General features: G+C 35.1%; 4 protein-coding genes across 4 annotated transcripts; all 4 read left to right on the forward strand.

Annotated features, from left to right (window-relative positions):
• Window positions 1-1,636: 1,636 nt before the first annotated feature.
• On the forward strand, window positions 1,637-4,198 carry LOC134848610 (dnaJ homolog subfamily A member 2-like). Its single transcript, XM_063866129.1, has 4 exons — window positions 1,637-2,073; window positions 3,242-3,454; window positions 3,629-3,709; window positions 3,994-4,198. The coding sequence occupies exons 1-4, from the start codon at window positions 1,865-1,867 to the stop codon at window positions 4,196-4,198; spliced, it is 708 nt and encodes a 235-aa protein (XP_063722199.1). The 5' UTR covers window positions 1,637-1,864.
• Window positions 4,199-4,273: 75 nt separating this feature from the next.
• LOC134847886 (uncharacterized) lies at window positions 4,274-6,492 on the forward strand. The gene is made up of 2 exons (XM_063865145.1): window positions 4,274-5,253; window positions 5,826-6,492. The coding sequence occupies exons 1-2, from the start codon at window positions 4,355-4,357 to the stop codon at window positions 6,226-6,228; spliced, it is 1,302 nt and encodes a 433-aa protein (XP_063721215.1). The 5' UTR covers window positions 4,274-4,354; the 3' UTR covers window positions 6,229-6,492.
• Window positions 6,493-9,924: 3,432 nt separating this feature from the next.
• LOC134848354 (dnaJ homolog subfamily A member 2-like) lies at window positions 9,925-21,687 on the forward strand. The gene is made up of 8 exons (XM_063865758.1): window positions 9,925-10,241; window positions 11,410-11,622; window positions 11,795-11,875; window positions 12,159-12,292; window positions 12,876-13,018; window positions 15,818-16,003; window positions 17,305-17,454; window positions 21,045-21,687. The coding sequence occupies exons 1-8, from the start codon at window positions 10,033-10,035 to the stop codon at window positions 21,264-21,266; spliced, it is 1,338 nt and encodes a 445-aa protein (XP_063721828.1). The 5' UTR covers window positions 9,925-10,032; the 3' UTR covers window positions 21,267-21,687.
• Window positions 21,688-29,042: 7,355 nt separating this feature from the next.
• On the forward strand, window positions 29,043-36,230 carry LOC134847876 (ras-related protein Rab-3-like). The gene is made up of 5 exons (XM_063865131.1): window positions 29,043-29,594; window positions 31,591-31,836; window positions 33,281-33,439; window positions 33,961-34,074; window positions 34,306-36,230. Exons 1-5 carry the CDS (start codon window positions 29,586-29,588, stop codon window positions 34,465-34,467), a joined length of 690 nt encoding a protein of 229 aa, XP_063721201.1. The 5' UTR covers window positions 29,043-29,585; the 3' UTR covers window positions 34,468-36,230.
• The last annotated feature ends 35,204 nt before the right edge of the window (window positions 36,231-71,434 follow it).

Consider the following 71,434-nt stretch of genomic DNA (forward strand, 5'->3'; position numbering starts at 1 on the left):
AGCTAGCCTCAATTCAATTTGGAACGATTTTGTTGTGCGGGATAATTCGCTATGCATAAATAATTCGCGTTGCGCTCTCAGCAGTTCTTCAAAGCGAGCATAATTTAGCGCATAACATGGCCAATTTGGCAATTTTCAAACCCCCAGGACTTCACAAAAAATAATCTAAGGTGAAATATGTTTTTAATTTTGAACTCAGGAAGTCAATATCTTCAATGAGGTATAAATTTTTTTTTGAAAACTACGATTTTGATCGGCGAAAATTGACTGAATAAAAAAACCACACCGAGCATAAATATTCCGTTTTCTTCGAAAGTCAGAACAACAAATCCTCGTATTTTTTTGAATTTTCAGAGCTTTTTTACTGCTGTTTTGTCGTGATTGAAGTGCAGCTTCGCTTGTGTGTTCAAGTCTAAAAGAAAGAAGTGATTTTCGCTCCTATAGGTCTTTTTTTGTTTTTTTTTCCCAGAAAAAAGTCTCTTACGACAGAAGTGCTTTCATGCATTTTAATGCATTTATTTTGACTTTTGGAATTCAATTCAATATCTTTCCCTAAAAGTTGAGCGAATTGCGCTCTCCAATTATGAAAGCTGAAATGAAGCGAAAAAAAAAATGTTTTCAATTTTTTGTTTCGAAAGTGGTTTTTAGTTTTTAATATAAAAAAAAATTAAGCGAAATAAAAAAGTTACCCATTGATACACTTTATTTTAAACATTGGGTTAATTCATCAAAAAAATTGTCAATCAGAAACAGTTCATGAGATCATATATTTGAATTTTTTTCGCTAAAGCTCGAAAGTTTAAAATGTTCAAAAATTTTTATTAACGTTTTTTTTCTGTTTTGCTCTTCTAAACTTTGCTAACCTTCTGTTGGCTATGTTTTATTTTTGTTCGGCTAGAATGAGTAGCTTGCATCTGATGATTGATATTTGTGTCAAGAATTCTCTGGTTTTTGGTTAGAACTGATGTTTCTATCAAAGGCAGTTTTAGAGATCCGACGAAAATAGTTTTGTTAATTTCCATTGCCTGTAAAAGATGTCGCTTCTGATTGTCTCTCTCTCTCTCTCTCTCTCTCTTTTCTCTTTCGTTCTCTGAACTTTCTGTATTCTTTCTATCCTCCCACTTGTACATATTGAAGGAATGTTTTCCGTTTTGTTGCCTTCTGCTAAAACGCTTTATTTGAAGATTTCATCAGCCCATAAAGTCTTTTTATTTAAATTTTTCCAGCCCTTACAATTTTTGACAGGAAAATTTTTTGTTGGCTAGTTTTTTTAAAACTTGTGGTTGTATTTACACCTGTCGGTTTTTGGTAAAAGCGGTTTGCAAAAGGTTGCAAATATTCCCCTCTGTATTTAAATAGAGCTTTCGCATCAGTTTGTAATTTTCAAAAGTTCAATCTGCACATGAGTTTTTAAAGTTGCGCGGGAGTTTTTCAACAATGATTTTGGGATCATTCAACAATGATACTGATAAGTGGCTCTCTGGGTAATCATGAAACACTTGAAATCGTTCTGGTGTTAATGATCATGAGTGATATCATCGGGAGTATTATTGTTATAATCTGACAAATATCGGTCCTGGTTAGATACAGTTTTTCTAATGCCACATAGAAGAATCTTTCAAGCTTTAATTTTTTTTCATACTGTGGTAGAATGTGTCGATATATCAAATAATTTAAATAAGCTTGAACTGAAAATTGTTATATGCTCAGCTCGTTCAGAGTTTTTGAGAGCAGTCTTGTTATAACAAAACCACCAGAGAACTAACAAATTAAATTATCTCTTGTTTTTTCAGAGCGTTTGCCTCGAGCGCCCTGTCATAGCAGTTATTTCTGAAATTCAAAAAAGAATTATAACAGCAGCATAATGGTGGCAGACACAGCTTTGTATCAAGTACTGGAAGTGAGCCCCAATGCGACAGATGCACAGATTAAGAAGCAGTACCATAGGTTGGCTAAAAAGTATCATCCGGACAAGAATCACCAGGGAGCAGCTGAGGCGGAGGAGAAATTGAAGGAGGTGAATTTGGCGTACGAGGTGCTGAGTGACTCATCTAAGAGGGCCATGTATGACAGGTATGAAATGAAAGTCCCATTTGAAAAATCCCCTCCTTAGATTAATTAACTGAACTCCCAATCCAGTTTTTGGAGCTTTATTTAGCGTTTCCTTGGCAATAGAAAGTTTATAATATTCAAAAGCAACCTTCAAAAGTTAGTAAAATTTTTTAATTATTTTTTGATTTTTTTGTTCCAAGCGGTGAAAATGAGGAAAAGCTTTGTATTCGGGTGTGTTCTAGTTTTTTACTTTTTGTCTTCCACGCAAAGTCATGTATCAAAAAGAATCATCAGACTGGGTTGAGTGATATACCATATTGAATCCCTTTCAGTCGTGATTTGAGCGTCAAAAATTTTCCCATTGTCGAGAAAAAATTTTGGTTTTTCCGTCTAATTTTGAGGGAGCGAGTAATCTTTGTTATAGGAAAAATTACTTTTGTGAAGACTTACAAAACTTGATTTTAATAGTTCATGTAGCGCTTGCTTGGCAATAAAGGTTTTCTTTAAAAAAATAAAATACAGTTTTTGTTCGGTATTCATTTTTCAAAAAAAATATTGTCCATCTTGCCTATTTCACTAACTTTCTACGCGTTTGTATGGTTCTCAAAACTGTATACTAAAAACGACGCTACTTTGAAAAAAGAAAGGAAAAAACCCTTATATATATTTTTTAATGAATATGGTCTGAACATTCTGTGCTACTTGCACAGTAAACGGCTACCCTTCTTTTTTTTCCTCGTTAGTTTTCCCCGGAAAAGCTTTGTTTTTCCTCGTCACTCCATACACCATGCTCAAAAACCGGCGCAGATTCTTAAAAAACTCTTGATTTTCTAAAAAATAACTCTTGTTTAAGTGCTACTTGCAAAACAACCGGCTACTCTCGTTTGAGGGGTATTTGAAACTATACTTACAATAAATTGAATCTTCTTATCCATTCCACTCTATAGTTTCTACTAAAAAATCTGCACTCCCTAAAAACAAATTATTGTCGTCCAAACCAGGCAGTTTTTAAAAACGCAGTCTTTCTATTTGTTAAATGTAGACTGTAAATTCAATTTCGCTTTAGTTTTTTGTAATGAAGTCGAATTTTTTGGCTGAATTTTCTGCTGAAAGATCTCCTTCCCTTTTAAAGAGAGCAGGTTGTTAATTTATATTAATTTATACTCAACGTGATCTTAATTTTTTTAAGGTACGGAATGGATGCAGTCAAAGACTCGTCGGGAGGTGCTTCGGGACACATGGACGATGTATTCGGACACTTCTTCGGATCCTCGGGGGGCATGGGAGGTGGCGGCGGACACCCCTTTGAAGACATGTTTTCTCCATTTGGTGGGTTTGGCGGCGGAGGAAGAGGTAGACGCCAGCAGCCAACCAAGGGCAAAGATGTGATACACCCCCTTAAGTGAGTTTTTTTTTCTTATTTTTCAGTATTAACTTTTGAACATTTGCATTTGAAACTAAATTGAGCTTCTCTCTCGGCATTAGCAGCTGAAGTGATTTGAACTGCGATTGTATGGTTGAGTTGCGGCCGATGTGAGTTTGAACCGGTTGAAATAATTGTTGTGTTTGTTTTCAGAGTTAGCCTGGAAGATCTCTACAAAGGCAAGACGAGCAAAATACAGCTGAACAAAACAGTTCTTTGCAAAAAATGCAATGGGTAAGTTCCTGGCTTTTATTGTTGTGAAATTACAAATATTTATCTACTGGCAAAACATAAATTGAAACAGCAAAGCAAAGGCCAAAATTTTAGTTAATTAACTCCTTACATATCTGACGTTGCCCCAGAAATGCTATCACCTAAATGGAGAAGTCAGTTTATTGCAATGAAATTAGAGAATTCATGACAAATTGTTAGATTAAATTAATCATGAGTTATGCCTGAAAATTTGGGAGAATACTTATTCTGAGAAATAAATACCTGTGTTAAATGTGTTTGTATAGACAAGGAGGGAAGCCTGGCTCTGTGAGTGTGTGTCGCGAGTGTGAGGGTCAAGGACGGGTTATCAAAGTTCGGCAGCTGGGACCTGGATTCGTGCAACAGTTCCAGACAGAATGCTCCGCCTGTAACGGACAAGGTCAGTCTTTTTTATTGGCTGCTATACTTATTACAGAAGAGCCGAATAGCAGAAATGTTTTAACCAATTGAAAGCCGCTAAACTCAGAATGCTAAACGTTGGATTTTTTCAAACCTTATTGTAGCTCTACTACCTAATTATATTTCAGACTCGACGGATCAACGTCCACTGATACTCGAAAACAACTGTGCAAGATATTCAATGAGAAAAATAATAATTTCAAACTGATGATAATTTCCACGAGGGCGGGATCCCTCGGAATCAATCTCCATTCGGCCAACCGCGTGATAGTCTTCGACGCTTCCTGGAACCCAACTCAGGATATTCAATCTATGTTCAGAGTTTACAGAATGGGACAGCAGAAACAAGTGTATATTTACAGGTTCATAGGACAGGGCACGATTGAACATAAAGTTTATTATCGTCAAGTTGTCAAGGTTTCACTTGCAGAACGCGTCGTGGACAAAAATTCGAAAGAAAGACGCTTCACGGATCATGAGTTAGGTGAATTGTACAGGTTTAATCCGACTATGGAGGAAAGTCCAATACAAATGGTGCCTGATGACAAGGTGTTGGCGGATATAGTTTACAACCACAAAGACAAGTGGATCGGCAATTTCTACGAACACGATACCTTGTTGCAAGATGATAACGATGAAGATTTGTCCGAATCGGAAAAATTGGCGGCTTGGGATGAATATGAAAAGGAACGTGAGCGAATGAGGTCGCCGCCCCCGGGAGGTGTGTTGCCGGGCGCCATTAATTACCCTGGCCTGGTAGGGTTTCCCACGGGATACGGGTTGTTACCGTCTGGACTACCTATAAGCATGAGTGACGTTTTCGCAGGACAAGAATCCTTGAACGGACCAAGTAACCCAGCTGAAAGAGCATCCTGGATTGAAAGCCTGAGGAGCGTATTACCTGCCGACCTGATAGCGAAATTAATAAATAATGTGTCAATTACAGACGAGTCACGACCGGTGGACATGACATTGCCGAGTATGTTTGACGAAGCACCGTTGACAAGTTTGACTCAAGCTGGAGCCACTTTGCTTCAGTCAACCCACAACGCTACAGTGTCCATCGCAGGAAACATTCTTCCGGGACTGGAAAGTACAAGAATTAGGTTGGTCCAAAAGCTTAAGAAAGCGTCATCATCATCAGGTTCTCTGCAAAATAACTTTATCATAAAAAAATTGGAATGTTATCGTACATGGTATGTAAATTAGCACCGAAGTGGGAAACTGTGACTTGGCGTGTTCAACCTCTGTACAGCGATGGAAGATTTGTATTTTGTATATTGTAAAAAATACACCGCAAACTTAGTCGGATAAAATCCGGTTCGGGTTTTGACTCGCTGCATTAATTGTTTCGCGTGTTTATATTTAGCCACATTCAAACTGACCTACTCGGAAGTTTTCTTTTAAAAGGTGCATTTTTCAAAAACATGTATGAAGCGAGAGAGGATGGGTAAATTTGAAAGCGGATAGGGCACATCTAAAAGTTACGATTTTTTGGGGAAAGTCAAAGACTTTCAGAGAAATTAGGTACTGCTTGCTCAAAACATGCTTACAAAAGATCGGAACATTCTTGCTCAAAACAAGTTTTAAAGGGGTTTCGATGAAAGTGTCCTGAACTGTAAGGCGTTCAAGAATGATTTTCTTCATAAATTTGTTCTGGGTTTTAATGTGTTTTTAGTGATGCGGGTGCCTTGACCTTACCCGCGCCAAGTGATAGTGCCGTGACTCCGGGAGTCTTACCTTTTCACCCTAATACTAGAAGTACCATAGCGCCTATAAGTTCGGTGAGTCGTACAAGTAGCGTCAGCCAAATACCTTCAGAAGTGACGCAGAACTCAAGTGTGGATACAAATCACCAGACGCCGAGAGCTGTTGCAAGCGAAGCTGACATCACACGAGCCTCAACAGTGCTGAAGAACCAAGTCATGATGACCTTGAAACAGGACATGTCAGTGGCGGATATCAATAAGTATCTTCTCATTTATGAGAAAGAAAGGAGGGCGCATATTAAGTTCAAAGAAGATTTGAAAGCGTATAAGAGTGACGCACTGGAATATGTTAAAAAATTCATTAAGAAGTAACATATCAGCAATTCTTCATTTTGAGCTGCTATAATTGATTGCTTCCTTTTATTATTGTAGAATTTGCAAATTTTGTGTTATTATTAAGCTGCTCTTTGATTCATGGTTAAACTGCAATGGTGCCTATTATTAGCTTAGATTTAGAATCATTTTGGTTTTATTGGCTTTCTGCTTGCTTGTTTTTGAGCATTACTTTGAAATTGTCTTTGAAAAGGAAAAAAGTATTTAACTTTTAATCTTGTCTTTATTATACGGAAAATGGTAATTGAATAAGTTACTGAATGTTGTTTTCTTGAGTCATGAGCTGCTGTGCGATTGATATTAAAGGATTTTATATTGCGTCGACCTCTGCCCAGATATTTTCGACCTTGTTAATGTTTGGTAAGTTTCATTCGATACTAATTTTTTGTTCAATTCTCTTGCCATATTTTTTTGAAATTAATTTTCATTTTAATAGATCTAGTTTTTTTCGACTTTTTCGAGGTTTTTTATCGCTAGTAGTGCGAAATTTTGCTTCGCCTCTATGTTTTTTTTTCTTGAAAGAATGGGTCGTGCATTTAGTGTTTCTTGCACAGCAACCAGTTATCCTTCTTGTTATTTAGGAATTTCGTTTACATAAAAATCTAAGAGCTAGCATCTCAACGTGAGGTTCAAGCACAAAATAACTAATTATCAATTTGTCCTTAATTATGAATTTTACAAAAAAAGGACATTGAAACCCCATCGGATGTTTACAAGCACCCAGGTGCTCGCGTTTTGTTTTAAGGGGTTTAGAGTTCACTCGTGTGTGAAAGATTACTATTGCAGGAAGTGAAGTTTTGTATTTTATTACGGTTTTGTCATTTACTTTTTGATTTAATTTTTTGGTCAAAATTTGATGCTATTTTGCTTTGTGCAAGCCGAGGATATACGATAGGTTTCGAATTTTGGAATCAACCAGACAATCTCCTCCCCCGCCCATTGACCTACCGTAGAATTCCCTGCTCAAGCATGTAGTAATTATGAAAAAAAATAATATGCATTTCATACAAACGCGCAATTTAAATTGGTTTTTAAATTTTTATGCGGTATTGCATTTCTATGCTGTTAATTACACAAATTAATGTTTTAATTCAATTTTCTTTAGTAATATGGTCAATTTTAAACGAATCTAGGCTATACTCTAAATTAGCTTATGAAAAATCCATATTTTCTCCCCCCTAATACGATTTGGTCCGGGAAAATTGTACGGTTGATCCGAAGTTTGTAGTTGCTTTGCAAGTACAAATTGCCACTAAAAATTTCATCGACTTAACATCAACAACTGCACTTGAGGATATGTAGATATGCCAATTTAATGCCTATAAATGTTCAATTTTTATACACAAAATATATTTCATAGTAGCGATAGAAAAGGTACTTAAATTTCTCTGAGGGTTTTGTGATATTGATTTTTTTGCTTTTTATTTTTAAACTGAAATTCAATTTGCTTTGTTTCGTTGTTAGTAGTTTTAATACGACGTTTGTGGCGAATTGAAATTCTAACAATGTTGCTGGTAGTATCTATTTTTTGATGAAATAAGTGTCTGGTAAGGCTTTTCCTTGTTTTAGATAAGTATTTGTGCACAAGATCATCGTCTTTTTTTTTACAGTTCATTGCAATGAGTTTTATCCTCTTTTACATGGCATGAAATACTGACTGTTAGTTAGTAAAGCTTGGTGCGAAACTACTAGTTATAATCTATCAGTGGTCAAGTGGCGGAAGCTTTAACGGGATTATCACTGGCATGAAACTGAACAAGACAGCTCGTATATCAGGACAACGCCCTGAATGTTCCGACTGTCCCTTAATTCATATCGAATAGTTTTTGGGAAAAGAAAATATTGAAAACCTATAAATTGCGGACAATATTAAAGTGTGAAAGGTTGAGCCGTACGAAATTAATAAGACCAATCCGATCAGCTAGCCTCAATTCAATTTGGAACGATTTTGTTGTGCGGGATAATTCGCTATGCATAAATAATTCGCGTTGCGCTCTCAGCAGTTCTTCAAAGCGAGCATAATTTAGCGCATAACATGGCCAATTTGGCAATTTTCAAACCCCCAGGACTTCACAAAAAATAATCTAAGGTGAAATATGTTTTTAATTTTGAACTCAGGAAGTCAATATCTTCAATGGGGTATAAATTTTTTTTTGAAAACTACGATTTTGATCGGCGAAAATTGACTGAATAAAAAAACCACACCGAGCATAAATATTCCGTTTTCTTCGAAAGTCAGAACAACAAATCCTCGTATTTTTTTGAATTTTCAGAGCTTTTTTTACTGCTGTTTTGTCGTGATTGAAGTGCAGCTTCGCTTGTGTGTTCAAGTCTAAAAGAAAGAAGTGATTTTCGCTCCTATAGGTCTTTTTTTGTTTTTTTTTCCCAGAAAAAAGTCTCTTACGACAGAAGTGCTTTCATGCATTTTAATGCATTTATTTTGACTTTTGGAATTCAATTCAATATCTTTCCCTAAAAGTTGAGCGAATTGCGCTCTCCAATTATGAAAGCTGAAATGAAGCGAAAAAAAAATGTTTTCAATTTTTTGTTTCGAAAGTGGTTTTTAGTTTTTAATATAAAAAAAAATTAAGCGAAATAAAAAAGTTACCCATTGATACACTTTATTTTAAACATTGGGTTAATTCATCAAAAAAATTGTCAATCAGAAACAGTTCATGAGATCATATATTTGAATTTTTTTCGCTAAAGCTCGAAAGTTTAAAATGTTCAAAAATTTTTATTAACGTTTTTTTTCTGTTTTGCTCTTCTAAACTTTGCTAACCTTCTGTTGGCTATGTTTTATTTTTGTTCGGCTAGAATGAGTAGCTTGCATCTGATGATTGATATTTGTGTCAAGAATTCTCTGGTTTTTGGTTAGAACTGATGTTTCTATCAAAGGCAGTTTTAGAGATCCGACGAAAATAGTTTTGTTAATTTCCATTGCCTGTAAAAGATGTCGCTTCTGATTGTCTCTCTCTCTCTCTCTCTCTCTCTTTTCTCTTTCGTTCTCTGAACTTTCTGTATTCTTTCTATCCTCCCACTTGTACATATTGAAGGAATGTTTTCCGTTTTGTTGCCTTCTGCTAAAACGCTTTATTTGAAGATTTCATCAGCCCATAAAGTCTTTTTATTTAAATTTTTCCAGCCCTTACAATTTTTGACAGGAAAATTTTTTGTTGGCTAGTTTTTTTAAAACTTGTGGCTGTATTTACACCTGTCGGTTTTTGGTAAAAGCGGTTTGCAAAAGGTTGCAAATATTCCCCTCTGTATTTAAATAGAGCTTTCGCATCAGTTTGTAATTTTCAAAAGTTCAATCTGCACATGAGTTTTTAAAGTTGCGCGGGAGTTTTTCAACAATGATTTTGGGATCATTCAACAATGATACTGATAAGTGGCTCTCTGGGTAATCATGAAACACTTGAAATCGTTCTGGTGTTAATGATCATGAGTGATATCATCGGGAGTATTATTGTTATAATCTGACAAATATCGGTCCTGGTTAGATACAGTTTTTCTAATGCCACATAGAAGAATCTTTCAAGCTTTAATTTTTTTTCATACTGTGGTAGAATGTGTCGATATATCAAATAATTTAAATAAGCTTGAACTGAAAATTGTTATATGCTCAGCTCGTTCAGAGTTTTTGAGAGCAGTCTTGTTATAACAAAACCACCAGAGAACTAACAAATTAAATTATCTCTTGTTTTTTCAGAGCGTTTGCCTCGAGCGCCCTGTCATAGCAGTTATTTCTGAAATTCAAAAAAGAATTATAACAGCAGCATAATGGTGGCAGACACAGCTTTGTATCAAGTACTGGAAGTGAGCCCCAATGCGACAGATGCACAGATTAAGAAGCAGTACCATAGGTTGGCTAAAAAGTATCATCCGGACAAGAATCACCAGGGAGCAGCTGAGGCGGAGGAGAAATTGAAGGAGGTGAATTTGGCGTACGAGGTGCTGAGTGACTCATCTAAGAGGGCCATGTATGACAGGTATGAAATGAAAGTCCCATTTGAAAAATCCCCTCCTTAGATTAATTAACTGAACTCCCAATCCAGTTTTTGGAGCTTTATTTAGCGTTTCCTTGGCAATAGAAAGTTTATAATATTCAAAAGCAACCTTCAAAAGTTAGTAAAATTTTTTAATTATTTTTTGATTTTTTTGTTCCAAGCGGTGAAAATGAGGAAAAGCTTTGTATTCGGGTGTGTTCTAGTTTTTTACTTTTTGTCTTCCACACAAAGTCATGTATCAAAAAGAATCATCAGACTGGGTTGAGTGATATACCATATTGAATCCCTTTCAGTCGTGATTTGAGCGTCAAAAATTTTCCCATTGTCGAGAAAAAATTTTGGTTTTTCCGTCTAATTTTGAGGGAGCGAGTAATCTTTGTTATAGGAAAAATTACTTTTGTGAAGACTTACAAAACTTGATTTTAATAGTTCATGTAGCGCTTGCTTGGCAATAAAGGTTTTCTTTAAAAAAATAAAATACAGTTTTTGTTCGGTATTCATTTTTCAAAAAAAATATTGTCCATCTTGCCTATTTCACTAACTTTCTACGCGTTTGTATGGTTCTCTAAACTGTATACTAAAAACGACGCTACTTTGAAAAAAGAAAGGAAAAAACCCTTATATATATTTTTTAATGAATATGGTCTGAACATTCTGTGCTACTTGCACAGTAAACGGCTACCCTTCTTTTTTTTCCTCGTTAGTTTTCCCCGGAAAAGCTTTGTTTTTCCTCGTCACTCCATACACCATGCTCAAAAACCGGCGCAGATTCTTAAAAAACTCTTGATTTTCTAAAAAATAACTCTTGTTTAAGTGCTACTTGCAAAACAACCGGCTACTCTCGTTTGAGGGGTATTTGAAACTATACTTACAATAAATTGAATCTTCTTATCCATTCCACTCTATAGTTTCTACTAAAAAATCTGCACTCCCTAAAAACAAATTATTGTCGTCCAAACCAGGCAGTTTTTAAAAACGCAGTCTTTCTATTTGTTAAATGTAGACTGTAAATTCAATTTCGCTTTAGTTTTTTGTAATGAAGTCGAATTTTTTGGCTGAATTTTCTGCTGAAAGATCTCCTTCCCTTTTAAAGAGCGCTGGTTGTTAGTTTATATTAATTTATACTCAACGTGTTCTTAATTTTTTTAAGGTACGGAATGGATGCAGTCAAAGACTCGTCGGGAGGTGCTTCGGGACACATGGACGATGTATTCGGACACTTCTTCGGATCCTCGGGGGGCATGGGAGGTGGCGGCGGACACCCCTTTGAAGACATGTTCTCTCCCTTCGGTGGGTTTGGCGGCGGAGGAAGAGGTAGACGCCAGCAGCCAACCAAGGGCAAAGATGTGATACACCCCCTTAAGTCAGTTTTTTTTCTTATTTTTCAGTATTAACTTTTGAACATTTGCATTTGAAACGAAATTGAGCTTCTCTCTCGGCATCAGCAGCTGAAGTGATTTGAACTGCGGTTGCATGGTTGAGTTGCGGCCGATGTGAGTTTGAACCGGTTAAATATTTGTTATGTTTGTTTTCAGAGTTAGCCTGGAAGATCTCTACAAAGGCAAGACGAGCAAAATACAGCTGAACAAGACAGTTCTTTGCAAAAAATGCAATGGGTAAGTTCCTGGCTTTTATTGTTGTGAAATTACAAATATTTATCTACTGGCAAAACATAAATTGAAACAGCAAAGCAAAGGCCAAAATTTTAATTAATTAACTCCTTACATATCTGACGTTGCCGCAGAAATGCTATCACCTAAATGAAGAAGTCAGTTTATTGCAATGAAATTAGAGAATTTATGACAAATGTTAGATTAAATTAATCATGAGTTATGCCTGAAAATTTGGGAGAATACTTATTCTGAGAAACAAATACCTGTGTTAAATGTGTTTGTATAGACAAGGAGGGAAGCCTGGATCTGTGAGTGTGTGTCGCGAGTGTGAGGGTCAAGGACGGGTTATCAAAGTTCGGCAGCTGGGACCTGGATTCGTGCAACAGTTCCAGACAGAATGCTCCGCCTGTAACGGACAAGGTCAGTCTTTTTTATTGGCTGCTATACTTATGACAGAAGAGCCGAATAGCAGAAATGTTTTATTCAATTGAAAGCCGCTAAACTCAGAATGCAATTGACTGAATGGTCGGTCACTCTTTCCTGTTGGAGTTTTAGTACTGGATTCTGATTGGCTGATATAATTTTCTGCTATTTGGGTCTTTAGCCATGAGGGTTTCTCCTTAGTCGTTTTTGCTGCAGTTGCTGCTATCCCTTGAGAAATCAAATGGCCTTAAATTTATGGAATGGTCTTGATTTATGGAAACAAAAATCAGCCTCCAAGACTGGCGTTTCCTTTTTTACCACTTGTGGACGAAAAGTTTTTAATATGCTTCTGGGTTTTCTAATTATCCAAATCTGTTTTACAGCCAAATTCCAATCAAAGAGCAGTTCGAGTACTTTTTTCCACATACCTTTAAAAAAGTGTTTTTTTTTTCTGATTCATATGAGCTTTTTGGGGTCCTATGTTTACCTTGATGATGCTGATAGCAATAATGCATGAATGTATTTTTGATTGCAGTGTGTATTTTTGTGCTGATTGTATGTTGACGATGAGACTTTTTAGGAAACAAGATACCGGAGAAGGACAAGTGTAAGACGTGTAATGGGTTGAAGGTGGTCAAAGAGGTGAAGATTCTGGAGGTTCCCATCAAGAGGGGATCCAGACACGATCAGCGAATCACTCTCAGGGAAGAGGGAGACCAACAGGTACAGTCCATGTGCTGTTAAAGCAGGGCGGCAGTTATGTTTGTGTTGTACGAGCCCATCAATGAGTACAACTCTTGAACTAAAATAAAGAACCAATTAAGTAATCTAAAAAAAACGGAGAGCTGAAAAGCTAACAAGCAATTTAGTATGAATTTATAACTTGCTGTTTTATTTTTAAAAATGTAGTAGTTTCGGCGTTCAATAGATATTACGTTTCTATTGCAACTACGATGTTGATTTCTTGTCCTCGCGATGAGCAAATGTATTGTAATAGGGGGGTCGTGGGTTGTGAAGAGTCGATGAACGTAGTTCGGACCTTTTTTTTTTAGGTCGCGATGATGTTTTTTGAGCAGAAAAAGTGGAAAGGTAGTGCATATTTGAGCAGCAAAATGCACTATCGGGAGCAAAAGTATATATGTCACAAAAAAGTGATGAACTTCTAGTTTGAAAAATGGAATTTAATAATCGAATTTCCCTACAAAATGCAATAGTTTTACCTATTGATCCAGTTTTCTCAAATTGGTTTTATCTTTTTTCAAAAAGTTGCAATCATAAATTGTTCTAGAAATATATGGCCATCTTTTTTTCATCGACATATGCATATTGAGATTTAAAAAAAACAAGGCAGTTTTCTGTTTCCTTGCGTTCATTGACTCTTCTCGAACTGCCTGTTGGCTTTGTTTGAATTTTTTAGACTCCTCAGTACGTTCTAGACTCCTCAGAACAAATATTTAGACTCCTCAGTACGTTCTGGCGAATCATTTGGACTGTTGCGAATGGTTTTAGTGTCCAAGATTGTGAAGACAAAGGCTCTCGGACTGATTCCGACGAGAAGTCCATTTTTTCTACAACTTGAAAATTTAGTTCTTAGAAATATTTATTTGTCGGAATATCGTCCGTCAGCTTTTTGTAGGCTTATTTTCCAAATCTCTAATTTTCTTCTGACTTAGACAAATCTCATTACTACTGAAGGTCATTTGGTTTAGTCTGTAATTTGTAAAATATATCACCTCTGATTTTGTATAATTCCGTTTTTATTTTTTTTGTCAGTTTTTTTCATTTAAAGAGTAATGCGGCCTAAAGGTTTTTCTGCTAATGTTATATTGGCTTAGTCACTTTATTTTTCGTTGTTTGAAGGGCTATAATATACTTTTTTAAATTCTGTATAATACAGGAGTGAGGGAGGGCGTAAAATTTTCGAATTTAAGAAAAATCTTTTATCAAACTTCAGTTTTCGGTTCAAAGGCTGTCTTATTCTTTCTGCTCGAAAGTTGTTGCTTATGCCGACGTTTTTGTTTTTCAGTTTGTTTTTGTTAAATTTAACAGAATTAGAGATAAAGAGGAAAATTTTGATGGATGTAGTTTTATTGAGGCTCTTTTATTATTTTGACGATTTATTGGCTTCGCCTTATTTTCTGTCCACTACCTTGTAAACATATGTTTTAGTTGTACCGCAATTGGTGCGAAAGTTTGCTTTGTTTCCGAGCTTGAGAGCGTAGTGTGTTAGTACGAACCTTTTTTGTCCAACCTAACTCGCAAGTAAAAGTGTTCATTCAAAGTGTTCACTTATTTAGTGGCGCTTTTGCTATAATTTCGATATTTAGTATTGGAAATTTCATAGCATCTGTTCTCTGCTTTATTTGTGGCGAATGTTTGGTATTTGTTAAGCATCGTTGGCTCTGTTAGTGAGTGAGACTTATAATCTCGATGTCTTAGATCGAATCCTAGACTAAGCCGAATTTTCATTAATTCAAGGCTTTTTTCTATTTTTTCTTATTGCACTTTATAGAGCTGCTTTTTTCGTGGTCTTGATAGTGTTCGCGAATCACAGCTTCGCTCCTGTGTACCATATAAGACTATGGTGCTAAATAAAATCGTATGTTTTAGCGTTCGTGTAAAAACCATAAATTTAAGCATTGGAAATTTTATAGCATCTGTTCTCTGCTTTATTTGTGGCGAACGTTTGGTATTTGTTAAACATCCGTGGCTCTGTTAGTGAGTGAGACTTATAATCTCTTGGTTGCAGATCGAATCCGAGACTCAGCCGAATTTTTACTAATTCAAGGCTTCCTACTTTTTCTTATTGCCCTTTATAGAGCTGCTTTTTTCGTTTTCTTGCTGGTGATTTTGGACGAATAGCAAAAACAAATATTTCAATTTAATACATGTTTAAAACGTTTTTGATGTTTTTTATTAAATTAAAACACTTTGGAGACCACCCTGGTGTAATTTATTTCGAGACAAGTTATGATATGCGGACGCCCCCCTCCCCTCAGGGTTTCGACCCCCAGCCGACCTTTTTGGTTCTTTTTATGAAATCATTTTTTGGCTGATCGACCCTTAAATTTTTCTAAAGGAGCCTTGGGCACCAATGTACACTAATTTTGAGGGGTAGCGCGCGCCAAAAAAACGCGGTTTTTCGTCGAAACTTTCCAAAAAGTGCACAAAAACGGCGTTTTTGACCTTTTTTTATAAAAAATTCGCTTGCGTCGCTAAAGTTTTTGTCAAAATAGGGTCTCTATAGTGTTTTGAGACCGCTCGGGAACTCAATTTGGTCGGCCTAAAAAATGTCGACTAATATTTCAAACAATTTTTGAAAATCCGCCGCACCTCGAAAAAATCCTAGATCCACCCCTGTGTGTAGGGGGATGCAACTTTGAATCTGTGTAAAAGATGCTCTATCATGCAGAATATGTTGATCTTTGATGTGTTTCGCTTTAGATTATATTTCTTAAATTATCTTAATGGTGAATTGAGACTGACATTTTCAAATGTGTTATATTGTCAAATATGTTGTAGCCTGGTATGGAGCCCGGAGACGTGGTCATTATCTTGGCAGAACAAACGCACAAAACCTTCACGCGGAAGGGAGATCACTTGATCTACAACATGCAGCTCACACTCTCAGAGGCTCTCTGTGGATTCGACCACGTGATCAAACACCTCGACGGACGCACAGTTGTCTTGTCCAGACCAGCCGGCCAGGTAATGCCCAGTGTGGGTTGGGGGGGGGGGGGACACTTTACAGGACCGACCAGAAACTTTTTACGAGACCTAAAACTGGCGGATTTTATTGCTCATTTGCATCCAATTTATATATCATTAATTCTGATTGGCTGAAAAGTTTTCGGCTCTTTTCCAGTTCCCCCCTTTCAAATTCAATTTTGAAAAGCTTATTTAACATTGTCATATGGCCACGAAATTTGGCGTGGTGAACAAATCGACAATTGTGAACAAATTTGTTCTTCATACTTTAAAGCGTAACATCACGCATTTAGCCGTAATAACACGTAAAACAAACATAAAACTCGGTATTTTGAAAGGGGGGAACTGGAAAAGAGCCAAGTTTTCGCACAAGAGGGTTTCCCCTTCCAATCACAAATAGTTTTCATTAATTTTGTTGATGGACTTATTGCATTGTGGTCTACCCTCGCCCTGGTTAATAATCACTAAACTTATAAAACATTTTAACCAGGTAACAGACCTACCCTCGCCCTGGTTAATAATCACTTAACTTATAAAAACACTTTAACCATACTAGAACCGTTTGGTTTAACGTCTCAAACGCTTTTAATGTCAAAATTTTATTTTCTAAAAAAATTTGGAATTAGCATTAATCAACAAGTATTTGCTTTTTGAGGTCAGCTTTCCGCTCTTTTCTATTATAACCCCAGATTAGTAAATGAGTGTCCATGAAGCAGAAGGTTTAGGGTTCGATCCCTGTTTTTTTTTTCAATGCTCATCTTTAATGGCATTTTTCTCAATTTCCCCAATTTTTATTCCCTATTTTTGCCTGTTTTTTTTCGAATTTCATAGTGAGAGGGCGAGTGCTTTATCTAATAAGGTTATTTAGTCTGAATTCGGATGCCAAAAGTTATTTTAGAAAAGTTATCTCAGTGTCGAGGAAAACTGGTCTGCAGTAGTGGCTTGTTTTTCCGAGCTCCCAAAATACTAAGACCCTTTTCAGCTAAAAATTTCTGAGGCGCAGGCAATTGTTTTGAAATAACAGCGCTATGAATGACGTTTTAGGGCACTTGAAATGTTTCTACAAAGAGATTCAAGTTTTTGGCGCGAGTTGCCCTCTTAAGATTTTTGGAGCCGAAGTGGATTTTTGAAAAATAATAACAAAGAGCGACGTTTTCAGTGGTCAGTGTGTCCAATCCCTAGAAGGTACCCCTAAATCCCGCTCCCTCCAAATCTGCTGCTGTGAAGAATTATAATTGTTTTCTCGTTTTTTTTTCAACAGGATTACACGACAGTTGCTTATTTGAAATGACAATTTGCAGGTAATGGACAACAACGGACTCTGCATAGTACCGGGCGAGGGCATGCCCAAATATGGAAAGGCTGCTGACCCCGACACGGGCTTGGTACCGAGGGGTGACCTGTACGTAACATGTGACGTCAAATTCCCAGACAGGATTGAAGACTCAGATGTGAGATAATCTTGTAGAAAAATTTCAATCCAAAAATAATATTCAACAAAGTTTTGAAACCAAAGTAATTAGCTAGTTGCTGCGTGCGTAAACCAAAAAGGGGCCTAAGTAAACGGTCTCACCCTCGTCCTCCTAAATAGATCAAGTGAACAACAATATCCCTCCAGAATTAAATGACAAATTCAAGTAGCCTGCATGTACTTAGTTTGTAATTCTACTAACCTCGGCCTCTTATATTTTGTTTTTTTTTTTGAATATTTTTTTTGATTAATGTTTTTTGGCCTAAATAATTTCGGCCTATTTTTTATTGGCTGAATAGTTTAATTTTGGGTCGTTCGAGTGAACAATAGTTAATATGCTTTCCTCCGGATCGCACAAAACGTTAAAAATCTCAGACTAGATTTTATAGTTCAAAGTTTTCATGACAACAATTTTGTTTTTGCTTGATAGTTTTTTTGAATTTTCATTAAGAGCCATTCAATGTGTTTTTGGACGTGTTTTCAGTAAATAAAACATTATTCTAGACAACATTTCATTTTGTTTGGACTTAGTTGCTTCTTTTCCTTTCCTATCTGCTAGCTTGCAATGCTATTTTTGTGGAATCGCATGTGATGCGAAGCTCTGCTTCGCCTCTGTGTTAAAAAAATTTTTTTGATTCCTTGAATCTGTTTTTATTCCACTGAAATGCTGAAAGCATCTGATGTTCGCATCATTTTGTTTCAAGTATTTGGTTTTAATTTTTAACAAGAGATGAGTTTTGTCTTATTTGGGCCTTGCGTCTTCAAAATCAAAGTCGCCATTACTCTTTCAATAACCAGTTTTTTCGAGTTATTGAGTTTTCAGGCTAAAAATTTGGTCAAATGTTGGAGGGTTTAACGAGAGGACAAAGACTTGCTCAGTTTTCCGAAATTTTGTTTGTTACTATGTGTATATCTTTACTTCGGTCTAGCCTCGTAGTATTCGTGTTTGTATGGTACGTTAAATGTTATTTGTTTACGAAGTTCTTGAGTTATTGAACCGTAACAACTTCCGGGCCTCGTGTTTTCAGTATGTATGAAGATGACTTTTTCCTTTAAAAATTACATTGTTGCACTTTTCTTTGTCTGATCAAATTTTTTTCGGCGAGTTGCCAATTCACGGATTTTTCTTGAACTGCGAGCAATTTTCATTACAGATGCAAAGGCTTTTCCTTGTAGTTTCAGGGAAAATCATTTTTTTTTTTGGCTGAACTGATTGTCGGTTTTGTTTCCGCTTTGTAATTTCTGGTCCGTTGCTATTTTATTTTACTTACGTTTTTATGTGTTGTTTAGCAAGTGATGCCAAGCTCTGCTTCGCCTCTGTGTATGACTTATACCATTACAAAAATTTGAAATTCAGAAAGCTTCAAAGTCATTTTTGTTTCAGTGTAATTTGGAAGCTGACATTTTCAAAAAGTATTTTTTCGTTTTTCTTGAGCTACTTAACTTTTTTCCAGCTCTATGGGTATAACATCAAAATGAAGAATTCCATTTTTTTTCTTTCTTCTTTTTTATCCTTGTGATAAGCTAGGGTATTGCAATCGGGTACTAGACTTTTTCCGCGAAGAACTTAGTTCACAGAACGGACTCCTTAGTCAATAGTTTTTTTAAGACTGTTTTTTTTTCTGTGCTGGATGTCGGCTTTAATTTTGTCGGCTTATTTTCCGAATGGTTTATTCGATCTACTTTCTTTGGTATTATGTGGGAGTGATTGATTTCTTATACAGAAATTTTTCGTTCTTTTTGCTTTTTTAATTTAAGTAACAGAATTGGTTCTAACTTTTTTTGTTTTCGGTTGTTTGATCGAATGTTTTTATTGCATTTTTTGGTACAGCTAAAATAGCTTGTTATTTTTTGCACATTTATTGTGATGTTTTTCGACTTTTTATCTTGTAAATTTTCTTCTCTAGCCCATTTTGTAAAGACATTTCAAAAATATAGACCAAGCAAGCCTCAAACCCTATCAAGGAGAATCAAATCAACTAAAATTTTTGGTAATTTTTTTCAAATTTGCTAGACGCATTTGTTGTTTTACTCTGTCAACTTGAATTGCTGTCTGCTACTTTTACTGATTAACTTGTTGCGTTCCTTTAGTTTAAAGTAGTTTCAATGTGTTAAAAGTGTTCGTTCGTTTTTATAAATGGTTCAATGATACGACTTTTTTTTCTTTTTTAATCAATATTAGCTTAATTGCATTTTTTTTAAAAGTTTTTTAACCTTACCTTTCTTTGAACCTTGTTTCTGTCTGACCGGGGTTTCTTGTTCTTAGGAATTAAAATTGGCGTTTGTTTTTAGCGCAGAACTTTTTAAAATCATTTGTTTCTCCTCAGTAGCGTCTCCTCCTTGTTTTTACATTTTTGTTTGATTCGAGTTTTTTTGAGCAATTTTTTCAGGTAATGTGTGGCGTTTGTTTAATCTTACTTGTTTTGGTTCTTGCAAATGATATAAAATTATTCGGTTATTGTATTTTGTATTATCTGAAAAAAAAAAGAATTCGTTTATTTCATCAGTGTGCTGTTTACAAATAATTTCATCGCGTGTATTCTATATCGCTGGGAGGTTTAAAACTTCAGTTGGAGTCAAATTGGTTTTGTTGCTTGTTTAATTTTCAAATTTTTTTCCAACCTCATTTTTGAAAATTTTTCCTGGACATATTTTTTTCCATCGCAAGTGGTGCGAAGCGCTGCTTCGCCGTTGTGTTTTGAATTGGTTTGTTCAATTTCCTGTGGTTGATTTTTTAGAGGAACTATTTAATTGTTTTATTCTCTTAGGTTTATTGCGATGCTTCAATTCTCCTAATTTTTGGGATGCTTTTTTCTTAAAGCTGGTCGGTTTCTAAAAGCGAGCGTGGTGTTATATTACGAATCATTTTTGTCTAACGGAACTCGCAAATAAAAGTGCTCATTTGGTGGCTTTTTGGGATTTTCCCAATTTCTGACATTTTTAGAGAATCTATAGCTGCTTTATTGATGGCTAGTGATAGTATAATTTCAATAGACCGTGGCGCAAATGTTATTACATGAGACCCATAATATGGAGGTCGGAGGTGCAATTCCGGCACAAAGAACTTGTTTTACTTTTCTCTGGTGGCAGTTTTGCTGCAAAGCATTGGCAATTTAATAGCAACTGTAGCTTCTCTATTGGTAGCTAGGTTAGTATAATTTCAATCGATCGTGGCGCAGATACGAGGACGTGAGGGTCCTAATCTCTAGGTTTGAGGTTAGATTCCGGTTCACTAAAAGTTTTATTTGTTAAGACTTAGTTGTTTTTTTTCTAGTTATTTGCTTTTTCGGAGGTTCTTGTTGCGGCTTCCTTCCTCGTGTTTGCAGCTTCGGCTTAGTAGAAAATTTTGGAGTTTTTTTAGGATTTTAAATGGAAGAGTTCCAATGATACCAGCTATTCAATTCTTCTCGGAGAACCGCTCCTTTGACCCTGTTTTCTCGGCTAAACATATCTCACCCTCTAGCAATGACCACGGATCACGGAGGACTTCAAACCAACATTTTTTTGGTTGAGAGGCAGAGATCTAGGCTTTTTTCATCACTGTTCCCCATTTATTTGGCGTCTGTTTAGAAACTAGAGAAATTTCTACCTGCTCGGCCAGTTTACGACATGACACCTCATGGACCAGAAGGAGTGCTAGAAGACGTGGACATGATGGAATATGACGTGGAGGCCAATGGAGCTCACGCCCACCACCACGCCCACAGTAGTCCCTTCGGGGGCCCAGGAGGCGACTCAGACAGTGACGATGACGCGGGGGGTCCTAGAGTACAGCAATGTGCGACTGCTTAACCGTTTAGAAAAGACTTGTTCTACAAGGAGATCATAACAAGAAGAAATATCCCGGATTTGATCATCATAATCTGACGCAATGTACCAATGGTACTAATTTGAAGATCCAAGAGGGATGTTGTTGTCCTTCGACAATGCTGCGCCTCAATAACACAGCTGACGTATCCCTAAAAAGTGTTTTTGTTGTGTAATTTGAATGGAATACAACTATGGATCTATAATCAAACAACAGACAACAGCTGATCCAGTTGCGCAATTCATGTTCTTTGAGAAGTCTTCTCAAAGTCAATTCATATGCTACCATCTCGTTTTTTTTTATTGTTTCAAATTAGTTCTAATGTACTATTATTATAAAGCCACTGACGTTGACACATGAAGGAATTCAATGGTTCATATTATAATTCAAGCTATTTAAAATTAATCTTTTTTTTTCAAATCAAAACCTCTAGAGGAAGTTAAAAAATTAAGTTGAAAAAGTAAGTTGAAAAATCCCCAAAATAGATCTCCACTGCTTTGACAAGCCATCATGCGAGCGTAGTGTAACACGGTCAATCTACTGCACGCAGCTCGCACATTTTAGTGCAAAGTTCTATGGAACTTTTTTGCTTTAGTTAAACTGCTAGACGGTCTAGACGTTAATGAAACAACTAGAGGCTAAGTAAAAAGTTGGTTTCTGTAATTCCGGGCTTTTTTTAAACTTTGAATTTGATTTGATGACTGTTTCCAAAATAGTCGCTTCACCTCCGAGCGAACTAGCATTTTTTCCTTGTTGACAATTTTTGTCACGCACATGAATGATTCACCGAGATCTCGCGTTGGAGAACTGAAATCTCGAGACCAGCGCTAACGGCGAGAGGTTTGGTTTGCCGTTTCGTTTTATTTAACATTCGCTTTCAGGAAATTTAAGTTTCACTAGTGGGTTTTATTTTCAAGTAATTTTTGATTATATAGAATTCAAAGACTGCCCAGCTTTTTTTCAATTTTCTCTACGTGGATTGATATTAAAAGAAAAAGTTTCGATAAAAGAATCATGAATTTTAAAGAATTTTTTGAAAAATTAAAAAAGCGTTTAGAAAAGTTTGATTATCTTAATCTGTGAAATTCAAAGTCAATGAAAATTCTATCAGTTTATAAACGCCGTGGCAAAGGTCTGTAGGCTATATTCACGCAAAGAGTAGTTTTTCTTACATGGCAATTGCATTAATTTCAATATACTTCACTAGTTGCAAGAGCAAGTGACTTAAAATCGGGAACTAGACTTTCCCATTTATTAATAATTCTGTTCATCCCATTTATCAATAATAAATTGGACCTGCTTCATTATGGAACCTCGACATCTTCTAGGCCCAGTAACATTTTGTCTAGTGGTAAAGCGAGTTGTTTTGGATTAAAAGCTTTTGAGTTTCAATTCAGACCGGACCTTGTATTTTTTAATTGTTTCAAATATTTTTTTCTGGAATTTTTTTTTGTCTGCTTAAGTTCCAAAGCATGAATTTTTCTTCTGTATTACTGTAATTGAATGTCGTTCTGTAACTTGTAATCATACCTAGTCTGAATTTGAATAAGTCTTTTTGTTGCGTTTTTGCATTGATGGTTTCGGCTTATTAAGAGTAATGAACGTAGTGAAGACTCATATGTAGGTCTTGGTGATTTTTTGTCTTAAAATTTGTTCACGCTTAATTTTGATTTTTTCGCGGATTGACTTGTGATTTCTTTTTAAGTTCAGTGCATTTCCGTTGTTAAAAGGAAGACAAAATCCCCTATCGAACAGCCACGAAAAGCGTGATCGACTTCTAATTTCGAAAATGGAAATAATTATCAGGTTCCCCAGAGAAGTAAAAGTTTTACCTATTGATCCTGTTTTCTCAAATTGGATTAATTTTAATATAAAAGTGTCCAGCATAAAGTGTTCGATGAATTGAAAGAGTTTTAAGGCTATCTGTTTTTTTTTAAGAGTAATGAACGTAGTGAAGACTCTTTATATAGGTCTTGCTGTTTTTTTTTGCTTTCTTTTTCAGGTTTTTTCTAGTTTCAATAGTGGAATTTAATTTTTAGATTTCCAGCGGATTAAAAAGTTTAACTATTGGTCCAGATAAAGCGCTGATCATAAATTGTTCTAGAATTTCAAAGAGCTTAAATGGCATCTATTTTTTTCTTTGAAATTCGAAAGGTGAGATTTTTTCAAAAAAAAGTCAGTGTTTTTTTGTCTACTAGCGTTTTTTACTCTTTTACAATCTTAGATTTGCTCTATACTTCGAAATTCAAAAGTTAAAAGATTTTGAAAAAACAAAACTATTTTTTTTTCAGTTTTTTTGCGTTCATTACTCTTTCCCAACTGTCAGTTGGCTGTGTTTAGAGTTGATGAACGTAGCGAAGACTCTTGCATAGTTCAGGCTCAAATTTACTTTTTTGGCGTATTGACAGGATTATCTTTTGAATTCAGTTCATTTCCTTTGTTAAAAAGCAAAAAAACTTCTTTATCGAACGACAACACTGTAAAGGTCCCGAAAAAGTTATCGACTTCTAATTTCGAAAGTGGATTTTAATGTTCAGACTTCCCAACGGATTTTATTTGCTTCTGCAATGTGGCGACGGTATCAGTGCAAAGCGTGGTCTGTCAGTGCCATATCAGTGCCAGCAAATGAATATTAGTGACATTTTTTTCATCGCGCGTTTTAACTGAATCGTGCAAATTCAAAAATCTAAGCAGAATTAAACAGTCTAAGTTTTTTTCAGGTATTTTGAGCAGCTCTGAGTAGAAAAACTTTGTTTAATAAAGCTAAGTTTCGACATTAAAATTTCATATTTCCGTTAGTCATCTTTTTTGTCGCCGTTTCAAGAGCAAAACTGTTTCTAGATATATTTTGTATATTTTAACATGCGTATTTTACCAGAGATTTCGTCTGCAATTGTAGGGGGCATCTTTGAATTTTATAAATTGAATTTTTAGTTCAAAATAATTCTGTCAAGATAGGTTTTTGATGGCAACTTTGTTTTCGGCTTTACAAGAACGTTACCAAGTATTGTCGAATAAGTGATCGCTTGGTAAATGATGCTGATTGTTTGTGGTCGTTCTAGCACTTCTTGACTGTTTTCCTGTTATTGAAACTTAAATCATCTGGTTAAATCAAGAAAATTTCGTTATTTTTTGCAACGATTAATTTTTTCTTTTAGTAGTTTTTTCCTAGCGTGCAATGCCATGTTTGTTTTGTGTTGCAACTGTGACGAAGCTTAGCTTCGGCTGTGTTACTTTTGTTCCCCCAAGTTAACTATGAGCGTTTGTGCAGGTATTAACATCAAATTTTTACAGTAGAAACTATATCTTTATTTCAGTTTTTCATTTTGATGTTTTTACAGTTACGTTTTTGTTCTGGCCACTTTCAAAAGACTGGCAAGGATATATGGCGTCGGGTGGTTTTTTTTTCATCCGATTTTCTGTGCCTTCAACTCTAGGATCAGTGATCCTACCACACTTTTGACAAAATAAGAACTGAATGTAGAATGTATTACATTCGGACTTGCATGCAGTATAGTAAGGCTAATGGTAAGATGAGCGTAAAATTGATTAAGTAGTACTGCAAACAAAGGGTCGAGCTCAGAATTCTTCGAGTTAGGCAGAATTCGTCAACCCTATGCCAGAAAATAGAATTTGACAAAATTGGCGAGCCCTCCCCCCCCCCCAAAAAAAAAATCGGAATTAAGGTCGCTAAGGTTATGAAACTCAGAGGAGCGAAACTAGAGATGATTTAACCAGGCATACGAAAAGCGGGCATACGAAAAGCTTTTAAATGCCAGTTCCGTTCGATTTTCTTAATTGGTATAAATTTACCAGCTCCAATTTCAGTATTTTTTGTTTTTATTTATTCGACTAGAAAGATTACGGAGTGTTTTATTAGCTTAGCAGCCTCGTTTTGAGAAGTTTGATGAGCAAAAGAAGATTGATGCCTCAGTTTTTGTGGGGAGACTAAAAAACTTTTTTTTTAAGTTTCTTTCAGAGTTTTTTTTAAAGTCAACAAGCATTCAATTGAAATTATTGGCAAGTTTTCTTGAAACGCCATTATGGAAAACACATTCGAGAAAAAGATCAAAATTCGGTAGATTTTTTCGAATTTTTTTTAAAAAACGGGAATTTTTTATGCGGTTTTTGTTTCATTTTTTGTCAATAAGTTTGCCTTGCTATGATTGTGCTGAATCGTTTTATAATGTTTTGTTCAATTCAATGTTGAAGACCGCGATTATATTTCTTTTTTTAACAGGCTAAATTTTTCTGTAAAGAAAAAAGTTTACAATGTTTCGGCTAGATTTTTTTGGGTTTAATTTTTATTTTGTTTCGGATGAATGGTTTCTCATTTTGTTTTGTTTGAAAGTGAGGTTAATTAGTTTTAAACAACTTAGCGTAATAATAAGCTTGAGAAATTTCTTTTCAAAAGAATCCAAGGTGATTCTCTGCGAATTTTTAAGATATTTTTAAAAGTTATAGAATTCAATCCACAAATTTCTGGAAAAATGTGTTTTTTTTTCGTTTTTAATTAGTGAGTTTTTTTGTTTCATGCCGCGAAAGGCATTTGGAGAGCGCTGCATTTATTCAAGAGTGTTGATGCTTTCAAAGTTTTTATAAGTTTTTGCGAATTCTGATTTACGCTTGCGAGATTAACTTTCTTCTAATCGGAAGTTACACTTGTTGCCCTTAAACAACTTTTTGTTACAGTTCAGACAGTAAGTAACACAGGACAAAATTGTGAAGTTGTTTGATTAGTGAACCTCAGCAACTTGAGACCCCATTACTGTTGGCCTTGAGATAACACGGTCGTTTTACGTTAGCAATACTCATATACGTCGGACAAAACGCTTGCTAGTAATATAGGGTCCTTTCTAGTAAATCTAAAATCCACTGGACTTTTATTTATTTTATTTGTATGAATTTACTACAAGTTGCTTTTAGACTCGATTTTAAGTTTTAAGGGTTGGATTGAAGATATTTAGGTTAAAGTTTTGAAAGAAATTGTTTTTTTTAGGAGAAAAAGTTTAGGGTGTTTTAAGAGAAAATGGATGGATTGAATCTCAGTAGTTTTCATCCTCTTTTTATACTCTTTCGAGAAATCTCTCAATTTGTAGCAAATGAGAGGTTAGTTTGTTCGTTATCTCTCGTGATAGTCATTCGAACATTCGTATTTTACGAGTAAAGTCGTTCGTACATTCGTATTTCACGAGAAAAGTCGTTTTTAATTCCAATTCTTTAAACGTTATACGAGTTATTCCAAATACTTTAAGCACTGTTTTCTATTGATTTTGCAATAAGATATAAACTGATTGAATTTATGATGGCAGTGGCGTCACACTTTTGAGCCCAATAATTTCTATGTCTCAATATGAAATCAGAACAGTTGTCTTTATCTTTAGATCTAGGCTTCGAGTCCTGGCCGGCGCTTGTTTTTGTCAGTAGGTATGAAATTGAGATTTGAAAAAATTTTCGGGATAAATAGAATGGTCGGAGTAGCGTTTGTCTGCTAATCTTTTCTTTCGGCTCGGTTGCCAAATCGGGAAGTTTTTTGTGCTGCCAGCAATTTCATCATAAATGTAAATGTTTTTATTTCACTCCTGTAATTTGTAAAATTATCGGACCTGACGTTGTTTATTTTCCTGGGTTTTCCTTTGTTTTTTTTTGCTTAAAAGCTATATTCGGCTCAAATGGTCTCGGCTTATACTTAATCGGGCTTGTTACTACATTATGTGTTGCATCAAAGGTAAAAAGTGATTGATGAAGCTAGTTTTTTTTCGCAAGGCTTCATAGTCGGTCGAAATTTTTTAAAAACAACTTTTTTTAATAAATTTTTTGGTTTTCGGCTCAAAGGGCATCTACGAGCTTGTTGTCGGCTGAGTGGCTGCTCGGAAAATACTAAAAAGTTATCTAATACTGGTGGTTGTGTTGTTCGACTTTCTCTGAAATATTTCCCTTTGTCGGCTTAGTGGCTGCTTGGATTTCGTTATTTTTGTCTCATTTTTGATTGGCTAGCTTGCAACGAAAGTTTTGAAGTTTCGTTCTTCAATTTTTTTGTTTAATTTTGATCTCATTACAGTGAGCATAGGATAAAGCCTTTTGATATACCCAAATGATCATGATGGACATCCATTTTGTTAGTTCCAAGATTTCGAGCAAATTTTTGTGCTATTTTTTGAAATCAATTATTTCGCCCAATTTCGTTTTTTAATCGTTTCCATCTCTTGGTTATGAGAGAGAAACGAATGGAGTTTGTGTAGCGCGATTTTTCTGTTGTTATAGATAAATGATTACTATAAGAAATAGAAAAAATTCGTTTTCTCTTTTTTAGTATGGTTATTTCACTTTGACATTTAGCTGAAGGTTAATTTCAGGTCAGGACCCAATAGAAACAAAATTGAAAACATTTGAGCAATTATTGTTTCAAATAGTTATTTCTCTTGCGATAAGCAAGTGTGTTGCAATCGGGTGCTTGACTTTTTTCGCGAAAATAATTTTGTTCTTATGATGCATGAAATTTGGCCATCTCCATCTGTGCTTTCCTAAAGGAACAGACAATTTTCGATTTTATTTTTGATTTAAATGCAGGTTCTATTTGATTTTTCCAATGGTCGTTGTAATTTCACCAACTTCAGGTTCAGTATATCTTTTTTTATTTGGTTTTCTTTTTATTCGTCTTAAAAGGTTTGGTTTATAAAATCTTGGCTTAGAAACCTCTTTTTGAGTCACTTGATAAGCAAAACTAGGTTATATCTAAATGTTTTGTGAGGGGCATAAAAACTTGTTTTAGTTTTAAAGTTTTTTTTACAGAAACAGTTTTTTCGGCTCAACGTGTGTCTCTTTTGCTTTGTTTTGATGCTTATTTAGCATTCAATTGTCTTACTTCTTCGCTTTTTGTAAGAGTTTTCCTGGGTTTTTATTTAGAAGAAAATCAAGACAAGGAAAAAGGAAAACTTTTGGTAGATCAATTATTTCGATTTTTTTTAGGGTTTTGTAAGGTTTTTTTTATCTCTGTGTCTGTCGGTTCGTTAGTCACGCTATGTTTTTGCTGTATAGCTACTATTGTCAAGCATTGCTTTGCCTTCGTGCAGGCAATTAAGTTCCAAGATTTTGGATTTTTTTGCATGTAACAAATAGTTTTGAAGTGTTTTTATTTTTTGTGTCAGGTTGTCTGTAAGTAGTGATGGTCATTCATTTTTTTATCGCACGTGTTAACACTTTGATATTGGTAAAACTTCTTTTTTTATTAGAAATACCGAGTGACACCCAGATTAGGCTGCCGCAGTTAAACTGACCCACAGTTAACTACCGCAGATTAGTTGAATTGAGCTTTGAATTGCTTTTGAATATCGAAAGATTTGCTTGTGGAAATCGCCGCCTTAAATTGAATTGAATTTCTGTCGTTTTTATTTTTAAAACCGCACCCCCGTTAGCAATGTGTCCTAAAACCACCACTTGAGTAAAGTGAAATGTGACGATCTTTTTCCGTTTTGTCTATTCTTGCTGTACGCTTCATTTAGTATCATTTCAGTTCAATTCGCATCAGTTGATTTTGTTCCTGATCCATTTGGTATTATGTTGAGCCACAGTATTTCCATATCATATATGGTGAATGGTAGTTTCCCTGTAGTTCTAATACCCCACATGGTGCATTTTCAACAATATGTATTTATAATTATGTAGTTTGATAACTGAATTGGTGATGATGGATATTTTTCGAATCTGGTTCTTTTTTTCGCTTTTACAATGAAGTTGGTATTGCTTCCATTATAAAGGCAACTATAAAAGGAACTGTTGCCTCTCAGTTTTTATATCGCTCTCAATGTATCATTATATGTATATTTTATCCAACAACACACTTCACAAATTTCTTATCATTTTTCTTTCTGGTTTTTTTTTTGTCAATTTCCTTTTTATTTAGTCGGTTCTGATCTCTAGACCGTCTGTTGCATATCTTCTCTCAAGTATTTCAAACTTCCTTCGCTACTTGAACTCGGCCAAATACATGTACGATTTAAAAAACATTTGACTGAAACTGCGTCACATTATTCTTAAACCATATTTGGAGTTGGAGCATTCGAAGTCAGTTATCTCCTTAGTTTTTTCGCCGGATATCCCTTTTATTGTTCCCATTACAAGTCAGCTATTCTATTTTAAATCTTACTTGGCATATCTTAGTATCTGTATCTTTCTCTATCGTGTTGAGTTTCGATTAAATTTAGTTCTAACTTTAAAGTCAAACAAATACCATTTGCATTATTTCAATCATTACCTCTAGAACATATTCGGTATGAATTCGTTGATAGGCTCTTAAGCCTCTGATGGTTTTGGTAAGTTTTTTATAACATAATTAAGAGTAATGAACGTATTGAAGAGTCTTATATTGGTCTGGGTGATTTTTTTTGTTAGTTTTTTTTTCAGGAAAAAGTTCTAAATTTTGCTCACGCTAAAGTTTGATCTTTCGCTGTTTGAATTTTGATTTATTTGTAAGTTCACTTCATTTTTCTTGTTAAAAGGAAGGCAAGAGTGAATTAGGGTAAATTAGTTTGTAAGTCCCAACATTTGTTGGCGCTCGTTTTTTTGTTTTTTGATTATTTGATTTTGAATGACAGATTTTCAATATACCTTAAATTGTTGTGTTGCTGGCATTTTACATTGAAATGTTTTCACAAGTCGATAATTACCCGTTATTAGAAATAGAATGCTGCAGATTTTGTATAGAAGGGTTTGTCTCAAATTACTCCAGCATCAGCGTTTTCAAATGATTATCCGAATATTTTATATCACTGGCCTGTACCTAGGTTATCAAGCTGTCCAAAATTTGGATGAAATCTATTTAAGAGCAAAATGTCTTCTAGTTTCACAAGTGGATTTTAATTTTCTGAAACCCTGCTGATTAAAACGGTTACCTAGTGATCCAGTTTCCCTAAATGGGATAACGTCAAGAAAAGAAGTGCAATTCGAAGAGCTTCAACATGTCATATTGATTCCTTAGATATTCGAAAGTTGAAAAATGTTCGTTTTTTCCGTGTCTGTACAAAACAGTCCAATACAAAACAGTCCGGAAAAGTATGAAAATGAACGAAAAAACAGTCCGGTGCAAAAAAGTCCGAAAAACAATCCCAAGTAGTAATTGTTTTTACAAGCCGGTAAGCCGAGAATTGTCCTTTGTTCAACAAACGTAAACAACAAAATAGTGACCACCGCAGTCGCGTCAACCTGTTGCGAGCTTGCCAACAGAGGGTAGGACTCTACGAAATTTAGAGCCGGTTTGTATGGGACTTTTTTGTATATGCATCGTTTTTTCAATCTACGTTTTCAGTTGTTTACTGTACGCTAGCTTATTTACAGCCTTTTTCTTATATTACCAGTTGACCCATTTTTCTGAACTCAAAAATGCGTCACTCACTAATGTTTGACAAAGGTGAATTCATATATTACAAATACGTTGAAATTAAGCTTGTGTAAACTGTTCTATTACAGAATATCCATGTTAAATAGCTATCAATGATGGTGATTAAAATACAAGCTATCTCGTTTTCATACCATCTGGAGTAGAGTTTTGTTCTCTGCTCAAATTATACCATCTGTGATCATTTTTCGAAAGGAAAAGTTATGGGATTTGAAAGTTGCATTTTTACCAATTTTTTTTTAACTCTAGCGTATGTGGCGAATCATTCGGCTCAGAAATTATTATAAATCAAGTTTTTTTTTGGTTTTAGTTCGTAACAAGAAACAATATATCGTGTGGGTTGTTTGAAAAAAGTCCCCCACACGCTATGTAATTTTTTTTCATTTGTTCTAGTTAGGCTGTTAATGTTTCTATTTAGTTTCGCTTGTATGCGAAGTGCAGCATATATTCCCCTATTGTTGCGTTATACATTATCAGACGTAACTTTCGTACTTGATTTGCTGTTAAGTAAATATAGTTTTTTTTCTAATTTTTTTCGCCAATTCAAATCTTTAGAGGAGAAACATCCTGTATCTCATTTTGATAAATGACATAACTTGGTTCTCCAGTTTTTTTGTGTGTTCAATCTATCAGTTTACCACATAGCGTAATTTTAGAGGGAGGTGGCGGTCTTTTGAAACTTTTTGTCTACCTTTTCTTAAATCAGCAGATGTGTTCGACTTCTGCTGAAGCCCTAGAATGATAAGCCAGAGCTTCAGTGCAAAATTGTTTAATGTTGTCCATTATATTAAATTTGAAGGGTTCTCCAGTTACAAATGGCAGTCGTAAAAATTCAACTACCAGGATTGAGAGGGGCCAACAAAAGACTTTTCATAAAAAGCATGTCTTATCATTCATTACTGTTTTTTTTTCAGATGGGCGATAGTAGAATGGGTGGAGCTGTGACGGCGGGGGGCGGGGGAGGGGTGGCTGGGGGCGACCAGAACTTCGACTACATGTTCAAACTCCTCATCATCGGCAACTCTTCGGTAGGGAAGACGAGTTTCCTGTTCAGATATGCCGACGATTCCTTTACTTCCGCCTTCGTGTCAACCGTCGGCATTGACTTCAAAGTGAAGACGGTGGTGCGCAATAACAAGAGAGTCAAGCTTCAGATATGGGTCAGTTCCAACTTTTCATTCCACCCAGCAAACTCTTTCTAAATTACATTTCCAGGTCTAAAGAGTCGGCTCTTTTTCCTTCACCCCCCCCCCCCCGTAAACGAACATGAATGTTATGGTGCAACGAGTAGTTTAACAAGGTTAATTATGAAGACTAAATATGTCTGTCAAAATCTAAGTAGTCCGTATGTCAATTTTCATAACAATCGGACAATGTAAACAAATTTTTACTTGTAAAATTTTGCAGGTGGGGGATGGGGGGAGCTAAATGAGCCAGAGTCTTTTATATACGATATACTCACAAATTACTTTTATCGGTTTTCTGCATACACTCTTCAACGAACGGGATCTCGTAGAGGTTTCAGATGGTTCTAATTGAATTGAATTTTTCTTTCATTATGCGAGTTCTTCGAAACCTCACACACCCTCCCCTCCCCCTCCTAGTTTAAGTCTGATTCAGGTCTTCATATACGTAAAAAACAATTCTCCGGGTCAGTTTTCTGGCGTAATGATCACTTTTATAATGTTTCATCCTAGAAAAGAGTTATTTAAGCTGTGATGAGTCACAAATCTTGAATTATTTCCTTATTTGGTTGCTCTAAACTTAACCAATTCTGGCATTAATTTACTGCTTTTTCATGATAATAATGTGATTGATAATTCATGTCATGAATAAGACTTTTAAAAATTATACCGAACGTGGTGATCAATTTTGGTTTTCAGAAAAACTGGAAAAAGGTGATTGGGGTTTGATATCTGTTTTTAGTAGCGAATAATACCCTGATAATGAAAAATATCCAACGGTTAAGCCTAAATGTCTATGGAAATTTGACCATGTGCCGAGTTTTGCTCCTTTTGAAAAGGGAGGAGGAGGGAGGTTGTTAACATCCAATGAAGTTGTGGCTCTTTTCCAGTCCCCCTTAAGTTTTTTCGGAAATTTAATATATGAAAACTTATTTAAACTAACTTTTCATGTTATAAAATGCATTAAAACGTGTTAGCAATAACACAGAATAAACTTTGTAAGAACTAAAATAAGTTTTGCACTTCTGAGGAGTGCAATCTTCTGCCTCAGGGGTGCAAAAAAAACTTAAAAAAAAACATACAACATTGACAATTCCATCAGCCCTAAAATCGAGGAGGGTAGTTTTTAATTGACAACTCTCTGGATGCTTTAAAGTCGGCTTGATTTTTTCATTAAATTTTGCCGACGTTGGTATGGCCCTATCCAATCTGTGCACGGACCGTCGCTTGACGGAAGGGCGCATTTTAATTGACCCCTTTCTGTATTAAAACGTGTTAGCGTGAACAGGTGGACAAATTTTCACAACATTTCGTGCATGCAAAATGCCGTGTGAACAATTTTTGAGCAGCTGTATTTTGAAATTTTACGAGGGGGGAAGGAAACTGGAAAAGAGCCAAAGTTGTGTGTGTTTGTGTGTAGGATACGGCTGGCCAAGAGAGATACAGGACTATAACGACTGCCTACTACAGGGGGGCCATGGGCTTCATCCTCATGTACGATATCACCAATGACGACTCCTTCGTCTCAGTTCAGGACTGGTCCACACAAATCAAAACCTACTCCTGGGACAACGCACAGGTCAACCTACCTTTACTATTGTCATATTTGAAGTCGTTTTAGGTGTTCTGGTAAGATTTGAAGGGACAATCTTCATTGTTTTTCGGGATTATATCTTTTTATCCTCTTGAAAACGAATTTATTGCTAGTTTTTTTGTTGCTTCGAAGGTGGTTGTTTATTCGATTACAGAGCTACTTTTTTATATCCAACATTGAATTTGAAATTTTTTTGAATATTTGTAATTCGGACATCGTGGAATGTGGGATGTTTATTCCTGCCACTTGAAATTTTCATTAATTTTTGGAAGATCCCCCCCCCCCCACACCTCACCTCACATAAGCATCAATTTTCTGGCGTAACGAGGAGTTTTGCAAGGTTAGATATGAAGACAAAATATGTTTGTCATAGCCTAATTAGTCCGCATGTCAAAATTTGTAGCAATTGTACAATGAGTACAGAGAAACTACAGTGAAAATTCGCTGGTGAGGGGAATTGGAAAAAGAGCCGGAAGACCTAATCAACTTTTGTGGTTGTGTTGCAGGTCATTCTGGTAGGGAATAAATGTGACATGGATGCTGAGCGAATAGTAAAAGCACAGAGAGGAAGAGATTTGGCTGACCAGCTCAACATCGAGTTCTTCGAGACAAGCGCCAAGGTAACAACATCAATCTACATACATTTTTTTCAGGTAAAGGTACAAAGTATTGTAACGTGAACGGTTTGTTTAATCAATTATATTATCTGTTGATATCTGTTGAAGACATCAAAGATGAATTCAGTGTTTGTTTTTTTTTTGAATTTTTTTCTCAAATCGTTTTTGTTGGAGCATTCATTGCTACTTGCACAGCTACCAGCTATCCTTGTTGAGTATTTGACGTTGTTTAAGGAAAATGTCAATGTGAAAGAAGTGTTTGACCGACTAGTAGACATCATCTGTGAGAGAATGGCAGAGTCATTAGAAGCAGCCGGAGGTCCGGGAGGAGATGCGGGCCAGGGCACCAGACTGAGTCAGAACCACGCGGGGGCACAAGGTGGATGCAGTTGCTGATTGACACAAGATAACGTGCTTTACCCCCCTCTCATTTACCCAGACAGAAACTTAAGACCTTTCCTCCTAGATCAACATACACACCCCCCCCCCCTCACCCAGCCTGCTCTCCCACTTCTACCTGGACGCTAACTCGAACGGGAAACGAATTGATGGATAGTTACAAAAGGACTGAAAACAGTCGAAGCATGTAATTCTTGACACACACGCATCTGCACAAACACACTGTACTTGTCACAGGTACACTTTATTAATAATTATGAAGAAGATGATGCCCGAAAAATGGAGAATTTAACTGATGTGCAATCATTTTGTCACACAGCGGCAAAAGCACACGACGGTCACAAACGTTCACTTTTTCACTTCGACATTTGAGTTAATTGATCCTCATCTGTCTACGATAAATTTTTCTCTGCTGATTTATTTGTTCACTAGAATTGACTACTGAGAAGATTGAGAACCTTCACTGAGCAATATAATGTGTAATCAGCCGATTTTTTGGTGATTTATAAACACACCTTCAAATCATCGACTGTGAACTCAGATTTAAACAGATTTTGCTGAGATATTAATTAATTGTAACTGAAAAAATATTAATTGTAATTTGAAATCTGATGTGTGTTCAAAATGAATTACCCTGTGGCAGGTCAACAAGTCTTTGTGATGCGTTTTGCAAGTATTAAGCGAATAACTTTGTTTTTAGTATCGGAGGTTTCATTTGTAACGAGATTGAAATAACATGAGAAATTGTTTAAAAAATTTTAGATGTTTTTGACTTTTTGTTAAGTATCTTTCTGTTAAGTATTTAATGCAGGAAATTGGAATCTCAATTTTTATTGTTTAATTTTATGGCTCTAAAAGGCTAAACAGTTAAATTGGTGGTTTAAAAATTATTGCATGAAACATATCATCGTAATAGACGCCAGATAATTGTTGGCCTGACCCTGGTTGATTCTCATTCGAATTTTTGCCTAGATGAAATAATTTACCCAGTCAACTGTGCTATGAATGTTAGATGTTCATTTGTAATTTTTATGCTCCCAGTTCGCAAAAAAAAAGAAATTCCCTCTTAATTGAGTCTAAACAAATCGAATACTTAAAATAACCATACCTTTTCCTTTCCTGGCTCAGAAAACTCGGCGTAAATCTTTCTGGAAAATGTTCATCAGAAGTAAATATCCTTTAAAAATTTGTTAAAAGTAAAAAACTTCTAAAAAAAAGCGTGAAATAACCTGAAAATTTTTTGGGCTGATTTTGAACAAACTTTAAAATCTGAGGTCCAGAAGTTTTACGACCGTGTTAAGGTGCTATCACTACCACTCAAAATTTGAATCAGTTTCTGATTGGTATTATGATCTGGGCTATGGGTTAACTAAACTGCTCCTTAGAACTCTCCTCTTTATTACTTTACCACTCATAGTGCAACAAGTATGTTATGCACTTTGAAAGACATTGTCTGATAATTTCTGTAAATTGAGTTTTGTCTGTAAATTTAGAATATGCTTGTCTCAAAAGTATGTTGCAATTAATTGCATGGGTGAATTGAATTATTCTGAATTGAAATTATGAATGTTATCACATCGTGTTGCGATGTTCAACAATAATACATATTCAAATTTATTATCAATACTTCCTTTATAAATTCCTGTAATTTTATTCTTGTTGATTTTTTTTTGCTATTTGCTAATTCTGATCCAATATTTGTTAATGTTAGTCAGTCGTTCTAATGGAAGTTATCTTTGGAATTTAGCTCTTTTAGATTCTTTGTTTTCATAATGGTTACCAAGCCATCACATTGAAGTGTAAGATGAAGGCTTACGTCCTAAATGTTGAAATAATACCACAAACAATCTTCGGACTGGGCTGAGTCATATATCATCTTAAAGCCATTTTAGTCATAATTTGAACGACTTAAAAAATTTTCAAAAACATTCCCAGTGTCGAGAAAAGCCGGCTTGAAATTTTTGATTTTTCGTCTAATTTCGAGCGAGACAAGCGAGCGAGCAGGCTTATTTATGCAGTGGAAATTACTATAGCTTAATCATGAATAATTTAATCCGTTAATATTTAGTTTTACTGGAGTGAAGTAAGCTTTTGGAGCTTTTTTGACGCCATTTTGCGAATCAAAAATTTCAAAATAAAATTAAATTTCTGCAAAAAAAAGGGATTTTTTAATGATTTTTTTTTGCTTTTATTGTCTTTTGGACAACTGTTTGCCAACTTTACTATGACTATCGAAAATGTCTAAGTTCTTCAAGGGTTTATTTTTCAGTTCTTTGATTTCACCTGTTTTAATCTTGTAGTGTTTTGTTTTACAGTGTTAGATTTTTATACCCATGCATTTTGCATGCTTTAACTTTTGACTAGCAGTTTTCTTCGCTTTGTGAGCTTTTCATTTTTGAGCTTTCGCTTTTGTTTTTTCTTAAATGGCGAGTTATTATTTTTTTATTGAGGATTTAAGTTTGTTTTAACCAATCTTACATTGTCTTTTTTGCACCGTTTCCTTGAGAAAAAGTTCAATTGAGAAAAAATTTCTTCGTCTATATCTTATAAACAGTGCGAGTCGGCAAAGTGTACACCATCAGCATCGGGTTAAGCGTACAAAACTTTTTCACACTCCTAAGTTCCTTCCATTTGTTCAATTATTACACAAGCATAGCTTGCATTACTGATTAACTTTCTTTTTTTCCAACCTAAGTCGCAAAAATTAATGCGATGTAATTGTTGCGACAAAATGTGTTCATTTTGAAAGCGTTCATTTTGGTCCAGCTATCAAGTACAGCCAATGCTATGGATATAAACACGGACTATTATATACAAAAAGCACTTTTTTTTGCTTCAAGGTAACATGGTCTGCAGCGTAGAGGTAGGGAAGAAGACCAGCAGCAAACTAAGAGGGTTCGAAGCTGGGCAGGGTCGGCTTTTTTAATTAACTTTTTAGTATGCTAGTTTAAATGCGTCCGCTTTATAAATTGAGATATTATAGTTGTTTTTTTTTCAAATTGACTGGTACTGCTATTGCGTCACAATTGGTTTGCGTCACTTAGCAATTATGTAGACATATAATGGGCGTGCGTCACTTAAGAATTTTGTAGACTCAAATTTTTATTCAGTATTTTCCAGTAGTCTTGTCGGTCATGTTTTTGCTTGTGTACGCGAAGTGCAACTTCGCCTCTGTGTTAAGTGAAACAATGATAGCCGGTAGTTGCTGTGCAAGTAGCACAGAATGTTACAACCACATTCTCAAAACCTACAAAAGTAAACTTTTTTATCATCCAATAAGCTTCGTTTCTTATGCGAGGTTTGATTATAGAACTAAACAAACGCATAGAAACTTAGTGAATTAGGCAGAAATCACTACAATTGTCTGCAAAAAATACAAAAACAAAAACTGGAAAAAAAATTTTGGCACAAAGTTTTTAATATGTATGAAATTTTTTCTGGCCGAGAAAGCGCTGAATGAAGCTTCCAAACTAGTTTTCCTTCAGTAAAATCAAGTTTTTGTTTTAGCCCAAATGGGCAATATTTTTAGGTAACGAACGTTAATCGAACGATTTACTCTCGAAATTGAACTAAATTTCAAAAATTTTACACCGGTTTTTCTCAACATAGGGAAAAAAAGTTTTGGAATTCTTAAAATGTCTTTCGAATCACACCTGAAAGGGCGAAGCTTTCAGTTGTTCGAAACTGGTAAGGACAGAAGTTCAGTTGTTCGAATCACAACTGAAATTTCAGATGATATCCGCAGAGGCGAAGCTTCGCTTCGCAAACACTTGCGAGAACACTACAAAAAGCAGCAATAAAAAATAGTAGCAATATTACGTGCAATAAAAAATAGAAATAAGCCTCGATTTAGAAAAACTTGGCTACCTCCGAGATTCGAACATGCGACCTAAAGATTAAGAGTCTCACACACTAACCACTCAGCCACAGAAGGTTAATAGACATCAAAAACTAGCCACAAATAAATCACAGAACAGATGCTATGCAATTTCCAAAGCTACAGTAAATTTTCCAAATAAGTGAAAACTTTTAATGAACACTTCTATTTGCGAGTTAGGTTAGAAAAAAAGGCTCGTAATAACACACTAAGCTGATGGAAGTGTAATCACTCAATCCATTCCGATGATCATTTATGGTACCTAGTTTTAAGTGGAAAAAAAATAAAACACACCCTAATACAAAGTTCCTCCACATTTTTCAAATGGTCGAAAAAATGACAAATCATATAAAATATACAAACAATTCTACTAAGTACCACATTATTTGCAAAAACAAACCTTCGTATCCTGCAATAGTAACCTTCAACACACGAGCGAAATGTTAGCCGTTCGAGTTTCCTTTGGCTCCAGAATCTTGGAAGAAAAAGTACTGGTTTTTGTAGAGCGTGATCGAGAGAAACGAGTCAAAATGTTGGTCCGAATTGAAGACCAAAAGCGAAACCATTTTATTCAATGAGGATTTTTTGTTTTGTGCAAATAACAGGGATAGTTGGTTACTTGCAAGTAGCACAGAAGGTTTCGACCTCAGTCTTAAAAAATTGCAATTTTTTTTCTCCAGTTTAGTCTCGTTAGTCGTTTTTTCTGCGTGGTGTGATAAAAAGATCTAAAGGAAAAACTAGAACTTAGGCATGTTCGAGAGGTGTACTAGAAGAGGCAATTGGGAAACAGTTTTGGCAGAAAATTGACTAGAAAAACAAAAAAGATAAATAAAAAATTCAAAAAATACAATTTATGATTCCCAAAGTTTCATTTTTTGATTCCAAAATTTAAAATAGGCTCAAACAGGCTAATGTACACGGCTTAAATCAAGCATAATTTAGCCTGCTCGCTCGCCTTATTCGCTCGTAATTAGACCAAAAATCAAAAATCACGTCTGGAAGGGCTTCAATATGTTATATGATTAGACTAGTTCGATGATTACTTGTGGTACTTGATTTTGCGTGGAAAAAAAGAATTAAAAACTAAAATCGAATACAAATTTTACAACCGACTATAAAGTTTCTCCCCATATGCGAAACTTTTTCTTATTCAAAATTTTGCGATTTCCAATTTTTCGCAAAAACATTTCAAGTTTTTGGTATCAAATTCGCTGCAAAACTTCGCGTCGTTTTTCCTGGTCAGAGAGACTCAGAAAGGCGGAAATATTAAAAAGAACGCAATATCTGATGTTTTTTCATCAAGCATTTTGTAGCTAGACAAGGAGTCCATTCTCATTGAAACTAGCAGGTAATTAAATATCTAACGAAATTCGTTTTTTCGTCGTTTCACCGAAAACAAGAAGGAAAGTAAGCTATTGGGTAAATTTTTATAATTGGAATGAAATATTCGTGACATGCTCCATCTAATGTTTGCGCTTGCGATTGGGAAGATTCAACCAATCAGATTATTGCATTTTTGCATGTTTTAAAATTGTTGAACAAAATCATTGTCAACTATACGATTTTGTCAATAATATCATACATTGTATATGTCTGCATCTTAAACAAGCTTTCGATTTGAAAATTGTTTCTGTGGTTTCGCATTTACCAGCCCCGATTTGATTTTTTTTTCATTTTTTTATTTTGTTGCTTTAGAAAAAAATCAGTGTTTACACAATCTTTATAGTCAATTCATCGCGTTTGATGGTAAAATAAGTTTTCAATTTGCTTGTTTTCGTGTGAACTTTGGATTTCAAACTCAACTCCAATTTTAAATGAATATCCTTTAATTTTTTCGTTTTAAAAGTTGAAAAGGTTTCGACTATGTTATACCGGAGTTTTAGCCACATATTGCGTCAGTTGTTGCCCAAAACTTTTTTTTGTAATACAAAGAGATCGTTTCTCCCATCATTGCAAACACGATGCTGTAAAAATGAAATTAGAGCAGCTTCGATACCGAACCGTTCTAAACTTCTACACGTTATCAGCTTCTAAACTTCTACACGTTATTTGCGACGGAGAATGAAACTTGCATATTTGTTCATAAGCTGAAAGATAACTCTATTTTGAGTAATCTAGAACTAACCCGTTTTATATTTCAAAATTAATTCAAAACCCGTGCCTGACTTCCATATTAAAAAAAACCATTCGTATTGTTACCTTTGATATAAGCAAACGTGAATAAGTTGTTCATAAGATTTCCAATTTGAGAAAAACTCAAGTTTCACCTAGATTTCAATTTAAACAACACTACTTCTTGGTCTAGAATTACTGTGTTTAGATTCAATGAGTTGATGGGCCTACATGAGTTAAAAACTCATAGAGTAATTTCGGATAAGGTACACCGTCTGCTCGTCACGCTATCTTGTTTTCGGCCGGATAGATTCGTGCAACTTCTTAGTCTAATACCGATCCTAATCTTACTCTTAAATCTACTAATCTCAGGGTGTTTAACTAGTCTCTGCTAGGCTTAATAGATCTAGAGTATACTGGCTTATTGCGATTGCTAAAGTTCTCTTGGAGAGGTAACTAATTTCTAAGTTAAATTCAAAGCTCTCTGGTGCTGAAATTACAAGTAATTTCAGCACTTACAAATAAGTGGGTTGTTAGTTAGATGGATGGTGATTGGTTAATATTAAATATTTTATAGAGATAAAATATCCAATTTATAACCAATACTAAATATAGTTTATATCTGGTTCCACCCATCCGGGGTTTACAGAGTTTTGAATCTTAGATCTTCTATCTGTAATGAAGGATGGATGTTGGTCGTTGTTATTTTGCAAGCATCATTTCCTGTTCTGTTCTTGGAGAAGAAAGCTCCAGGAACTTGGAGTCATCGATAGGAAGTAATTAGTTATCGTTTGACAAAGACTTTGACTGTCAAAGAAATCAATCTGATTTTAAGATGGTTTGCTATGATCGTCTGTTCTTGATTGGTTGTGGAGAACTGTGTTTCGATCTGGTTTGGGAATGGCGTGAAGATCGTGTTTGGAGGGGATGCCATGTAACTCGGATCTGTACGTATACTTGAACATCGAGGTGGCCATTGGTCTGATTCAATGAAGTTCTTTCCTGCGAAGTCAAGTCGTACTCAAAATCCTTTATGAGTCGTGATTGTGAGCGGCATGTCAGTTGTATTTAGCCAATCTGTAGGTTGAGTGTGATGGGATCGTCTAGTCTTTGGATGCTCGTTTTTGTAGTTGCTCATGATCTATATACTGCATATTATAATTTACATTTTGTAAAATTTTGTTAATTCTAGTTTTTAGTTATGATTTTGATTAATTGTTTTCGCAAAAGCGTTTTAGTTCAGTTATTTTTAAGAGTTACTCACACTTGAATACCTCTTGTCAAAAATAGTGATGTGGTCACAAAGCGTGGATGTAGCACTGTGGGTTAGGCCGGCTATAGAGCATGCTCCGGACGTTCTCTCTGGTGGGTTAGGCCAGGAAGGGGAGTATGATTTCGTGCTGGTTTTTTAAGGGGTCCTGTTTTGTGTTAAATTTTTTGTTATTTTATTTTTTGTTTTCCTGTTGTTTCGTTGGTTGTGTCCTTTTCTCAAAAACCAATTTGTTTTTGGTTTGGGTTTGTCTTGCGACTTTTTGGTGTTTAATTGTTTCTTTGTTAGACTTGGTACTAGTCTTCAAAAGAATAAATTATCCAGTTTTAAGCTGGTTTAATCCGGTTTGGGTACCGTGGGTTTTCGTTTCTTAGTCATGCTGTTAGTTTATGGTTAATGGTGTTTAGTAAGCTGCGTTGGTTAGTTTGGTTATTATATAATTCCATTCTAACCGGGTTAAAGGAAAAGTGGAAACTTGTTATTGCTTGTTTGAGTTGTTGTTAGTGCAAACTTAAAACTTGAATAAATTATTTTAAACAATTCTTCGTGGGCGAGCTGTGCGATTGTGGATAGAATTTCTGTGCGTTTGAACAGAAGTTATAGAAAAGGTTAGTACCGCATTTCATTGTACGAATTTACTGCTTTTGAGACTGAATTTTACTGCTTTTGGGATTGAAAAGTATAAATTGATTTTCATCGTATTTAAATTTACTACATTTTGGGAAATAATTTAGAAATAAATTTACTACTTTGAATTCACTTTTACTGCATCATTTAGTGCTGTTGGTTTAATAGAGTTTAAAATGGAAAACAGAGTTTATATTTTTATTTGTTTTTTCTTGTTTTGAAGGGTGATTGTGGTGTGAAGACTAAAGAAAATGCAAATTACTGAATAAAATTGTTAGTTCTATTTTGAATTAGTTAGTTTAAAAATTATTAAATTCATAGTTACTTTTAGTCGTCGGGGAAAAAACCGTGAAGAAAAACATCGTGAATAGCGTCTGATGTAGTTAGTAGTTTTGCTAGTATACGTATTATATTTTTAGTTTGCAGTAGTGGCCAAAGCAATTGCAGTGCTTTTATGGTTTTTAGTTCTTCGGTGCCTACTGCAAATTCATGAGGTGTGTTCTGGATTAGATTGTAAATTTTATGATAGTATTTAGTGTTGTGGATGAAATCTAAAATGGGTACTTCTATGGGTTGAATATATTCATGCGGAGTGATCATGGGTCGGGATTCTTCGTCGTTGAAGGTCTTCGTGAGGGGACAAAATATAAACATTTTAGTGACGGGATCATAATTCCGGAGGATGCCTTAAAGTTAGTATTTTTACAGCAATAAGTGAAGTTTAGAAAAAATGGTGAGCTGTATTTAGAATTAATGAATTGAAACCTGTGGTGAGGTTGTCGTGATGGTGTGTGTAAATGAAAATGATTTTGGATAAAACGATAATAAGTGTAAGTATGTGTTTGCTTAGTTCTCAACATGATGTCGTGTGAGCAGTGCAAATCGCGTTCTTTTGGTGTCAGGAAGTGAAAGGTTAGTGAAAATGTTTGAAATTTTTCGTGAAAGGGTTCATACGCTTGAATGTCTGATAGTGCTTCTGAAATAATGTGATCATGCTTTTTATCATGTATGTTAAGTGTGAATATGTATGATGATTTAATAAAAAAAACTTTTCTGTGATCTGTGGATTAGCGAATTTATCGTCGTCAAGAAATTGGTCTTGATTAGATCTGATGATGTTATGATCGTAATATTCAATTGAGTAGTCGTTAGCGCGGGGTGCAGTGAATGTGTTTAGTAATTTTTTATATCCTACGTATGTAAATTGTCGGGGAGTGAGTGCTGTGGTTAATCTGAATAATTCGTCTTTATTCCTTTCAATATCGATAGTGGTGTTATAGAGTGGTAGCGTAAGGGGGTTAGTGAAATTATAATAAGCTGTCCAATGAAGTGTGGGTATTAATTGATGTTCATCTACAAAGTGACGTGGTTCAGGGTTAGGGTCGGATTGATTTAGTGTATATTGGGAAAATAAAGGTAGGGTTATTTGAAGAAAATTCGTAGTATTGGTGTGGTCTGGATGGTTGATATATTCTCGGGCGGTTCCGGGTTTGGATTCAAATGGGTGATTTGGGAATTTGCGTTAAAAAGTTCTATAAGCACGGTCTATAAGCACGGTATCTTCGGAAATTTAATATTATCTGGGGAGTTGTTGGTGGAGCGTTCATTATTGAATGGGGAGTAGGTTGGGGTTACTTGAGAAGGAGTGTAAGGAGATGTATGCTGGTTTTGGGTTTGGATAGGTCGGAAAGGGGGTTTTGAGAAGATTGTTGAGCTGGTCGGGGTATGAATAGAAGGGGATGGTTAAGAATCTGCGAACTCATCGGGAGTTTTGATATCAGAATTATTGAATTGTGAAATGGTTGTATAAACTGTGATATCTGAGTTAGTGTCAGAATTCATGCCTGTTGATGTATTAGCTTGTGGTGAATCAGGTGGCGGAAAAACAAAAAGTGGGATAATAGGGAGTGTATTTTGGAGGTTGGTAGGGTGGGAGTTTGATGGGTGGAGTGATCCAACTTGTCTGCTCATCGTTGGCTAAAAAAATGATTATTTTTCGAGACTGAAAGGTGGTGGTATGGGGTTGTTCAATGATTTGTTCGTATGTGTCGTCAATTGGAGGGTGTTGTGTCACTATATGTTGGATGGGGCTTTGTATGTGGCTGGGTCTTAAGTTTGGGGGGTTTGTGATTGCTAAGTTTCGAAAATTTCGTGAGACTAATGATAATGGATGATTATGATGTAGATTTGGCAAATGGGGTGCCGCAGGTAATGCGTTTGTATTATTATTTGAGTCATCGTATGTGTTGGGATTTGTTGATAGTTTTGTATTATATTCTTTAATTTGTGCATCTAGGAGGATTTTATTTATTGATGATGAAAACATTCCAAAAAATCCTGCAAACAGTATGAGTGCTACACTTGCTTGTCTATTTACTTGTGTGTGTATAGCGCATGTGTTATAGATTCCTTTTAAGAGTGAGAAAAGAAATCTTATAATGTTAAACATTACGTATAAGATTGTTAATTTTTCTAAGATGTAATAGGGCCATCCTAGAAAATCTAGAATTTCATTTTTAAGGGTGACAAAACTGAAAATATTTATAGGTGAAATATCTTGTGGTCTGTATTTTTCACCGTTTAGATATATATAATCTTTAATGTCTTTAAATTATTCGCTATAATCTTGTGTATAAATATCTGCAAATCCTGCGGTTTCGGCAAGGTTTCTCAAATTTTGATCAATTGACTGTCTTTGTATAGTGTCCATTTGTGTTAATAACTCTTGGAATTGTTGTGTTCTAATGTGGTGTTTAATATCTGATTTAGAATATATTCCAATTGATTGTAAATCAATATTTGGGTTACGAGCAATGGCTCTGATGCTTTCGGGTGAAACTTTTTTGAGTGATTGCATTAACGTAGGGTATGGAGTAAGGAGATAGTATTTATCTTCATCAGGATTCAATTGTACTACATTGTGGCTATTTTCTGATCCACATGGGACTGCAAAAATATGTTCGTCTTGAAAGTGTGTCAACAAAATGTACTTTATTTTTATATAATATAGGGATTCTTTTATAACAAAGTTTATCTTCAAAAACATATAATGGTGATACTTTTTTGGTGCAAGTATAAAACCATAAAGTGTTTTCTTCATAGTCAAGGAAATTTGATCTATTTCCGGATAACAAATATCCTGCGTATGGTATTTTTAGAACTGCTAAGGCGAGTGATTGTAGAATTTGTGTTCTTTCTAATTCGCAAAGTTGATGGAGTGTTTCTAATTCAGAAAGTGACATTTCTTGAAAAATTCTACTAATTGTGTAGTCTAATTTCATTTCTAAGTGAATGTCATAATGTATTGCGCCAAAATAAGTACTGCTCATTAATGATAGTTCTTGTAAGCGTGTGCTTTCACTGTCGTATGGTTCTAGTCTTCCACCAGGATTTCCTGCGCTTTTGCGGAGGTTCACTGGGATGTATGATGTATCTTCGTTTATTAGGTGATGTGTTGCAAAGGGGTCAATTTTTTTTTCAGTGGTCATGTCGAAACTTTCGTCGTATTCAACAAGTATTTCGGAGTTTTGTGTTTTGTAGAGTGGATTTTTGTATTTACATGCAAATTCTGTTTCGTGATATAAAACGTGTCAATTTATTTTCTATATTATGGATGTTTCTAAATTTATTACTTCCTCTTTGAGTTGGGTTTACTTTTTCAAAGGGGATTGATTCAATAAAATATTTTTGTTGAAATTTAATCATTCTAGCGTGTATTCTTGCGACTTGGAAAACTGTGCAGGTTCTTCAGTAAACCATATTATGGTTGCTTGTGTGCGTGTTGTAGGATTGCAATATCCTTGGTCATTTTTGCAAGGAAGTCGAATGCCTTGGTAAAGAATTGTGTCGTCTTTTAAATCTCGTGTTACTTGTACTTTTTCAAGTTGTATTTTCCAATCAAAAAACATTATTTGTTGATATCCTTTATTTTTTGTACCTGCTTTGCAATTTGAGGGATCATTGATACCTATATGTGGTATCCAGTGTTTATCATGTAGATTGTATGTCAATCTTCCGTGTGTTCCATGAAAGGGGAAATTTCTGTCTAGTCTAATGTGACCTTGGTGTTTTTCAAGTTCTGCTTGATGTGCTAAGTTTGGGAAAACTTGAAAATTTACAAGTTTTCTATTCATTCCGTCGTTTTGTGTTAAGTTTGATCGTCTAAGTTAATTCTAACAGTCTTGAGGGCTAAAATGTAGTAATCTTTCTATATTACTCTGAATGAAAGAGTCGTGGTCTAGTCGGTTTTTGTTTCCGTTTGAGACTTGCGAGCAATGTACTTTCTTTTCGGAAAATGTTGTTGTAAATTTGTATCCTGTTAAGGTTGTTGATCGGGCTTTTGAGTATAGTGTTGCTATTACATTTGCGCTTTCTATAGCTTGAGGTTCTGATTCGCATTGTGTTACTTGGTTTATAGCGTATTTGTGTAGTGTTTTTTGTTCGTTTTCTTCACAATCATAGTGTGTTACTAATAAATCCTGAGGTTCTGTACGAGGGGATGGATTTTTATGTTGTTCGGAAAAAATTAGAAAAAGAATTTGTTGAAACGTAAATATCTTTAAAATATACATGTGTATCATAATCCAGAGTATGGGTTATAAAATGTGATATATCCAATTGTGTTTTTGGTGTATCTATCGTATTTATATATTACTTCAGTTGTTATAAATGGCGGAGGTAGTGATTGCGCTGTTATGTTTGGTGGACTTAGGGGAAAAGGGTGTTGAACAATATTATTAAGTTTGACTGTGATTTCAAACTTTAATTGGAGACTGTTTTGTTGAAGTATTTGAATGTTATGTTCTCGGATATCTTCGTGGATATCTTGTCTATAATGTAGTCTATTAAGTGCCCAACTATGGAGCCGGTTACTTTCTTGATGTTGTCCTCCAAATAGTGGGGGAGGTGCTACGAAGGTATTCCAATCTAATCGTAAAGGGATATTTGACGATGATTGTTCTCGGTATCTAGCGTCGAGGTTGTTTGGAAAATTTAATGGGAAAAGTGTTGGTGAGACTTGACTTATTGATGGCGTTGATGGAAGTGAGAGTGTTTCTGGTAATGATGATAGCGTTGTAACAGAAGAAATATCTATTGGTTCATTTACTATATTCGGTTCACCTTGAATATATGAGTGTGTTGTCCAATATGGTGGTCGTTCTGTGGTGTCTGGGGGATTAAAAGGGTTTTCTCGGATTTGTTGTGATGTTGGGGTTGAACCTAGGTAGTCTGAGGGTATATTTGAGGTGCTATGTTGTGAAAGAAGTGTGGGAGTTTCTGGTAGTGTACTGCTTGAAAGTTCTGAGGTAGTTGGTGTTGGTGATTGGGGTATATCAAAATGAACTCTGGGGGTTTGAAAAATTCTATTTCTTCGCGGATGTATAATTTGTCTATGTATCTCAGATGTATTTTGATTTTGGCTAATGTGTCTGACTTGATTGAGGTCTTGTTGCAAGGTGGGATATAAGTTATATGTTAGTTCACTTAAAGATGCTTGTCGATGAACTGGTTCTAGTGGTTCTGATAAGCGTGCGTGTCGTTCTTCAAAAGTGTATGGGTAGTCTTGAAAAGAAATGCGTATTGAGGGTTGGGGTTTGTAGTTGTAGGTGTTATTGGACTTTCTTGGGATGTGGTTGGTGGTGGCTGGTTTGGTGGTGGTTGATTAGCAATTTTGGAAAGTTATCTGAATTTTAATTTTTACTGGAAATTTTGTGTTTATTATAATACTCTTCAATAAAAAGTATCAAGAGAATAGTTGCTAGGGCAAAAGTGACTATTGCCTTTCTTATACATTTGCACATTGTCATGATGAGGGAGATTGAAAATGTGAGGAAAGTTATGAATAAAAGAAAAATATCTGTTCGACTGAAAATAGTTCGTATCATTTAGATAGATTATACGTATTCGTACCTGTAGATGTGGTCAAGGATTTGGGAGAGTTGGAGATATATTTCAAATAGGGAATAGAAAATTTAAAAAAGATTGCAAAAAATTATAGAAAATATTATTAGAGATTCAAAAGTTTCAATAAAAAGTATATCAAAAATTGAAATAGATTGAAAAATTTTGAGAAGAGGTTTAGAAGTTTATGTTTTATGTGATCAACTGTTATGGAAGGAAGCATTTAGGAAATGATTCGTTCGTCGAATATTTTTTAAAGTTTTGAGGCGAAATTCGAGTGTGGTCGGATTATTTATTGATTTTTTGACAAGTGGGTTGAGTTTTGTCAAAAATTGTTGAGGGCTATTTTTTTGGTGTTTGGGAGGTCTTCATAGTCTTGTTTTCATTTATTGCATAAATGGGGGTATCTTTGAAATACTTGTAATTTAGGCCACATGATCATGGGTCTTTTTTTACTTTAGGCTAATTTGCTAGTTTTGGTTGGGGGACTTTTGAGGTCTGAATTGGGAAAATATTGTTTATTTTTTTTAATCTGATGGGGGAGGGTTATAATATTGAAGTAGTGTTTGTTTTAGTTGTCAAATTTTAGCAAGTTGCTTATTTTTGACCTGAAGGTTGCAAACGGAATAGTTATAGATATGCCTGGAGATTAATTTCTATCTGCTAAATAAGCTTGTGTTAGAGATATAATGGTGACAATTTGAACCATTTCTATTGGCTGAATTTGAACTAAAAGTGATCGAGGTTTTTTTCAGCATGTTTTTACAGAAATATGAAGGTTTAAAGTGATTGAAAAGAATGTTTACGGTAATCTTAACTCAAGGTTGTTTCTGAAATTCAACTTTCTTTAATATTTTAGATTGTGGGATGAATGTTTTATAGTTTTTGCGTGGTTGACTTCTAAGACGTGATGATTCTCTATGTTCGGATTTTTGTTGTTGATCCTGTGGTAAAATGCTTTCTGTTAATTTTCAATTTTTTCTTTCTACTTGAGGTATTTTGGTTCTGGTGTGTTTGATCTTTGAGGGTCTATATTTTGCTGTTGAATGGTTTTTGTAATTTTTATGGTATTAACATTTTGATTTTGTTCTATTTGTGGGTTATTTTGAACGACGTGTAAAACTGTGCAAGAATATAATTGAGTTAATTCGCGGAGTGCGTATTCTTTTGGGTAATAAGGTAATAAGTTGGTTTGGTGTTGAACTTTTTCTTTTTTATCTAAATCAGTAAGTTTGTATGTTACTTCAGTTGGTTTATCAATTATTTGGTAGGGTCCTTTTCCAAGTGGTTGTAATTTTTTGGAGATTCCTTTTTGTGTATTAAAATTAGGTATTAAAACAAATGTTCCAATTTTTAAGTCTGTGGCTGGCATGAAGCGTGAATTAATTTGGTTATTTATATTTTGCTTTCGTAACAATTTCTTTGTTACTTTTTGGTAGATTTCATTGTGTTTTGTATCTCTTTTTAAAATCCATTCGGTATGTGTACCGGAAGCTAATTTCAAAATTTGTGGATGATGAAAATGGTCTTCATCATGTGTGTGTAAGGGTAGGTTATAACAATTGAATCTTTGTTTGGTTGACAATAACCTTGTGCATTTTTATGAGCGTTTGCTGTAAACATGATTGGTTTTCGTGGCTTTTGATTAAAAACCATTTCGTATGGTGACATTCCTAAAGTTGGTGTGATTTGTGAATTATAGGATAATGGGAATAATTTTACATCTGTTGACCATTCAGTGTATCTTGTATCATTTCCATTAATGATGCATCTAAGATATTCTTGTAGTGAACGGTTCATACCTTCGACTAATCCATTTGTCCAAGGTGATGAGATGTACGTGGTTTATGTTTAATATTATACAGGTGGCATAATGTGATGATTTCGTTGTTAACGAATTCTGTTCCATTATCTGTGACTAGTATTTCTGGTAGTCCGAATTTAGCTATCCAATGTTCGTAAAATGTTGTGTAAGCGTAATAAGCATTACAATGTGGTACTGGGTTGAGTGCTACGTAGTGTTTAAATGCATCAACAATTATCATAATATAAAAACTTCCTTCGGAGGATGGTGAAATTGGTCCTTTTGTGTCGAATGAAATTCTATGATTGAAATATAGACTTTGTTCTTTAAAATCTTGTTTTGTTGCTATTTGTTTTTGATTTGGATAAGGTTTATTTAATTGACATATAATGCAATCGTTGCATAATACTTTAATCCAAATTGGTGCAATTGGGAAGTAAAAATTTTGTGTAAAATTTGAATATGTCTTTTCTGATCCTGAGTGTCCTTTTGTATGTTATGTATGGGATATGTTAAATGCTATCAGCATCATGCTGAGGGGGAGAAAGGGTACTTTAAAATCGGATGTTTGTTATTCTTAAAGGTCTGTAATTTCTTTAATAGTTGTATTATTGTATTTTCTAAAGTATCGGAGGAGTGTTTTCTTTCCTAAGATTGTTGTATCAGCCTTTATTGGTTTTGTTTTATACTTGTGCCATGATTTGAGTTGTCGAATTACGGGATCAAAGTTTTGACATTTTTGTAATAACTGAAGTGTAATTTTTTCTGTTGATGGTAGAAAAATATTTTCAAGTTCTGATTTTGATAAAGGAATTGTGTCGAGTGGGTCATGGAAATCAAAAACTTGATTTAATGTGTATTTTGAATCATTTATTGGAGGTCCTGATAAATGTATTTTATCAGTTAAATTTTCCTTTTCTATCAATGGAAAGATGTCTTTTTTGTGTGGTTGTTGTTTGATTGTTTTTTGTTGAGTATTATTTTTTATCCAATGTGAATAAGGAATTGGTTTGAATGTGGATGTTCCTAATAGATCTACTTCATAGTGGTTGTTTTGACAATCTAAATAGAGTGGGAAATGTAAGTTATTTATTTGTGGCTGATCTATATCAGTTTTTACTGCGTATTTGCATTCTACTATTAGAAATTCATATTCGGTAAGTGTATATTTTATAGCTGTGCATTCTCTCATAAGAAATGAGAGTCGTAGTTCAGCTTGTGTAAATAAGCGAGAATTCGCTGATATAAGATTCATTTTGTTTGTTCCACTGTGTGATTGTAGCAATGCTGCGCCGATGCCAAAATTTGAAGCATCGAACATTGCGTAAAATGGTTGATTTGGATCTGGGATTGTATTTGATATTTGTTCTGTTAACAATTTTTTAATTTCATCGAATCTTGTTTGATGTTCGGTAGTCCATTCGAAGTTATTTTGTTGTTTAAGTATGTTATAGAAAGGTCTTAAGTATAATTGCATTTTGTATACATATTTACTTAAGAAGTTTAACATTCCAAGGAATTCTTGGATTTTCTTTTTATTTGTGGTGGTTGAAGTTTCTAAATCGCGTGTATTCATGATTTCAATGGAGTTATAGAATTTTTTTCGATAATGTGGCCAAGAAATTTTACGCGTGTTAGGAAAAAATGTGATTTGTCTGGGGCTGCTTTCATGTTTTCATTTTTGAGTATTTGATGTTATTGTTCTAAAATTATAAACATTTCCTCTTTCGTTTGTGACTGCATGAAACAATCATCTAAGTATGTGATTGCATCTTTTTTGATTATGAGTGGTCTAAAAGTTTACTCATAAAAGCCGAAAAAGCTGCTGGTCCTCTGGAAATTCCATAGAATAATCTATTGAATTCGTATTGTTGATTTCCAATAACGAATTGTTTTAATCGTCGTGATTGTTCATCTAGTGGCATTTGATTGTATGCACTATTCATATCTGCGGTTGTGAAATAATTACCATTTTTTTTGTTAGAATTACCTGAATAGGTTCAATGGGCCGATTACATTTAGATTCGTCAATTAGTGAATTGAGGTATCTAGCATCTAGAACAATTTTTAGTGATTCTCCTTTAGCTAAGATGATTACTGGTTTGATAAAGGTGTTACCTTTTGGTTGTTCTTCTTTGTTTACTGGTGATATAATTTCATATTGTTCTAAAAGGTGAAGTAGTCTGTTTACTTTATCTTTTAAATGTATCGGTACTTTACTTGCTCTTTGCTTTTTGAAAACTGCGTCAGGTTTTAAAGGTAAATATAGTGGTGAACTAATTTTTCCAACATCGATTTTTGATGTTGCATAAACTGTTGGAAATTTTAATAATAGTTCGGCTAATTTATCGAATTCTTGTTGTGTTATTTGAGAATGTTGAAAATTGAACATCGTTAGAAACTTTTGTTGTTCTTCCGTATAATGTGATATTTTAAACGTTGGTTTAAAATATGGTGTTTTTGTGAAGTAGTCAGTGTTTCTGTTTTCGTTGCTTATTATGTTGTATATTGATAATTCTTCATCAAGAATTGTGGATTGACATATATCTAGTAATTGTAATATATTACGATATGCTACTTCATTTGTGGGTGAAGTTGTAGCATTTGTTTTGAAATATCCTAAGAGCCCTAAGGGTAGTGTTATCTGATATGGTGAAATGTTATATACGTGTAGAGAAATAATATCTGAGTTTGAATGTTTCATATATTTTATGGATGAAATTGTGATTTGGAAAAATTTATGGATGGGTTTAAATTCAAGATCAGACATAAAGAAATGTTGTTTGTTTTGGTCTTTATCGTACTGGTATAGTTGTATTATTGTATTTTCTAAAGTATCGGAGGAGTGTTTTATTTCCTAAGATTGTTGTATCAGCCTTTGTTGGTTTTGTTTTATACGTGTGCCTTGATTTGAGTTGTCGAATTACTCGATCAAAGTTTTGATATTTTTGTAATAACTGTAGTGTAATTTTTTCAGTGAATGGTAGAAAAATATTTACAAGTTCTAATTTTGATAAAAGAATTGTGTCGAGTGGGTCATGGAGATCAAAAACTTGATTTAATGTGTATTTTGAATCATATATTGGTGGTCCTGATAAATGTATTTTGTCAGTTAAATTTGTTTTTTGTTGAGTATTATTTTTTATCCAATGTGAATAAGGAATTGGTTTGAATGTGGATGTTCCTAATAGATCTACTTCATAGTGGTTGTTTTGAAAATCTAAATAGAGTGGGAAATGTAAGTTATTTATTTGTGGCTGATCTATATCAGTTTTTACTGCGTATTTGCATTCTACTATTAGAAATTCATATTCGGTAAGTGTATATTTTATAGCTGTGCATTCTCTCATAAGAAATGAGAGTCGTAGTTCAGCTTGTGTAAATAAGCGAAAATTCGCTGATATAAGATTCATTTTGTTTGTTCCACTGTGTGATTGTAGCAATGCTGCGCCGATGCCAAAATTTGAAGCATCGCACATTGCGTAAAATGGTTGATTTGGATCTGGGATTGTATTGATATTTGTTCTGTTAACAATTTTTTAATTTCTTCGAATCTTGTTTGATGTTCGGTAGTCCATTCGAAGTTATTTGTTGTTTAAGTATGTTATAGAAAGGTCTTAAGTATAATTGCATTTTGTATACATATTTACTTAAGAAGTTTAACATTCCGAGGAATTCTTGGATTTTCTTTTTATTTGTGGGTGGTTGAAGTTTCTGAATTGCGTGTATTCATGATTTCAATGGAATTATAGTATTTCTTTCGATAATGTGGCCAAGAAATTTTACGCGTGTTAGGAAAAAATGTGATTTGTCTGGGGCTGCTTTCATGTTTTCATTTTTGAGTATTTGATGTTATTGTTCTAAAATTATAAACATTTCGTCTTTCGTTTGTGACTGCATGAAAACATCATCTAAGTATGTGATTGCATCTTTTTTGATTATGAGTGGTCTAAAAAGTTTACTCATAAAAACTGAAAAAGCTGCTGGTCCTCTGGAAATTCCATAGAATAATCTATTGAATTCGTATTGTTGATTTCCAATAACGAATTGTTTTAATCGTCGTGATTGTTCATCTAGTGGCATTTGATTGTATGGACTATTCAAATCTGCGGTTGTGAAATATTTACCATTTATTTTTGTTAGAATTACCTGAATAGGTTCAATGGGCCAGTTACATTTAGATTCGTAAAATTAGTGAATTGAGGTATCTAGAATCTAGAACAATTTTTAGTGATTCTCCTTTAGCTAAGATGATTACTGGTTTGATAAAGGTTGTTCTTGGTTGTTCTTCTTTGTTTACTGGTGATATAATTTCATATTGTTCTAAAAGGTCAAGTAGTCTGTTTACTTTATCTTGTAAATGTATCGGTACTTTACTTGCTCTTTGCTTTTTGAAAACTGCGTCAGGTTTTAAAGGTGAATGTAGTGGTGAACTAATTTTTCCAACATCGAATTTTGATGTTGCATAAACTGTTGGAAATCTTAATAATAGTTCGGCTAATTTATCGAATTCTTGTTGTGTTATTTGAAAATGTTGAAAATTAAACATTGTTAGAAACTTTTGTTGTTCTTCCGTATAATGTGATATTTTAAACGTTGGTTTAAAATATGGTGTTTTTGTGAAGTAGTCAGTGTTTCGGTTTTCGTTGCTTATTATGTTTTATATTGATAATTCTTCATCAAGAATTGTGGATTGACAATTATCTAGTAATTGTAATATATTACGATATGCTACTTCATTTGTGGGTGAGGTTGTAGCATTTGTTTTGCAATATCTTAAGAGTCCTAAGGGTAGTGTTATCTGATATGGCGAATTGTTCTATACGTGTAATGAAATAATATCTGAGTTTGAAAGTTTCATATATTTTATGGTTGAAATTGTGATTCGGAAAAATTTATGGATGGGTTTAAATTCAAGATCTGACATAAAGAGATGTTGTTTGTTTTGGTCTTTATCGTACTGGTGGACCTGTTTGATTGAAAAGTTATATACATTTCCTGATAGTGGTTTCAGGTGTTTTCGTTCCTGATTGTAAATAGGATAAAATTTGGAGAAAAATGGTGGTTGTTTGTTGAATCTTTGAAAGAATGTTAAGGATGTGTTTTTTGTTCTTTTGTATTTCACTTTTATATGAAGTTTGCTATTTAAAATATTTATTGTGGGAATATACTTAGTTATAAATAGTATGCCAATGATATTGTGTTTTAGTTCTGTAAGGTGAAACGTTTGTTTAAATGATTTATTTAGTATTTTATTTTGTTCCATTGTTCTAGTGGGAACAAGGAAAATTTGGATTTTTCCACAGTTTACTAATGTTGAGCCTTGTGCTGTTGCTAATTTACTGGCTGTCTTTATCGGTGTTAGGATTGGATGTAACGATTTGATTTCATTCCAGGTAGGGATGTTAATACTATTTGATTCTGCTCCTGAATCAATTAAAAAATCTATTTCAAGATCGGGTGGTTGAAATTCTTTACTTTTTGGGCTTTCTAAGAGAAATGGAATTGTCCAAATTTTTTCTCTTGGCTGTACTTTTTGTGTATTTTTGTAAATGTGATTTGTACTTGAGCATTGTTTTTCGTTATTGACTACTGTATTTATTTCATTTACATTTTGGTCAACTGATACATCGTTTCTTATGGGTCTAGTATAGTAGTCTTGAAGAAGTTCCGATTGATTTTCGTAAATGTGTGAACTAAAGGGTTGTTCGTATACAATGGGTTCGTAGTCGTTTTCGAGTGTGATCATGTTATTTGAGATAGTGTTAATTGTATCACTTTCGCTGTCTGTTGATTCACAATTAATGTGGTTTAATTGTAGTTCGGTACTCTCTGTGTTGTCAATACCAGGGGTATCTGAAGTTTTTTCTTCAGTTGCTTGTACTTGATTAATTTGTCGCTGATGTTTCGGTGTGTTACTTCTATATTTTTAAGTGGTTTATTTAGTATTTTATTTTGTTCCAATGTTCTAGTGGGAACAAGGAAAATTTGGATATAGTAGTCTTGAAGAAGTTCCAATTGATTTTCGTAAATGTGTGAACTAAAGGGTTGATCGTATACAATGGGTTCGTAGTCGTTTTCGAGTGTGATCATGTTAACTGAGATAGTGTTATTTGTATCACTTTCGCAATCTGTTGATTCACAAATAATGTGGTTTAATTGTAGTTCGGTACTCTCTGTGTTTTCAATACCAGGGGTATCTGAAGTTTTTTCTTCAGTTGCTTGTACTTGATTAATTTGTCGCTGATGTTTCGGTGTGTTACTTCTATATTTGTGTCGGGAATCAGGGTAACGATTGTTGTTTCGATAAGGGGATTGAAAATAATTTCTTTGATTGTTATAATTAGGATTCCTATTTTGTGAGTTGTTTCGTGACCGTTTATAGTAATTATTATTGTTTCCTCGATAATTAGATCTGTTGTAGGAATTGTTTCTTGATCTATTGTTTTGGTAACGTTGATTTCTGTTGTTTGAATAACTTCTACTTCTGTTATTTGAGTAGTTTCTATTTCTATTGTATGATGAATTACGTGATCTATCGTTTGAATAGTGTCTATTACTAGAATTTGAATGGGAACTGGTATCAAAAAATTCTGTTCTGTTTGAATTTGATCGTGAATAGTTGTTTCTACACTGGTTATTTTGGCTATTTGATCGACTATATCTATTTTGTGAGAAATTTCGTGAATTTCGTTGTTCTGGTGATCTACCTCTATAACTAGAGTTATAGGGTGATTGGTTTCTTGAGTAGTTTGAATTATTTGGGAATGGTTTACCAGAGCTGTTTTCACTATGTATATTTTTGTTTGGTAAATTTTGATCCTTTTTCATGTATTGATAGAATGATTTATTTGGTTCTTTCTACTTTTGCGGTTTATTCTGGTTATCTTGTTGTTTTTGTCTACATTCGGCAATGCTGTGTCCGTATCTTCGGCAATAATTACACCATTTCTTGAAAGATGGTTTACCTTTGAAATTGGGGTTTTTCTCATATGTTCAAAATTTCAGTGATTTTTTCAGTTAGGTCTACATCTGAATTGTGTATGTTGTTTATATGTGTAGTATTTGTTTCGATTCTATTAACGTATTTTAGTTTAAGATTTTTTGTTTCCTCGAGTTTTATTGTGATTTCTGCTTGTTCTAACTTGTTTTCTGAAATCTAAATCTGGTTCTCGAATTGATGAGGGATGTGATGCTGTCTTTTTAATAGCTATTTTTCTGAATTGGGGTGTTAGAGTCATCATTAAAATTTCTGTCATTTTTGTGTTTTTATAGTCATGTGTATTAAGTGAATATGCTTTTCGAACTAGTGTTTTGATACGTACTGCTAATTGTTTGATAGTTTCATTTGGTAATCTGCGAATTTCATTACATAAAACTCTTTGGTGTTGTTTGTTTCTTTCAGACTCAAACATTTTTGAAAACTCTTGTGTAAATCTTTTCCAATCTGTTTTTATGTCTATTGGTAAAACTGAAAACCATTTCTGAGCTGCGATCAAGTGTTGTTTGTATTAACGCTGTGCGTCTATGTATCCAATTTTGATGGAGTGGTGTATTAATTGGTTCAGGTCCGATATTTAAATTTAAATTTGCTGTGACTGCGTTTAGATAGTCTTCTACAGAATATTCAGGGTCTGTACCTGTGAATACCATTAGTGGTTTATTTGATGTTAATGATGATCCACTCATGAGGTATGGATTCATAGTCATTTGTAGTGATTCTGCGGCATTTGGCATTTGTGAAAAATTTGTCAGTTGATTTTTTGTTATTTCATGTTGTTGCAAATAAAATGGTAGTTTTGTTTCATTTTGCATTTGCGTTGGTTGATAATAATCAGTATTTGCTGGGTTTTGTGAGTAAAAATTATTATTTTGAGGTTCGTGAATTGATCTAGGTTGTCGCATATGTTGTTCTCGTGTATATGGTTCAAAAATATCTGGTTGATTTACAAGATAAGATTGGAGTCTTTGGTTTTGAAAATTTTGTTAATGGTTTTGGTCATGAAAATTGTCATCATCTGATGAATGATAATTAGGTGTATAGTAAGATGTTTTTTGTTTATTTTGGTATGGCTGTTTACTTTTTTTATTCTATTGAACAAATGGATAGTTTTCACTTGGGTCTTTTAAATTTCGTGGATTATCGTCAAAATTTTCGAAATTTGATGTTTATTGTTGGAAATTTTGTCGTTGTGAAAAAGAACGATTATGCGGGTTTGTACGATGAGGTTTAGATGTTTGTGATTTATTTATTATATTTGATAGTTATAATTGTGTTCTGCAAAATTACTTCTGGTGAATATTCTTTGTTTTTGTGGTGGTTTCGCCATTGGTCTAAATATTTGGTAATGCATATGTGAATATTTGGGAGCAACCGAGGGTTTAACTGTAGATTGCAATGTTACTTGAGGTAATATTGAAGTCTTTGGTTCTGGAGTTGTAAGGTTTGGATGTATTGGTGAAATACTTCGCTATGTAGTTGTTACAATTGTTTCAACTATTTCTTCATTTTTAAAATGTGATGGTGTTTGAATATCTTGTTGTGTAAGATTTCTAATTCCATTTAAGTTCTCTTGTTGTACAGGGGTTGAATTTAAACTTTTATTTTGTTTTCTAATAGGTAAAAATGAATTATAGTTTAAGGGTGTTGCATCTTTTGTAAGTGGAAATATCTTTACATAGTCTTTGTGAATAGAGATTGTACTGATTGCTTGACTTGAGATGTCTATTGGTATGTTCAGAAATAACGGATGAGACCTTTCAGGGTCCCAAATATAGCCTGATTGTTCTGCAATGACAGTGTCGTCATTGGTAGTTTGAGGTCTGAAATTTTTTCTTGCTTGTGCAATTAAATCAATATTATGAGCAAAATAATCGATTATGAACCATGCTAAGAGTTTTTATAAATCATGTTTGACATTTGGTGAACTTTCATGGTTTGAAAAATTTTCACGAACTGAGTGTAAAAATGCTGAGAATGCGGCAATTTCATTTCTGACTTTTGTGTGTCTTGATAGTTGAACCGGTGATGTGCTTTTAGTTCCTATATTTTCTAGTATGGATACATAACTACATAACTATATATTAGTGAAAAAACATCGTTGGTGAATATTGAGTTTTCTCTTTGTGAATTTTGGTGTTGTATATTTTTAATGTAATCTGTGAATACTTTTGAAAATTCTATGTCGACATCGTCTCTTTGAATAACATGTTTGCTGTGATATCTACTTTCTGTGCTGATTTCTATGGTGTATTGCGACTGCTAAAGTTCTCTTGGAGAAGTAACTAATTTCTAAGTTAAATTCAAATCTCTCTGGTGCTGAAATTACAAGTAATTTCAGCACTTACAAATAAGTGGGTTGTTAGTTAGATGGATCGTGATTGGTTAGTATTAAATATTTTATAGAGATAAAATATCCAATTTATAACCAATAATAAATATAGTTTATATCTGGTTCCATACAGCTGAAAAACTTTGAGGTAGAAATTAATTCTTTATGTAGGATTAATTGATTTTGTCACAATTTTTGTCGGGTGGCTTACAGGTGTTATCTAGTTACATTCTACTCAATTCAGTTGTTTTATTCATATCAATTTTGAAGAATTTAACTGTTTCCTTGGTTTTTTGTTTTTATACACGCTAAAACTTTCGGTTTGAAATAAAAAAAAAATAATGCAATTTTTTGTTTGGTTTTTTCAATTTGTTTGAATGCTTCGTTTTCATTTTTTTTCCGTTTTGAGATTGTGTGCAAAAAGTCTAAACCAATTTAGCATTGTAAATTCGTTCAAAGTGATGGCCCAGCGTATTGTTTAATTGTCGAAATTTTTTCAAACTGTTCTTAAGCTTCAAAAGTTTTGTTTGGCAAGTTCGACTTGACTGTTTTGTCTAAAAATGTGTTTTTGTAAATGAGGTAACACACCTGTCTGGAACTGCAAATGTTATAGATTGGAATCCGGCAGGGACATGTTTTTTTGAAAATAGAGGTTTTTTTGCGTTTTCGGAGTATCATCAGTTTGTTTGTCGCTTTAGTTCCCGTAGCCCAATTTTTCCGAATTTCAGCGTTCTCCGGTTTACTCTGTAAAACCCATGCTTGAAGCTGCCAATCTCGGGGGTTTGATTCCAGTCGGTACCTGTTTTTTCCAGTATGGTTTTTTAGCAGGCTGGTATTTTCAATTTTTTTTGCTTCACTGGACTTTGTTGCGGCTCTTCACTTTTTTTTCTAGTGCTTATTTTTGTTTTTTCGACATATTTTTCAGTGATTTTCAGTCAAGACATATGGTGATGTTTAATTTTTTCTCGACATGTCTTTCTGAATGAGAATGAGTTTCAATCTTAATAAGTCGTGAGGTAAAAATCATGTCGAAAAAATTTTCAAGTCAAAAAACTTTTGTCTCAATTTGTGTCAGCTGGAATTTAAATTTAAATCAAAAAATGATGAAATAACGCTTGAATGAGCTGAAAAATGATTCGAAGAAAAGTTTTTAGTTGATCAATTAATGACCAACTGCTCAAAACAGTCTGCGAAAACTTTATTTCATTCAGTACTTTACACATAAACGACATCATTAGACAATTTTATGTACAGAACAACTCAAATTTCTTTGCTATTTCTAGTTTATTGTTCGATTTCCCAGTTTATGCTTAAGATCATAAGCTATTTACTCGATTCAGCTTTTTTAGTTGTTGTTGTTGATGTTGTTATTGACGTTGTTGTTTTTGGACACATTTAGATGGATCTACCGCCAGTAGTTTCCATAGTACCAGTAGTTGTACCAATCGTTCGATTAGTAATTCCAATAGGCTTCGTCATAGTAGTCATCCCAACCGGTTAGCACATCACAAACCGTCACACTCCCAATACAGTTCTTATCTGCGCTTTGAATCATAGCACCCTCTGCTTCAGAGAGAACTGACCAGAAAGCATTGTCCATGAGACAATTAATCTCGTAGTGATCGCAGTCGGAATATTCACAGAAAGTTCTCTCGTCCTTGAGAAGACTCCAAATTTTGTTCGCCAATTGTTTCACAGTTGTGCTGTTGTCGAAACCCCAGTAGCCATAGTTAGGCCACATATCCGAGTCCAAACTCCACCAGCATTCATCGCTGTCGAAATCTTCGTCTATCAGATCGCAAAGTTCGGTATCCTTGGGACACTTGACATCTTGGATAATTTTCCACACTTTTTCTACAGCAGCCTCCCCGACAACTTCATCGGCGTTGTATATGTGACACCAGCTTTGATCTGAGTCGCAGTATCCCATTTCTGACCTCGAGCATATTTCGTCACTTGCCACGAGGATTTCAGTGTGAAAATCGGCAACCTCGCCGATCGTCATTCTTCCGGTGATTTTCGGGGGTCTCTCCATCTCGGGGTAGTCAATGTCAGCACAATGGTCATAAAATTCGTAGTTGTAGTAGTAGTTTGAATATGGATATCCATTGTTGGTTATCATTTCAGATCCGGATCCGGATCCGGAACCCCAGTAGCCGTAGCTGGGATTGCTGACTCCAGATCCCATTGATGGCAGAGAATCAGCGAAGCCAGAACTGGGATCGTTGAACCCAGATCCCATTGGTGGCAGAGAATCAGCGAAGCCAGAAGTGGGATCGTTAAATCCAGATCCCATTGGTGGCAGAGAATCAATGAAGCCAGAAGTGGGATCGTTAAATCCAGATCCCATTGGTGGCAGAGAATCAGCGAAGCCAGAAGTGGGATCGTTGAACCCAGATCCCATTGATGGCAGAGAATCAGCGAAGCCAGAAGTGGGATCGTTGAACCCAGATCCCATTGGTGGCAGAGAATCAGCGAAGCCAGAAGTGGGATCGTTGAACCCAGATCCCATTGGTGGCAGAGAATCAGCGAAGCCAGAAGTGGGATCGTTGAATCCAGATCCCATTGAAGGGAAAGAATCAGAGGGGCCAAAACTGTTTGTTTCCATGGATGCCGATCCAGATGTTTGAATCCCGGCGTCCATCATGATTCCTCGCTTCTTAGCCGCTTGGTGGTCTTGGCGCTGCTGTCGCTTGGCGGGAACTGGTCGAGTTCCTTCCGCCTTCCTTCGGTGCATGGGCGAAAAGTTATTCCCTCGTTTCTGCTGCTTAGATGGTTTCTGTTCCGTCGACAGAATCAACAGAGCAAACACCACCAAACAAGCCAACGACAGCTTGCTAAAACTCATCTTGTAAGAGATATTTGAGATGTATTCTGACTCCTTTGGTTATGTTCAAGTAAGGCAAACTGTTTGCTTCAGAGTTTAATTAAAAAATGATTTTAATCGCGTTTTTGATTTTACTGACTGAGTATTTTAAATGTCACGTTAGTTTTTGGCCCTCTTTTAATCAACGAAAGCTTGTCAGTTTGAATGGTACCACAACTGTTTCATGCTATGAGCCTTTTTGAAAAAGTGACGTGAATGCAAACCACCTTTTGAGCCGTCATGTATTTTTGGCTGTGAGATGATGATTACATTTTGAGCTATATTGATAAGAAAATCAGAGGCACTTTTTCTTGGTTACTAAAACAGAAGCAAAATAAAATAGACCTGGAACTATCATTTTTTAAAAATTTACATGTCTCTAAATTAATTATTTTTGAGCGTGGATATAGGCCGACTTGTAGAAAATTAACTATGGACAGCAAGAAAGGCCACGAATTGATCCGGTGTATGGTATAGAAAAATAAACTCAATTTTTGTGTTAAAAATGTAGCGAGTTCAACTGAATCCACATTTGGGATCATATTATTGGCTCCAACCCGTTTTCTTCAACGTGACCAACTTGACATCTTCCAACCTGATAACTTTCCTCTGGCAACCTAAATCATAAATCTTGGCCCGGGCTGCGAATATGGGTGAATCACTAATTCTATGATGTGGCAACTAAGACGACAAAACATAAACAGACAAATAATAAGCCATAATTTTTTGGAAATTCAATATTTCCCGTTCGAAAAAAAAACAGGAACGTCAAATTCAAACGCATGACCTTTGCCTTCCCAGGCGCAGAATTTTGAACTCTAAATCCAATAACCTACGCGCTCTGAATCAAAATCCAATCATATATATTGTGAAGAGCACTAGGGTTTTTTCCGTTATGTCGCCCAATATTACCAAATTTTTGTATGAGCTTCTGTTTAAATTTGAAAAACCAGAATTCAATTAGCTGGGAATTATTTTAAACAAATCAGATGCGAGCATTATGATCTAACATTGAGATCTTCAATAAAAGCAGTTTTGGGCCTTATAACAGAGAAGATTTGAGCCTATGCCGAAATGAGCATTTAGCTCGTTATATTTATAATCTTCATCACCATTGCATAAACGTATACCTTTTTAAGTTATGCTTGTAAGTTTTCTTTACAAAAAAAATATTGTAAATTATATGCTTTGTTTTTGTTTAGAATGAACCCCCAGAATTACTTAAATCCGCAAAACAATTTCAGTTCGTGTCTATGATCGCTAATAGAACAGCTCATGTCCTCGTATTATAACAGTGTAAGGGTCAAAACTTCATTGTTAAAATGCATTAAGATTGATTATTTGCGCCTCGCTTTTTTCCTGAAATGATTTTCATTTCATTATTGTTTTTTTCTTAAATGATCGTCAACTTTTGGCGTCTCGTTTTTTTCTCCGAAATGATTTTTGGTTTTCAATTTTAAAAAAGTGGCCCTTTTGAGTGATATCTCAATTAATTGAATGAGTGAGTTATGTTGGCCTACAAAATAAAGTAACAGGTTAACCCGCATCGGGGCAAAATCTTGAATTTTCTGACTGTCGTTTTACGTATGTTAAGTAGCTTTTGGTGATTAAAAGTTTGAATAGCGATTAAAAGTAGCGATTTAATAGCGATTAAAAGTTTGAATATCGTCAAGGCTCAAAACAATAAACTATTTCAAAAACAAAAACGAAAAAATGGGGGAGGGGATTTTTTAGATATTTTTTCGATTTTTATTTTAGATATATTATCCCCTCCCCCATTTAGATAGATTTTAGATAGATATTATCTACAATCCCCTATAAAATAGATATATCATCCCCTCACCCATTTTCGTTTTTCGTTTTTGTTTATGAAGTGGTTAATTGTTTTAACCCTTGGCTATATTTAAATATAATGATGTAATATAGTGCTCATTTGGAGGAGCGTTTTCAGACCATACAAGGTCAGTTTTCAGTCCTCTCAGCGTAACTTAAATTGAAAATTGTGTAAATACTAGTTGAACTTGTTTTAATTCATGGCAGTAATGTCTTTCTTTCTCACATTAAAAACAAATTTATATATTTTGGGTCGCCTCAAGCAGTATGTTAATCAATGACTTAATACTCAGTACAGACGGATTTCAGATTCTTTCCCAGCCTATGTTTTGCTTATAAAAAATTTTTGTCCATTTACTATCCCGCAATCGCCAATCTGACAAATTTTAACCCTTTCACTTTAGCAAGTAGTCTATGTGATTTTTTTTTCATTGTGAGGCGAGAAAATTTATCCAAAAATTGTTAGTTTGAAAAAAAACCGTTGTTCTGAAGAAAAATCAACTCGAGCAGAAGTATAGTGTTTTGTTTTAAAAGTGGGAACAATTAAACTAAGACTGCTATTATATCGGAGCATAACACTGAATGATTTCAAAAAAAATTAGTATGGAAAGTCTTCATGAACTATAACTTTTGAAATGTTGTTTTTCGTCCCTATGAACCTGGCCTAATTGGTAATTTTCATACCCCCAAAATTTGCTTAAAAGTTTTGTAAATACATTTCGGAGTCAATATCTCCACACAAACTGGAATATTTATGGTCGGGTTTTTTTATTTAGTCAATATCTGACTTTTTAAATACGCGTTTTTAACATCTGAACGATTTTTTTGTCGTTTCAAAAGTTATTTTTTAACCTGTGATGATTTTTCAAAAAGTTATGGGGATTTGAAAATTGTTAAGTTGGCAATAACACGCGCAACCCTCAGATTAATGCGTTCGAATTTTAAGTTTACCTTAAGCATGTTATATTGAAGAAAAAATTTAAAAGATTTTTTTTATTTATCGATTTTTCCATCAATGTTTGATCCAAAGATCCAAATTTTTTATTGACCCAATGTTTCAACCAAATATACAGGGCAGTTGGAACAATCAGGGCTCATCCCTTTGGTATAATTTTACGACATCCATTTTTGGCTGTTCGATCTCAAAATTTTTCTAAAGGCACCTCTATAATGTAACTTCTAATGTAACTAATTTCGAGGGAGGAGCGCGCACCAAAAAATGCACATTTTTGTCAAAACTTTCCAAAAAGAGCCCAAAAACGCCGTTTTTTGGCCTGGTTTTTTTTGAAAATTTTGCTGCGGCGCAGAAATTTTTTTGAAAAAACAGGGTCTCTATGGTATTTTCAGACAGCTCGGAATATCAAATTGTTCGACCTAAAAACAAGGTCCGCAAAATTTTCAAAATTTTTCGAAAAACCGTCTTCCCCCCTAGAAAAATTTCTGCGCTCGCCACTGTGCCATAGCATTTTTTGCCCTCTTCTGAACCGAATGATGTCAGTTTTTTTTCGGATACAGACACTTGACCAGTGTGCTCTTGAACTTTTAAATGCTGCCACGCTAAAACAAAGCCAAATTCATATGTGTTTCGTGCTGCTAGCTAAACTGCGATTTTTAATTGAGAAAAATTCATATAAAATTGAGAGCTTTTGTACAAAAAGAAGGCAAATTATAACCAATCTGATAGTTCAAAGATTAATACCACATAAATAATTTTCAAAACGTTCAACAATCTCAAAAAGCAATAGAAAAAGAAGGCATTTTTGACTATTGTACAGTTTTCAAGCTTACTTCACAGATAGTTATTATAAAAGGAGCAAACTTTTTGAGATAAGTCAACTTTACTACGTAAACGTCATTTTATGTCTCAAAAACTGACAATGTTTTAATGCCACAAAATCTAGCACCGCATCTGAATAAATGGTTTGTGGTAATTGAAAGAAGGCGTTTTTGATTGAAGGGACTTTCAACTTTCGTTCACTGTTTTGTTAAAATGTCATCCAACTGACTTTATATCTAATGCCTCTAAAGGTGCAACAGTACATTTTCATGCATGTTTGCAAGAGGAGAGTTTTGGCCATTTCGAAAGTAAATCTTTATTTTTTATTTTTCTCTTCATTTTTTGGTATTAAACTTTTTTAACAAAGATAAAATTCAGGCAGTGAGAAAGTTCCCAGAGTCATCCGCCCTCCCCCCCCCCCCAAAGTGGGACCAGCTATGCGAAATGGATGATGTTCCCCCTCTCCGACGTTCGGTTCTGCATTGGGTAGGACCAGGGGCTAAAAAAAATTGATTCTGATAGGCGAAGGTTTTTATGATGTCATAAAATAATACCAAAGCGGTGGTCCTTTAGTTGCTGAGGGGGTCAATACCTTGAGAGAAGGGCGTTCGCCACCCCCATCCGTAAACTTACCCCTTTTCAAACTAGCCTTTCGAAGCATTGGACCAAAATATAGGACATTTGGATTCGAACAGTCGAGTCGAAAGTTTAAAAGTTTAGACTAAGTCGGTCAAAAGTTAGTCATTTTTTGTCAAGTTGATTGAGCTACAGTCGTTTTTCATCGAGCTACTTGAAAATGTATTCAAATTAATCAACCCTGATTAATTTGAATATGGGGAAGCGAATTTAGGGGATAAGAGTCCGATAAGATAAGGGCGTTTATCCTAGCCCCCCCCCCCACCTTTTATGAATTCGTTTCCTTTGGTCCTTACTATTTTATAACACGCATGTCAAAATGAAAATTTAAAAATTTATTCCGATTTGCAAAAATTCATTAGAAAAAAGGAATTGATCTTTTTCCAAAAAGATTTCACTTACAAAAGCTAGTTTTCGAAACATAACTGATGCCCGTGGAAGGCCGCCTGAAAATTTCTGTTTGTGTACAATTTTTGTTAAAAATCGACAGAGCCGATTTTTGATTATTGTTGTTGGCAGTTTTTTTTAGCGAACAAATCTGAAAAAAATGATGACCTTGTGGTAGCTTAAAGGACTGAGATAACTAGTCAAGACTTAATTCATCTTGTTATATAAATAAATAAGTATTTCAACATATCATGTCATGACAATAAATTTTGTCTACTTAAATCTTTCATAAGTTGACTAGAGAGTGAATAAATAATTTTGCATAGAATTGAATCATTGTTTGACAGGTCGGTAGCGACCTTGATATCCAAAAATAGAATAACAACTAAGATTATATGACGTCATAAGTAACATTAAGTAACACTGCACTACACATTAAAAAACACTGCGCCACATTTTCCCCCTCTATAGAAAATTCAGATGGAACATATGAATTTATACGAAAGTAACTGTTATAATGATTAATTAAGGCAAAAAGAGTAAAAAGAGAAAAATTGAATGTTTTCGGACAGAGTTCTAATGCAAAGATCATGACTATTGAGAGAAAGTAGAGGAGTTTTAATTTTCATTTCTTTGTAACGGGCTATCCCTTGACGAATTTGTTTTCGGGAAGCGGGTGAATTTCCGAGTATAACCTATTGCATCCTTGGGAGAACAAACCCTGAGATGTTACAAATGGGTAGACCTTTCTTGGTCGGCTTTCGCGAATCTGACTTTCTTATCCGGAGTGGCCTGAATTGGGCTTTATGGAACTTGAGATGAGAAGACAGGTGAATCAATAAGATTCACAGAATGGCGAATTCGGCTGCCATAAAAGGAAATTTGCTTTTTATGGCGGGACGATGTACGTGACGAGTTTAACGCAGAGGAGATATTGCCATCGAGATCCAAATTAGCCCCTGACATATCGCGATTTGATGGACCGGCTACTGCCGAACTTGAGCTTTTGGAGCACTCTTGTAACTTAGGACTCTTCATCAGACGAAATTGATACTAAATCCGGACAAGTCATCAAAGCAGATTTAGAAGGAGAAGGTGCCTGCGATTTAGCACTAATGGGCACATCCGGGGGTAGTTTTCTTGATGTAGAGGACGAGGCCGTAAGGTCCACCACAGATGTAGCATCACGAATAACTGTTTGAATGCCTGCGGTATCCAGCACAGTATTGTCAACCAACTTGCTCGCTGGAGAATTGGCCCGCAAAGGCGTAGATGACGAAAATAGTAGGTGAGGCCGAGATAGGAGGGGAAATGATACTGTATTAGCAGTGACACGAGATTTCTGATTGGACAGTTTAAGAGGTCGGTTATCCTCCGGTGAAGTTTAGGACGACGTGGACACAATGGGGCGCTTCTGCCCCTTTTTGACTGGCGTTGCTTGTTTGCCTGAAAAACATATAGACGTTGATTTAAGGCGCACGGCAAGGCGATTCCTCCTTATCACTCTACCTTTATCAGTAATATATGTAGGCCCAGTAACTTTGACGAATTTACCTTTAAAAGGTTTGAATAGTTACCGACCAGACCTGCTATTAAGAAATTTACGAAAAATTTCCTTCTTACTTGGATCATTCAAAACTAAATAATCCAAATTACGTTTTAGTTGAGACGCGCGAATTTGCTCTGCCAGCATCGGATTCCGGAAGCGAAGGGTATCGGAAAAAAAATTTGCCCTGAGCGTGGCAGCAATCACTTGGTTTTGCTCGGTTGGAGTCTTGAGGGCCCTTACACCCTCATCATACGTCAGAGTTTTCTTTAAGGTCAACCACTGACTGGCTGACTTAGCCAGGCTTTCCAATGCTCTATAATGGGGAGTTTCTGCGACCGATTCTGTAGGTCGCCCAAAATATGGCGACACTGACTGATGGGCTGGAATGCCCTTTCTTAGAACACTTAATTCTGGGTCGGCTTTCACATTGCTCTCTATGCTGTTCTGCAGTGAGGAGATCTCGCTCCAATTGTTGATTATCTAAAATAACACGCGAAGATAGACGTTCCGCCGCGAGAGACAATTCCGTATTTGGGGGACAACCAAAGTGTAATTCAAAAGATGAAAACCCCGTAACCGAGTTTTTAGTCACCCGAATATCCTCAATAATGTGCCGAAGCGTGTCTTGTACATTGGCAAAATTTGGATTCAACCGAGAAGTTCCCAAACGACGCTTAATGGTCTGAATGGCACGTTCCACCAGACCACAACTACGATGGTCCCCGAGCGGACAGAAAACCTGAGAGATATTATTGTCTTTACAAAATGCTTGAACTAACTTATTTTTAATACCCGAATCCTGGTCTGTTTTAATTGATTTTGGAATACTATGACGTTGAATTTATGACTTTAAGAACCTAATTATCGTTTTACCCACCATAGAGCGTGTAATCATAGCTGACGGATGTTTAGAGTATCGGTCGATTGCGACCAGTATGTAAGTATTGTTACCTGCAGAATCGGGAAGAGGACCCGCATAATCGAGCTAGAGTTCCTCATTTGGACCGGACAAAAGAGGTAAGGGTTTCGTCGAATTAAACGAAGTGTTAGCTTTGAGATTCTTACCCAATTTCGTACACCGAGGACAGTCTTTACAGAGCTGTATAAAATCGCGATGCATCCGTGGCCACCAAATATATTGGGCTGCATCCACCATGGCAAGTTGTCCCGCATGTGATCTGTGAAGACGGTCAAGAAGAGGTTTTTGAAGGCAATTTGGGATAGCAATCAACCACAATACAACCGTCTACTACTGCTGAACACTGCCAAAAAGATTTCAAATATGCATCGATACGACAGAAACCTTCATAATCTCTGTTAATCAGAGCCCGTTTCATTAAGAGAAGACAAGGATCTTCGTCTGTAAGTTCTGATAGCACGTCTGAGTGTAAAATGCCAACTAAGCAGACAACGATTTCCGATCTGGGGCGACAAGGGGAGACTTAAGTATGTCCAAGCTGAGGACTGGTTGTGCAGAACGCTCTACTGGACCAAACTTCCGCAGCCTCCGCGAGCAAAAGTTTGCCAGAATCCGGGCGTGTTGGCCCTTCAAAGCCGCTGCACGCTGAACCAAAGTCTGACGATTCGGACGAGCTGCCCAAGCACCAAACCTCGGCCGAGCACGGTCAGACGAAAACCACATCTGATTCATCACGACAAATTGATTCAGGAGCTGTTCAAAGCAATCATTATTTGTGGAGTCCATTTCAACAGTCTGAAAAATAGATGACCCGTATAAGAAGAACAAACACAAGTAGGTCCAAAAATTGATATGAATCAAGAATATGCGGACGAAATAAGTGAATGACCCAAACGCAATAAATTCAACAGTAAATAACCAAAAGAAAATCCAGAATGGCCAACAGTTCAGAAAACATGCTGGGAAAGAGACATTTAATGAATTAAACCAGCTCGAGGCTGATTGGCTGAAATTCTGAGCAGAAATTCTGGCGCCCTCTAGTGGATAGTTTACAACAGATTTATTTCGTTTGCACTGGTTAATTAGTTCGTTAATTCAAATGTCAAAGGAACAAACGGCCTCTAGCGGTGTTACGCCTTGACACAAATTCCGAACCACAGTAAAGTCGACGCACTCTATCGGTTGAGCGCAATCAGTTAACAACAAGTTTCCCACTGAGTTTGGCAGATCTTTTCTTACGGGATAAAACTTCCGAATGTGGCAGTGATTATCAGATTCAATTGAATTAATTGATGTAGATAAAGCACGATATGGTTTATTCATCAACTTAGCTGGTGAGGTGTCAGATAGCGAATCTGAAGATGAAGAATCATGAACCCAGCGGTCCGAAAAATCGCAAGCGTCGAAAAATCGGCTAAGGCATATAACCACATTTTGTTCGCCAAAATTACATGGTCGCGGTTCTTCTAAAGTTGGGAAACGTGATAGATAATCCACTATCCCCAACTTACAACCAGAAATATGTAATACGTCAAAGTCAAAAGGCAATAACTGATCAGCCCATCTAGTAAAGGTGATTGATGAGTCTTGTTTCCCCTATTAGTCTTGAGTGCCGAGATAATCGCTTTATGATCTGTAAGAACGACGAAATGGTTGTCCAAAAAAAATTTACAAAAATGCTCACATGACCAGACAATTGCGAGAAGTTCCAACTCGTTCGTGCAAGATTTTTTTCTTGGTCATTAAGAAAACGAGATGCTAACGCAATTGGGACCCAAACGTCAGATTCCACTTCTTGCTCTAACGCTGCTCCCAGACCACTACGACTGGCGTCGCACTTGACCCTCGTCTTTCGATTTTGGCCATGATGGAACCTTTTCGTGATGTTGGCTATCAGCTGAAGAATATTCGAAAAAGCAGATTGCTGCTCCTCCCCCCACACAAATTTGTTCTTATTACTCGCTTTCAGCGATGGGCGGAGTTGGTCCGAATGGACCTGAAGTTTCGCAAAAAAAGCTGTAAATGGTTGAGAACACCCATGAAAGACCGAAGTTGCTTTAACGTTTTGGGCGGC

The sequence above is a fragment of the Symsagittifera roscoffensis genome, chromosome 6 (genome assembly GCF_963678635.1).
Source record: "Symsagittifera roscoffensis chromosome 6, txSymRosc1.1, whole genome shotgun sequence".
NCBI classification, from domain to species: Eukaryota; Metazoa; Xenacoelomorpha; order Acoela; family Convolutidae; genus Symsagittifera; species Symsagittifera roscoffensis.

Bases quoted from the DNA above. Each gene is read 5' to 3' on its own strand.
- LOC134848610 (XM_063866129.1), top strand. From the start codon at position 1,865: ATGGTGGCAGACACAGCTTTGTATCAAGTACTGGAAGTGAGCCCCAAT. The intron at 3,455-3,628 runs GTGAGTTTTTTT...GTTTGTTTTCAG, and splicing joins GATGTGATACACCCCCTTAA to AGTTAGCCTGGAAGATCTCT. The intron at 3,710-3,993 runs GTAAGTTCCTGG...GTGTTTGTATAG, and splicing joins CTTTGCAAAAAATGCAATGG to ACAAGGAGGGAAGCCTGGCT.
- LOC134847886 (XM_063865145.1), top strand. From the start codon at position 4,355: ATGATAATTTCCACGAGGGCGGGATCCCTCGGAATCAATCTCCATTCG. The intron at 5,254-5,825 runs GTTGGTCCAAAA...ATGTGTTTTTAG, and splicing joins CTGGAAAGTACAAGAATTAG to TGATGCGGGTGCCTTGACCT.
- LOC134848354 (XM_063865758.1), top strand. From the start codon at position 10,033: ATGGTGGCAGACACAGCTTTGTATCAAGTACTGGAAGTGAGCCCCAAT. The intron at 10,242-11,409 runs GTATGAAATGAA...AATTTTTTTAAG, and splicing joins AAGAGGGCCATGTATGACAG to GTACGGAATGGATGCAGTCA. The intron at 17,455-21,044 runs GTGAGATAATCT...GCGTCTGTTTAG, and splicing joins ACAGGATTGAAGACTCAGAT to AAACTAGAGAAATTTCTACC.
- LOC134847876 (XM_063865131.1), top strand. The intron at 31,837-33,280 runs GTCAGTTCCAAC...GTTTGTGTGTAG, and splicing joins GAGTCAAGCTTCAGATATGG to GATACGGCTGGCCAAGAGAG. The intron at 34,075-34,305 runs GTAACAACATCA...ACGTTGTTTAAG, and splicing joins TCTTCGAGACAAGCGCCAAG to GAAAATGTCAATGTGAAAGA.